A 59,260-nucleotide genomic window follows, 5' to 3' on the forward strand; every position below is an offset into this window, starting at 1 on the left:
ATTGCTGCAGTTTGTCTGTTTGAATATGTCTGCAGACTATGGCCTTCTGTCACTACACCTACCCCTTCTGCATTTGATTGAATAGTAAATAGAGTACAGTGCATCCAAACAGCAAATTTGCACATTTGCTCTCGTAATGAGGAAGGGAGCAAATATCGAACATTTTGTACAGTCAGTAAAAAGACTATAAAACACTGGATATTAAACGCTAGGTTCTCCTAACCTTGAAATCGCTACAGTGAAGATGTTTTATTTGTGCTTGATGTATAATTCTTTTTTCTTTTTTTGCTTATAGTTGTGATAACCTCTAATAGCACTATTTGTTCAATCCTTTGCTGCTGCAATGACCTACTTCCCCCCACAGGGATCATTAAACTTTCATTTTATCTAATCAAAGAATTCGTTGCAAAAGTCCTTGCTTGTAACTGCTTGTTACTGCTGAATGTCACTTTTTTTTCATAGAGTCACGTCTCATCATTTGTCAGGAAACATGCATATTTAACAAACCTATAATCACAAGTAGCCCAGACTGACAGCAGCTGGGATGACTTTGAATTTAAAAATATCCCTGAAAATGTATCCATCTCTACCGTACGATGCATATTTTTAATAAAAGCATTGAGCAGAGGGAGTCAAGGCGTCTTCTGGTGGGTGCACTAATACACAGTGCCTGTTTTTATTTGCCTTTATTAAATAGAAATAGCTGTGTAAAATGTTGATTGTGATTTTCTTTAGCAGTTTCTGTGACTAAGATCTTTATTACTGCTAGGTCACATGTGCTGGTATACAGTATATAGCTAAAGTTGGCACATTTGCAGAGTCACTAGTGCTATCTGTCATTAACACACATTAAGCACCTTGTAGACATAAAAGCACTTCTCTCACATAAACAAGACAGCTTCAGAAGTTGTCACCAGTCAAAAATAATTGCCTTCCATGCACGCACAGTGTATACAAATTTAATAAAATACACAACAAGTACAGTGGCCCACATTCACGTGTAAGCTCAGCTTATTTTCACATAAACTGCAGAGAGGACGACAATAAAATTACAAATACATTCTTAAAAAATTGTTTTTCGAGGAACCTCAAATGGTTTTATGAAAAGGGACATTCCCTGTTGCACCACCATTAACAGTTCATAAGACACTTCACTTTTTGAATGTAACGTCACTGATATGTATTTCAGTTGCTGTGATATTCAAAGAGATGTTCCTTATACACTAAATGGAGACAGAAAGCTTCACTGTACAAAAGCAGACAGGACTCAATAGCTTAACAGTAGCAATTTGTTCAACAGCCTCACAAAATTGGAGTTTGAAATGTGTAAAATACAGACACCTAAATCGACGGGTACAGTACACTATGAAAACACTTGTAGTCAGGTAAGCACTGATTGGCACCCACTCCCCCACCCCCACTCCCCCCCACCCCCACCCACCCCAAACGTTCACGGCAGTCAAAGACACATATTTCACTTGAACACAACAAGTCACAAACTCAAAAAGAAAAGACATACAAAGCAGATGGTTTTTGGTTACAATGCGTGTCTGAACACCTCTGTGGGTCAAATTAAATCAGCTCTTGGTCATTTGATCTGTGATATCATCATCACCCCTGGCAGGTGAGAGAGAACGGGATCGCCCCACCTGTCAGTTACCAGAGTCCCGGGGGTCGAGAGCACAATCTGACCCCCCACACTCCTGGCTGATGACAGAGCTGTGAATGAGACTGCTTGACAGGGACTTGGGCCTGAGCTCGCAGGTCAGGTAGGAGGGCTCCTCCAATTCTGTGTGCAGTGGGGAGCACTGGCCATCTGGAGGGCCATAGGCACTGCTGTCTGAACCCCCGTCCCTCACTTCTTTGGACTCTTGGTTGGCCAAGTCCGGGGGCACGCTACTCTTGGTGGGACTACTAGACGCAGATGGACTCTCCTGGAGCGGTGGGCTTAGTGCACGCTGCGATTTTAAGTAAGGTTTGACATTGGCCACAAGGATTGTACTGTCCCGCTGTTCCTTTCCAAACGTGCTGAGGGTTTTTCTGCTGTTGCAGCTGATGGTGCCATAAATCTCTGTCTCTACCATGGCATCCATTCCCACAGGGATGAAAAGGTTGGTGCGATTATCGGCGCTGTCTGCTTGGCTTCCTACCCGTAACTTTGGCATCCAGCATCTGTCAGAATGTCCCAGTGCACGACATTCATCGGTGCAGTGGACTGATTTGTCTTGCTCTGTAAAAACAATTAAACATTTTGTTATTGGACCATGCTGGGGTGAGTAAAAAAAAAATAGAAGATGATGTAGATGGCATTTGAAGGATGAGCAGCAATAATAAAACGCCACAAACGGATGCAAATTTTGATGCTATTAAAAACCAGCTCATAGCTAAGTATCTTTGTTGATATAGAGTATGTGTCACCAGACATTTTCAGAATAAATAGCAACAGCAGCTTATTGCGACAGCAAATGTGAGGGTTTGAATTTAGCAATGCATGTTTTTCATTCTAAAAACTGCTTACGATGCAACCTTAAAGTACTGATACACAAAAAAGTCATATAAAAAAAGTTAATTTTACTCTTTTCTTTTTCCGTTATTGTGCCAAATGAATGATTCGTCCTATATATGAAATCTTTTCGCTCTGCTATTCTCAACAACCTGTGTAGGTGTTTCCTGGAAAATATCATCTGGTGCAGAGGAAGTGATGTTTTTTTTTTCATTTACATTTCCATCAGAAGACGTTTGTGTGAAATAAACAAAAAAAAAGAAAGAAAAACAAGCCTGAATTTGCATGACTGCATTCACCATTTCTGACCAGAAAGTTTTGAAACACTCCGTAGTTGGGATGTTGTTCGACATTGTGCGGGCTCATTATTTTCATTTTTGTGTATTTTTTCTAAAACTTCAAAAGATGGAATGTTTGGGAGGGAGTTCAAAAACTGTCATATTAACACTAAAATAATATATCCAAGTCAGTGGATTTTAGTTTGATTGTGGAAGTGCCATTTGACCTTGAGTGTTTCTTTTATTTATTTTAAAGGACTCTGGTGCATAGCCAGGGGCTCATTGGCACATTTTCATCTTTTTTAGTGGATGCATATTGTGAACTGAGCTGTTCTCTGAACACTTGTGGACCTCTGCTGTAGTAAACACTCATCAACAAGCTCCCTAAACAACTGTCTTTGGACGCTGGCTAAAATTAAGGTTAAATCTTTCTCATAAGCTTCTTTTAAAATGCCAAACAATAAGCTTTAAATATAATCCACACTGAAAGTATTGAGTACTGGTGATTTAAGTGGTCCGCTGGATATTCCATGGCTGCAGTAGATTCTGCTTGATTGGCTGATGCGGCACACCACAACACAGGACTGCACAACGTGTTCATGGTACTAAATGTCAGCAACAAAGGAGAAATGGACAGCGCTCTATATTTGGGTTGTAAATCCATCGTTTACATTTCACACCACACCCAGCCCTGGAGGGGTACAATAAGCACACAGAAAGCAACACGTACCACGGAGCCAATTTCCATGGTGTAATGATGTAGAAGGTGTTGTTTTTCCTGACGCCATTACACTTTGCTATTGAAATTAATTTGACAATGATGCAATGAGATGTCTTGCATGTAGCCACATGAATAAAAATGTCAAACACGTCTTTGTAAATTGACGGTAAATCCTACTTTTCTTAAATTTGCTATACATGAAAATCAAACTGCAATTTAATCTGTAAAACTAATATTTCAAAGAATCCTCCAATTGTTCTGTTGACTGATTAAACTTATCTAAAAAAATAAGTTTTCATTTGTTGTGATTACTTTGAGGTTTTAAAGGTACCCTTTCACTAAATATACAAAGAAATTCAAACAATGAATTGATTAGTATTTGATTAAATATTTACATGTTGTAGATCCCAGAAAATTGATTTTGTTTACTTGTGGATAGTGTTTTCCGTTATCTCCAGACGAACAGAATCAACTTTCTGGCATTTCCTTACCTGGATGACTGAGCATGCATCAAGACATAGATGGCTTGTACGCTTATTGTTGAATGGGGGAGACATTAATACAGATTGGGACACAAACAAAACAGGACACAAACAGCGCTAATACAATCTTGTCACATATGATGTTAAATCTTCACATCATTCCGCTCTCATAAATAAAAAATCACTTTCCTGCAACTAAAATTCCAATCAAAACTTGTATTTCATTTATATAAATAACTGCAATATTTAATTCACATGACTTGATGCTACTCTGATTAGCTAGATAAGACTCCTCTATCTTGCTCACATGCCATTCTGTGGAGCAAATGAGTAACCCTGAATGAGGCACTTGATCTCATTTTGAAACCCGGCTTTGATGAGGATGGGAATACACAGCCTGGAATAAGAGGAAGCTCCACATGAACGCGTTCATCCTAGAAGAGGTGGAGAGTTTCTCCTTTTCAAAGGCAACAGCACCTTCCGCATAAACTGGCCTCGACCAGTTTGCTGGAGGATACTGAACCGCAAAGAGGAAGTTCAAAATTTAAAAAAAAGATACGTCATCTATGCCAAAACCCCCAAGAGCAGTAAAAAGCAGCACCATGTGCCACACAGCCAGTGGAAGCTCATTTGCAAAGTACATGCCACAATTATCACATACCGCTGCTCAAGTATACGAACACCAATACACCCACACATAGCCATAGGATATAATGGAACTGTTATTTATAAGGACTGGGCAGATTTAAATGGAGTTGTTAATTTACATAAGAACTGTTTTACAGATTCCACGTCTGCAAAAATGTTGAAGGGAAAGATTTTTACATTTTTTTCCCAACAAATGTTAAAATGGCATTCAGTGTGCTACAGATTTCTGGAAAGGGCAACAGTCATTTCTTTGTAACGTTGTGTGTCTTTTATGTGCAAAGTAAAGACTTTTAGGAATAATAGGTGTAATTTTAAATCATGTCATCTCCTAATTGTATATGAGATGTGACTTTTGTCTGTTTGTATAGGCCAATGTTCCCACACTGAGGTTTTCTATACAAAGATCTCGCATCAAAATGAGCATATCAAATCAAATCACTTTTATTGTCACATCACATGTGCAGGTAGACTGGTACAGTACATGCGAGTGAAATTCTTGTGTGCGAGCTTCACAAGCAACAAAGGTGTGCAAAAATAACATAAAACAAGCAAAATATAAGAATGGCTAAATCTGAGAGTAATAAATATATGTACAATATAAGAGTGTATGCATAAACACAGACCTTGCAGATTTCACTAAATGAAAACCCCACCTTTTACCTCTGTGTGCTGCTAGTTGTTCTGCTGCTATTCCCAGCTAAGTAAACATAACAAACATTGTATTTATATAAAGGATTGAAGATTCTTTATATAAATGTGTGATGTGAGACGTGCTCTGAGAAGAATTAAACCAGTCAGTGCACAGCTAATGCACACAGACTCACATTTTCTTAACAGATAGCTCTAATAATTAGTCCCATGATCTGGCAATTTTGATCTTTTTATGATCTTTTTTTTATATTTTGCTTTTTAAATTTTTTTTAATTTATTTTTATATAAGATATAAGCGTAACATGTGCCTTGTCAAGTTTTCTCAGGTCAATGATCATCATCAATTGTGCTTTTACAGTTTTTATTAAGTTGCATGTGGCCTGTCAGATGCAAGGTAAACAACAGAAACCTTTGTGATTATTGTTAAAGCTGTATCTAAACAGTAGAAATAAAGTCTTCTCTTGGTCGCTAACATTAGTCCTGGGTCAGTACGATGTGTAAATGTATCTTTGAAAACACAAGTAGATGTTGACAAGCCATAGCAACTCTTAGATTTACTAAACAAATTTTTATTTCTGGGTTTCAGGCAGCAATGGTTTTTTCCTCTCATGCTGGAGGTTGTAAGAACTTATGTTACGTTCTTAGCATAAACTATTATGGCGCTTTGTCAGGATTCAAAATATGCATTTGCTCAAAAAGCATCTTACAAGAGAGAACTAAATTATGGCTTTGATTTGGCATAACTGCAACACAGATCCTGCATATTGTAAGTGCTATACGCTTTGATGCATCTACACCCCAGATTACAGTTCTGTGCCCCGTGCATTTGTGTTTCTCCGTCTTCTTTTCTCCGCCACAGAGAAAAGTATTTTTTATGCACAGATACACAAGGCCAGAACAATAAGCATAAGCAAGGAGAAGCAGGGAGATGCTGAATTCATTTCCATGCTGCCTATCACCAGTGCGGAGGAGCAAGCAGATGATGCTGATGCAAAAGGATGTATGTGCTTAGAAGGTACACCAACAACAGAGTAAGGTATTTTTGCAGTTTGCACTATTGTATGGTGCTAGAAAACCCAGAGTAATTGAAAGACATGTTTATATTATAAGATTAAATTGTTACTCAGATAATACTTTACATTATAGACCTCTCTGCTTAGAATTTATTACCAGCATGTAAACATTGTATATATGGCATCTGTGTAGTTTTAAGCATATATAGGCTCATACACATGAGCTTATAGTGTCTATCAAAAGCTATAACTTATCCTATCCTGCAATTAAGATTATTAAATAGTTTATATTACTACAGTTATAATATATATGTGTTTAGGGATTTTGCAGTCTCCACTTGGGTGCCCAAAAGAGGAGTTATAGCTTAGGACAAGCATATTAATTAACAGCTGAAGTGCATTAAAAGGCATATATTAACTGTTTATATTGTCTGTATGATTCGGAAGGTTAAGCTATTACCCCCCCCCCCCTTTTTTTTTTTCCAATTTTGTAAACTGCACAAAAAGGATATGTTGTTCAGTTTTATTGTCCTACTCTACAGGTTTTTCTATAACACACAATATATACATAGGAAATTAACTAGGCACACTAGCTTGTATAGCAGTCCTGTTAGTTGTTGTGGGATTTTGATAGTTTAAAACAGGCTAAATGAAGTGGGAGTGCCTTCATCTGCTCTGCTTGCTCTCCATTTTACATTTATCACTGAGTAAAATTTTGTTAAATGCGTGCTCTGAAACGACGGAGCACCTTTATGTATTCTGCTGCTGCATTTACACCGCCACATAACAGAAACATGACAAAGTGACAAATAGCTGTGATCTTATGGGCAACTGTAGAATGCAACAATAATGTGTTCTCAAAAACAAAGAAACTGCCTGCCCATTATAAATAGAATCAGAGAAAGCCTAGCAACATACCCACTGTGCATCTGGTGTCTGTGAGAGTGAATAAATATTCAGAGTGCATGATGGTGGAAGCTGCACAGGTGCATATATTACCTGTATCAAAGCAGCCAGGAGACTAGAGGGATGGTAAAGGTAAAGACATAAAAGCAATACTACTTAACCCGCAAGCTTTTGTGTTGGTGCATTTGGAACTAAAATTCTGAGGTGTCTCCATTTTGGATAATAGCACTATCTTGTCTAAATCTGCAAAACAGTGGCTTTGTTGTTCAATAAATGTACCTGCATGTTTGTGTGGTGTGTGTTTGTGTGTGAGAGAGAGAGAGACAGTGAGAGACAGAAGGAGTATGTGGGTTGGAGGGTGTTTTGTGTGTGTGTGTGTGTGTGTGATCACGTCTAAGGCATAATGCATAATGTAGACCTTCCATCTTGTAGTCTGCGGACAGTGACACCATTTAATGTTCAACTGACCAACCCCAGGAGAGAGAACAGAGTTTAATCCAACCATTAGTTTTGCCTTTTAACTGCATTCCTCACAAGCAAGCAGGGAAGCCATTAGCAAAACATGTTGATATTAAAAGCAAAGCCCGACTTCATCGCTTTTCTCTTATCTTACAAATGCAGGTCTATAAATTAACTGACATTCCTGTCAAGCGAAGCGTCAGTGCTGCACTTGTAAGTAATCAGTTTTGCATGTACAAAACATCTCCTTCAATATCTCTTCATGTGATTGGCCTTAGAACTTGGGTTGAATCAGATTCAGAAATGTGCTGCAAAAAAAAGTGATTGAATTTACACCTCCCACAGAGTCAAGTTTGGTCTACCATAATTCCTCATAGCACGCACACACACACTCACACTCACACATATATAAAAGTGAGATAGATCGAGAGAGAGAGATTCGCACATCCTTCTGGCAGCCGCAAGAGTGTTTCCATCTCTGCCCTCCTGAGCATGCTGCAAACAAACAGTACATAGCAATGTAAATGGTGTGGAAAGTACTGCACAGGGACATGATGACCACAGCCATTCTCTTCCAAGGTGCAGACAAGGAAATGAGAAACATCACCACTTCACTCAAGTCCCCCATTATCTTTTATCTTACCACTGAGAGTTGCTCTCATATTTTCAGTTTATATCCACAATAGCTAAATATATCAGACCCTATCAGGTCAGCCAGGTTGAAACAGATTGACAGTCATCTATGATTATACTCCTGGCAGCGCCGATCGTTTCAGATTTGTGAAATAAAATTTAACATTTCTATTTTCAGTCGGAAAGCAGGCTCCTCTCAAAACAGTGCAACCACAGCAAAACCAATAACAGCTGAGTCTTTCCAAGCAAAAGGTGGAAACTCTCTGTCGTGTTGCACCATAAATATCTGTCATTTTGCACCGCAAGTGCCGATCATGTTTTCTTGTCTCTGTCATCTTATTCAGGACATGTATGTGACAAACCTGTATTAAAATAATGACATGATCAAAGAAAGGCACCTACGGAGGTACACTTTGCCATGCATATGAGGTGGTTTGATAGCTAAATCAGACAGAAGATGTTTGCAATTTCTACCTTCAGCCAAGGAACACTTTTATCCTTTTAAACTATCATCTGCCTTCCTCTCTGGCGCCTTCATGTCATCTTTGAAACACAGTTCAGGCTGCACGCAAGTCAAAGTGGAACTGCAGCTACAGCATCTAATGACAGTTCAGCTTCTTGACAGGAGAAGTGGCTGCATTGGCTGCACCCCCAAAATGGTAGACCCCCACTTAAAGATCAGTGAGGTGCATGCATGTTCCCACTGGATAAACTATAAATAATGTCTAGTGCAAGAGTCCGATAGGCATCTTTAAGATGTCCACTCACCCTGCTCAAAAGGCTGGCCATTAACTGCTGTTGCTTTCATCTTGAGGGCCTCCCTGGCAGACGTGTCGCAGTGTGAGCCTTTATTAGTATCCTGGTCACTATCAGCTTGGTCACTATCACCATGGCCACTGTCTCGGAGGCTTGCTCGTTCTGCATCCTTAAATGTTGAGCTGCAGCAGAACAGGAAGAGGACAAAAAGAAAGAAAAAAAAAGAACTTAACTTACCTCTTAACTCCTGTTTGATAGCCATAGTCAGCTGACTTGATACAAAAATGAAGAAGCTAAATGCACTGGTCAGGGCGTTTTTGGCTAGTGCTCTTACCTTTGAACAAATGGCTGCCTGCTGCCAGCATAATTGGGCTCTGAGGGAAAATTTTCAGTCTAAAAATGAAAGGGAAATAATATTTTACATTGACCATGTTAAAATTTTAATTGACAGCCCAAGTAACATGAGATTAAGACAGGAAAAGAAATTCCCTTATCCAGTTTTTAGATTCGAATTTCTTTGGCTGTGGTCACGTGGAAAATCTGCTCAAGAAAATCTGCTGAGCACCTGGCAGTGACGAAATCATGAGAGGAACAAATCTCCATTGTGACCATATGTACTCTCCCTTGGCGAGGCGAAGAGTTAAGCATTAGCCACTGTCATCAGCATCCTTTCCCCCCTATCTTGACAATAATGTGTTTGTGTTGATCACACCCACATACTCTAGTGACTGGTGACAGTGCCAGGCCTTGTCATCTGCGTTATCATCTCCGAATGAGACTGTCTGTGAGACTGTCCTAGATATTTACATCGTTTACAACACATAATTCTGCTGTGCTAAACTGCACTACAAGCCGATGCTGTCAAATTAGCATGTTAGCTGGCTCGTGTATTCAACCCTGCCGTCTCTACAAGGCATGGCTGGACCCTATTAATGGCCTTATCGTGCCAACTTTGGATACGGGCTGGTGGATCTGGCCCATATTTGCGGGGAGCGAAAAATGCGATTGTAAGGTTATGCTGTGTGCATCTCGCTGTCTGGTGCACATTGGTTCAGTAATGTGATCGGACAAGCTGCTCAAACACCTGTCCAATCCCGCATTTCAGGCAAGGTTTTGTTTTCACTCTATAGCAGCAGATCTGGCAGGGTCACAGCAGCCTTGTTCAAGACTCACACTGTTTGCATGTCTAACTGAGAGTGCTTTCTGATTATGAAGACCAACTGTACCATTTTCCAAGAGAAGACTTAAGATTGAGCAATTTAGAAATGATTCTCAAATACTGCTATGGATAAAAAAAAAAAGAAGAAAAAACTCTCCTCAGTGAAATGCCATTTGAAGCACACGAATACGATTCAACAGTAAGTTGCCGTATCACACTTTATATGCAGCGAATGATTCAGAGCATCATAACAGGGGGAGAAAAAGTGAAAATAATGATGTCTGCTCACAGTGACAGAGTTTCTCTTTTTTTCAGTCGATTACTTTTCTTTTGTCAGATCAGTATGGCTAAGCAGTGTGTACAGATAAGCAAGAATAAAGGGCAGATAAAGAACACAGTGCAGCATCCTTCTTACCTGTATCACTGACATCCTATTCGCTGGAGTGTCTGTGCTAAGCCCGGCAAAGCTGGAGTGGCAACCTGCCCTGGGGACTGTCAGGCTGTTTGGGGTGGTTTTCAGGTACATGACCTCTGACCTGGGGAGTGTGAGTGGCAGGGGGCTCTGGTAGTCAAAACAAATTGGCGAGGTGATGAGAGACGGGCTGCTCACCACGTTCATTCGACTCGCAGAATCTCTCTCCTCCATCTCACTTTGAACCAGCATGATGTCACTCTTGTTGATCCGTTTCTTTTTCCCCTTCCCCACTGGAGGATTGGAGTACTCAGCCATGCGGCAGTTATAATTCCCAGCCTCCTTATCTTGATGCTTGGACTTGACAGCGATGGCGGTCATGACTGCTAAGAGCATGACAGAGATAATGCAAAGGGTAACTATGAGGGGCAGGGACACATCCCAGTGCTGCTGTTCCCCACTCGCGCTGGATCCCCCTCCTGTTGCTGTGTCTGTGTTCGCCTTAATGATCAGCTTAGCCACGGCAGATAAGGGGGGCTTGCCATGGTCAGTTACCTTCACCACCAGCTCAACCACTGGGGTGACCTCCTCCCAAAGAGCATGGGCAGTTCTGACCTCTCCGCCCACTGGATCCATCTCAAACAGGTGGTCATCGTTTCCCTCTGTGATCTCATAGGTCAAATGTCCACTTTCTCCATGATCATGGTCTACTGCTTTCACTGTAGCCACAATGTATCCAATGCCTACATTTCTAGGCACCGGGATTTCCGCTGTATCATTCTGAAGAAGCGGTAAAATAATAACCGGGAGATTGTCGTTGACGTCGAGAACACTGACTCTAACTGTAGAAGTGCTCTCCATGTGAGGTGATCCTCCATCTTTAGCCTGAACTTTGAACTCAAATGATTTAGTTTGCTCATAATTGAAAGAGCGGGAGGCATATATGGCTCCATTGGTGGGATTAACAGACACATATGTGTAGACTGAAACATCTCCTATATGTGATGGAAGAATGGAGTACGTCACTGTCCCATTTCGACCCACGTCTGGGTCGTGGGCCAAAACGGAGCCCAAATACTCCCCCGGGATGTTGTTCTCAGGCACCTGTAGCACATACACTGCTTTTGTAAAGCGTGGTGCGTTGTCATTTTCATCCAAGATTTTTACAGTAAATGACCTAGTGTAATTCAAAGAAGGGATCCCGTTATCTCTGGCTACAATTGTTACATTGTATTCATCTTTCATTTCCCTGTCCAGAGGTCTATCAGTGAGCAGTGTATAAAAATTGTCATTGTTTTCTTGCAGTCTGAAAGGTACATTTCCTAGTACCCGGCACTGAAGTTGACCATTACGGCCGGAGTCTTTATCTGTCACTCTGACCAGCGCTATGACAGATTCTGGAGGCGCTGCCTCGCTGATGGCTCCCTGCCGGACAGAAACAAAACTAATTATTGGCGAGTTGTCATTTTTGTCAAGCACTTTGACAGTAATTTTACAGTGGCCTGGTATCGGGTTGGGCCCCAGATCCTTAGCCTGCACATCAAACTCTATGATTGGATTCTCTTCATAGTCAATCTCTCCCTGGACCTTGATGACGCCAGTATTGGGGTCGATGGAGAACAAATCTTGTATTCGCTCAGATGCATATCCAGTGAAGGAATACACCACCTGCCCGTTACTTCCTTCATCTTGATCAGTGGCGTTCAAATCTATAAGTACTTTTCCAGGGGGAGAATTCTCTGGAATCTCTAAAACATAAGAGGATTTTTCAAAAACCGGGCTATTGTCATTCGAATCAGTCACTCTGACGTTGATCTGCATGGAGCCCGATCTTGGATACTCCCCTCCATCTATTGCTGTGAGAAGGAGGGTGTGATGACTCTGATCCTCCCTATCCAGAGGTCTCTGAACCACCAGCTCCGGATATATAGTCCCATCGCCTCTCACTTTTAAATCCAGAGAAAATGTATTGTAATCATCTCTTGTGACCTGGTAGGTCTTTATCCCATTTTCCCCAGAATCTGAGTCATGTGCAATAGTGAGAGGAAAGCGTGTCCCAGCAGCTGCGTTTTCTGAAATATCAATATTGACATGATCTGAAGGGAAACTGGGCGAGTTATCATTTATGTCCTGTATATCAATCTTGATCATGCATATTTCCTTGTCATTTGCAAACACTTCCATAGACAGCTGGCACTTTGGGTTACGCCTGCATAATGTCTCCCTGTCAATCCTTTGTTTGGTGAAGATTAGTCCACTCTCCGGGTCAACATCCACCAGATGTGGTGCTGAATTCTCCAGTACTCTGAAGTTTGATTTTTTCCCTCTCTCCATGGTCCCATATCCGGCATCTTTTGCTATATTACCGATAACAGTTCCAGGTCCTTGCTCCTCCGGGACAGAATAATTGAGATTTTTCAATGTCAGGGCTTTAACCCACAGCAGTAAGAAAACGGGTACAGAGAGACGCATCCCTTCAACCTGATCCGCAGTAGTGGCAGAGAGAAAAAAAAATCCTCGTTGACTTTCAACCTGTTGATTACGGCAAACCTAGACTACTAAACCCGAACCCGGCATGTGGTTGACGCCGATCTCTGGCTAATTAGGTACTAAATCGATGCGTGAACCGCTACCTCTTTTTAAATTGGTATTTTAACCTCTTTCATATGCCGCTCGGCTATGATGAACTCTTTCTGTAAACAAAGATGACCGCCTGGCGATACCTGATGTATGAATTAAATATCAAATTCAACATCGTGTACGAGAAATGCTTTGGGTTTTTTTCGTTGTTTTTTTTTTTCTCACGGGGGGGACTTAATGAATAATCGATGACTATAAAGTATTAATATTCCCTCCTGCATCCAAGGTTAAAGCGCTTGAATCTCTCTGGTGAAGGTTAGACCGTAGCTTACAAAAGCGCATTGCCCTCATGCGACATCTACACCTAGGCTACAGCAAATTCTGACATGCCCGTTCAAAATGCAGCATTGGCCGATGTTACCATTCGCAATGCATTTACTTTTTTCCCTGTGCGGCACACTGTTGCATATGGGTTCTGCTCGTGTAGCATATACAGCCTACCCATGCCACAAAGTAGAATAAAAGCAGGATATAGAGCTACTACTCCTGTCCAACCTTTTGTGTTCCCGTCATTCAAGAGCATCTATAGCACGGCTGCGACTTTTGCCCGATGATTGTCCTATAATCAGTCCAGTAATCCCATAATCCAGTCCAATTGGACCCAGTGCTCTCGCATCCTTCATTCGGACAATGCTCATCTGCACTGCCCCCGTAAACGTTGCCAGAAAATGCAAAAAAACAAGAAGGCTGTTGGAAGATTTCAGATAATCAAAATTAATCGCTTTTCCTGCGCTCAGTTCTCTCCGCGTCAACTGTTGAAACCTGCTCCCTTCACAGTGAGCTGATCTGCCCGGAATCCTCTCGACGCCTTTATAACACACTCCGGTGTAGGTTGTTTCTTGGTGCATTTAACATAGTTTCTGATCGTCTTCCAGCAAATGAGTGAACAGTGACAGATCTTGCCTTGGGGGTTTCTCCAATAGGTCTGGCAAGATCGCATGAAGAAGGGCTGTTCTAGTGCTACGTGATTCATTTACTGATGTGCGCGCACAGAGCAGCAGCATCAGAGGGAAAACGTGCTTGTGGATGTTGCTCCTAATACATGTGGAAGTGAACTAGGGATTATGAAAAGATAGGTGAAATGTGTTTGGCTGGGAGGTAGTAGAAGCGGTGAGGACTTGACAAGTGATCATTTTTAAGGTGAAGTGGATCAGACGGCCAACATGGTGTGGAAAATGTGAAATTAAAGTTGATAAAAATGTTTCAACGTTTCTTCCCCTTGCAGTGCCATGTTCTTGGTGTCATTGAACATCTTTGGTTATTCAGAACTAAAGATTCTTATTAATTATTAAAAAATAACAGGCGACCACCTGTCTCTTGCATTGCACCTTGTTGTCATTAGTTTTGAGAAAATCTAACCATGAGATAAAATAAGAGACAGACTGTGGGTGTTTTCAGGATTATCTCTGCAAAGGACATAAGAGAACTGCTTATTCCTCTGAAAAAAAAAAAATAACAAGGCTTATTTCACAGCTCAAATATCACAGCTGTTGGTATAACCTGCCTTCTGCATCTATCACACTTGCTTTCAATAGCCTATCCACATCAATCTCATATCTCATATGGAAAAAGATGGACTGACATTTAGTTCACTCAGCATTTCAACAATATGACATTTGCATTTTTTTCCCCCTCACTTGACCAAATCTTAGTGACGCATGGGGCTCGTTGGTGATGCAGGTACCATACCAGAGTCATTCTGAGAGGAAGCTGTGTCAACTAGTGTGGCCCGGTTTCTCATTTAATTCCATGTTGCCCAGGATCTAAATCAACCTTGAGTTGTCCCTGAGTTCATTTTCATTGTCTGAAACATGGCTGCTTTCCTCCTCTGGGGAGCATCAACTTTGCCTGGCCAGGGTGCAGCCTGCATAAATTGGCCATTTCTGCAGGTAAGAGATAAGGACAACAAAGGGAAACTAATTATCATTCAGTCTATGTTAAAACCTCAGGAAAGAACTGCTATTGACAAATGTGTGTGCATTGTCACAGTCATACCATTTAATATGATCTGAACTTTGAATGAGAGGGTGGTTCATATCCATAATAAATAGGCCACATCCTAATGTGAGGCTTTGGCTGCCTTGTTCTTGTAGAAGCTGATGACTTTGTCATGGATAAGTTTCTCTAATGAGACCACTGTCCCCGCCCTGGAGTATGAACCACGATCTCTGCTGCTTTCCTTGCAGTGAAAACACAGGGATGTTTTATGACGAATTGATTTTTACCTGAAAGCACAATATTTGGCTGGTGTAAAATCATACCTGTTGTATTCCACAGGGGTTGAAGCGGCAAAACACTGCTCATTTAAGCATACTTGTAATATCTTGGCATCTCTTTGATGTCATTCACTTACCACTCCGCACAAGCGTGATTAGAGGTGAGATTAAATTGTTTATCATTCTGTTTTTGCTCCCGTTGCTGGTTGCACCACACTTCAAGCTGCACACCGGAATACTGATGGTGGTGAGTGGGAATGATGATCAAGTCAATGAATCTTGGTGCAGAGTAAACAAAGGGAAAATCAGCTTCTTCAAACAAATTCCTCCACGAGACATTTTGCAAAGATGTAAATTGCGCACACAAAATAATTTGTACAGCAACGGTCGGGACAGCATCCCTATTAGCTGTAAAGAAAAACAGTTACAATAGTGACAACAGCTATTATGTATGATGGTCAAAGTAAACACAGAACAGTGACATCCAGTAATAACTATTACTCTCATTACACTACTATATTGCAATAAAAGGAAGTCTGTATTTCTGTAAAGTTTCTTAAAGCCCACTATTATGTGTCTTTTACTGTGAAATAATGATCCATATCCCTGCATAATCGATGTGTCATGATTCTTCAGCAGAGTACCCATCTTAAAGGGACAGTTCATTCAAGCACCAAAAACTATTTCCCCTATTCTTGTAACCACTCATGCAGAAAATTTTAGTTTTATGTGTCAAGATTTTTGAGAAGCCTGCCTCTGAAACTTCTGCTGCCAACATAATGTGAAGAAAAAGTTGTACCGAAACACTGAAACTGAATTTCAATGTACCTGCCGAAGGGATTAAAGAGAAATCTATTTTGTACATTCTACACAACATGATATCCACATTTTAAGGCAGTGGTTCTTAAACTGGGGTGTATGCCATCTACTAGTGGGGCGAGGATCAGGAGAATGAAACTAAAAGTTTGGGGAAGGACACTGAGTTTTTCCTGTTTATGCAATAGGCATGCCTGAAAAAGAAATAAGAAGAGGGAATATTTCCCTCATAAAAATAAATGAATTTGGATGAAAAATGAGACTGATATAACCCTTGGAGGGGTTAATCAGTCTAAAGGACTATCATTGATGACTCCAACCCCAATCTTACCTCCAGACCTAGGCTATATGTAATTTCTGTTTTCATTAAATTGTTCTCCCATGTCTTGTTTATATGTAAACAAAGAAAACCATCATTTTAACTGACACACATCAAAAACTATTCACATTTCTTCTTTTCCAAAAGAGTCGATTTTGCCTTTCTCTAAAACACAGGATTAGTTTATGATCACCACCCATGATGACGTACACCTCAGAGGGTTAATATTTCCTCAGTGACTAACATACTGTTTTTGGAGGAAAAAAAAAGGTTTTTTTGGTGACATGCAATTTTCTTTGCTCAGGTTCTTTGACCACCCCAAAACAAATTCAGTTTGCTTCAGTTCAGTAAAGGTAGCTGCAGACATCTCGAAACTGCAGCAAATAAAATAAACATTATCTGCATGTGAGTCCAGTCATGTCCTATTTTCATCTATTCTGTTTTTGCACTCTTCTTAAAACATAAGTCTGGCCATATTCCCTATTTTTCTTCACAACAAACCCTACAAAAAGACCAAATCCAACAATGCCAATAAAATGATCTGACTGACAAGTGATGCCTGGAATGTAAGAGGTAAGGACCAGCAGAAAGATGGCACAAAGCATAGGACTTTGACTCTGGAGAGGTTTGCATCCTGAGCCCCATCTGTGGTTAGACTAAGGCAAGATTAGGAAAAGACTGTGGTCTCATCTAATGTTGATGACTGCAGTCGCTGTTCTGCATCGAGACACAACTGGAACTTACTCTAACCTTAACCATGTGCTTTCAGTGCATAATCACAACCATAACAAAGTTCAGTGACAGTGTGATTAATTTTAGGCGCTATTATATACTGTAATACAAACCCAACATGATAATAAATACACTGTCAGCAAACATTTCACTGAAATTTTATGTAAAACATTTTTGTAACTTGCCAAATACGTTAGTTAACAACATTTCCTTATTATGTTAATAGAATATGTAATTGGAGCAGGTTTACATTTCCTTCAAAATATATTAAAATATTTGCTGCTGCTACTTGTATTAATACAATCTCATAGGGAGATGGGTTGACACTGTTGCACTGGGTGGCATGTTTCTTCATTAAGATTAACATGGGAGCTGTTGTTTATTTTTAGTCCCATATACACAAGCTGTCATAATTCACTGGCATACCAAATGTGCATTAATCTGCTGCTGAAAATAGTCCCAGAGAAATGCCCTATTTGCCAACGAGTCTCCAAACCTAAACAGCCATATAGGTCAGCTGTTCCTACCCAGTGATATGACCCGTAAGAGAATACCTGAAGCAGAAGAAATGCCACAGATAAATTGTCAACAACCATGGCTGAAAAAAATAAATAAATAAATAAAAAATAAGCCATTTATGATGTGACAGTGCTGTGGTGAAGGACTGGTTATTTTTAATTACGTTTTAGATTAGCTTTAATTCAAACTATGATATTTTCAGGCATGCAGGCTCTTATTTTTAAATTAGTCTCTTGTATTTACCTCAACCATGAAAGAGCAAGGTCGGCAGAAGAAAGATAGTACTTGTCTTTAGGGTTAGAGGACTTTTTGTCATTTCATAAAAACAATATAGGTTTAATCAGCTTGAAACAGAAAGTAAACAGCAGCCATCCTTGTTACTGTCTGGTGTTGTGTTGTGCTGACCCATCCATAAACCCTGACCACCTTTGTATTTAAGGACTGGGATTTGATCTGTTTCCAAGTATATGCGCTTAACTTTTCATTAACTGGAACATGACCTCATCTAAAACCATCCATCTCTGATGATGTTTAACCTGACCCCAACCCTACAGCGAGTCTTGGAAGCAGATGTAAGAAACCTCACCTGATGTCCTCCTTTGGTCCTTCGATAATTATTCCCATAAGTGGACTTTGTTATTTGTGGCGTTTGGTGTTTTATGAAGTTGTCCAACAATTGAAAGGATTTTTTTTTTCACTAGTGCACTGACTTGTCTTATTTGCCCTAATCTACTTTTCAAGTATCTCCACTAATATGTTACAGTTCAAAGCACATTCAAATACCAGACCATTACACGTGTAATTCCCTCCACTTTCTTGGAATATTCCCTAATTTATAGGTGTCTTTCTGTATATATGGAATAAAAACTTTTCTTGTTCATTTCTGGCAATAAATATAGTCAAAGGATAAAAAATATGTTTTTGTTTTATTTCACTGGTTTTCTTTGCACAGCACATCCACATCTTGGCCTTTTACTAGTGGCCATTACTCTTCCATTTTTGTACTGCAGGTTGACAATTGTTATGTGGTTCTCTCATATCCACCTTTATAGCAGAGCTGCTTGCCTCTCTGTGGATGCAACAAAAGGAGACTCACACATCTCACAAGCCTTGTTATCATGATACGTGTCGAATAAATTATTTTTGCTACAAACCAGCTGTGGATTTGCATGTAAATGCAAATCCTCAAGGGTCAGTGTGTCAATTCTCCAACATTTCAATTCTGAATCAGAACTGCGGAGTCAAACCTCCCTCTCTAGAGTGTATGGGTTAAAGCGTTGATGTTTTTGCATTAGATTTTTAAAGAAGCTCTCTAGGGATCTGGGAGTTACAGCATCTGTCTGCCAAATTCTTAAAACATAAATTCTGAAAATCATTCTGGAGTCTTCATAGCACCCAGTGCAGTTTTGGGTGTTGGTTCCTAATAAATTCTGAAAACAAATCTACGTTTTTTTGTGTGTGTGTGTGTGTGTGTGTGTGTGTGTGTGTGTGTGTGTGTGTGTGTTGGGGGGGCGGTAAGGAGTTAAAAATATGACAGTCATTTTAAGAGTTTATGCAAATATGTACCTTAAAACCTCACAAATTGCCTGCTCATCAATCAGTCTGGTAAAGAAGCATGCAATGCTGCGCTGTGATCCAAACACAAAACACATTGGGATGGCAAAACTCGCAGGTACTTTAGTGGAGCTGAATTCCTATTCAGTTCACATTGAACATTTCAGACTGGAATCGTGAATGCAATTATAAGACACAAGGAAACACACGCCAAAGCCTGCAATTGCACATTTCCAGAGTTTCTGCAGTAAATGAAAAACAGAGTTTAAAAAGAGCTTTGTTTGGGGGTCAGTGCTACATAAAGGCATGTCTGATTTGGTGCTAATTGCCTTTGACTAAGCCAAAACATCAGTGAGCCAAATATATTAAATAATTTTAATTTGGCTTCACTTGGTCACAGTTGCTGGTTTTAAGCTTTGTTCACGACACAAAGGCTAACATTAATTTTAAGCACAAACTGCTTAACAGTCAGAATACAGTCAAATAGAGTCATTAATTCATGTCTGCCTCTTGATAAGGTGTACATAAAAAATGGTAATATATATTGAAATAGATACTAACACTCGCACATTATTAATATTTCAGTAAATCTATACAATTTACCATTCAGCTAGGCTTCATTAAGGGATCTGGAATTTGTATTACAAATGAGTCCTATAATTGTAAATAGCCTGAGCTGTAAAGTATTGCAAGCATAAGGAAGAATCACATGCTCCTGAAGATACATTGATTATTCATTTCAGTAATGACCTCATGTCCTAACTCGTTAGACCTCAGCGCTCTAAAGTCACATGGCAGATTTTAGCGACTCCAGCAACAACTTACTGTTCAAATTTCAGAACAGGCCTGCAACACAGCTGCTGCGTCGTTGATTATGTTGGGAATATCACAGATTTGGACATTTTGATTCAGGCTTTGAACAAGGCTGTCTGCTCAATTGAAGTCATTCTTTCCTATTGTAATGTAAGAGTATCTAGTCAAAGTCTTGAAGCTATAAGTATCCTGCCAACCTGCGCTTACACATTAACATCTTTCCAAGTACACTCCAAGGAGAAGATACCCCTTAAGTTAAAACTGATGTTTTTAACTCGAGGGATGGTGTATGAAAACCCTTGGGACAGCTGTAGGGGAGACTACAGGAAATGGTAAGGACCCAGAACAAGAGACTGGGGGAAAAAAAGAAAAGAAAAGAAAAAGAAGAGCACACCTCTCCAGGTGCACACACACGCACACTCAAAATACGAAAAACACTACAAAGTCCACCATCAAACTGCAATCTAACCAAGGTTTTTTTGTGTAGTTTTGTGTTTTTAACCAGAAAGTAATGGACGGGTGGATAAAGCTTAAGAAGGCCATCATCAAGCATCTTATACCAAGAAGTAAGTTCTTCGATTACATGACAACTGAAGCAGTATGAGAACTATGAAGAAAAGTGTATTGTATTTGCTAATGAAGACAGAAGTGAAAAGCACTTTGAAAAGGGCAAAAAGTTATGGAGTGCTCATAGACGGGCACATTACATAAGCGCATCCGTAATCCTACTGGTGCAAACATTTTAAGAGAAAAAAGAAAAGAAAAGATTGGTACCACTCTTATCGTATCGATGCATGTGGAGCACGAAAGAAAGAAAGAAAACAGTTCGGCTAGATCTGATATAAGCCTATCAAGACTTCTAAAGCTCACAGAATAACACAATATATCTCATTTGTTTTATCTATACACAAAGAATGATCTTAAAATTGCACATAAATTTGTTGCAGATGGAGTTGTATTGTGCGCAGTGTCCCTACTGGTTGCAGTCTAATCTTGATTGCGATGACAAGACTTCAGATAACCAAGCAAACCTTGCTTGTAATTACCAAAATGATTGATTGTCATTAGCAGATTTCATTTTGTGTAGATATTAAACAAACAAAATCTGATAATTAGTGGGCTTTAAAGAGGTGGCAGGGATACAATTTGCTTTGGTGATATCTAGGGCATCTCTTTCCCCAGTGGTAAAAGCCTTTATGCTAAGCTAATCTAACTTCCACCTGGCTTCAGATCCACTCTTAGAGCACAGACACGAGTGGTGTGTATGTTCTCCTCTAACTCCTGGAAAGAAGTCAGATTTTTTTTCCCAGGTTCATTCTATTTTTTCGAACTCCTATTTATTTAGTGAGACGTTAGAGGTGCATAGGCCCAGAATAACCTACAAAGACATATAAATGTTTAAATCTATTTGTATCTTTTTCCACAAACACAGAACTCAGTATCAAAGAGTGAATTTGAATCCTGCCACAGAAGAGCCATATATTATCAAGATAAATATAACATGTGTGCTACTTTATTTTGGGGGTCTCTGTCTAAATTTCACTGAGCTGAATCTAGTGCACAGTCTCGGGAAGGTTGTGCCAGATGTCTCATCTCACTCTTAGCTCAAGTGTCCCACATACAGTGTGAGAGAATTGCTGGTTACACTGCTCTTAGGACTGGCAGAGAAGCAGCAGGTTAGAAAAAAAACACCTCCCAGGAGAAATGATTCAAGGTATTGGAGAGCCACAGAGGTGAATAAAGTGAATGCAATTTCAAAGGGGAAATAATGGAGGTCACGGTGTTTGATGTTCCTATGCTGGTCACCAAATTAACTTGGTTGATGATGGAATCAATCACACCTACACGGGAGTGAATATTAATGAAGATGTGTTTAGTAGTTGTTGTTTTTTTTAATTTTTTAAAAAAAATATTTTTTTTGCATTTTTAATAAACAACGTTAACATCAAGCCTAGACATTGCTCCGTTGCCCCAGACAGAATGAAGCGCTGTTATCGGCAGCCATACCGGGTGATATCAGCTGACTGAAGCAATAATATTTGAAATGTGACGGGTGTTTCTTTTTGTCTTTTTTTAAATGCTGTTCTTCTCCTGTGTTTTTGTTGAGATGAGTGAACACAAGGTCAAAATGGAGTTTATCCTCTGATATCACCTGCCAGTCCAGACAAGAGAAATGCTCACTCAAGGTGACATTACTTTGGTGTCTGTACTCAGCATGCCACTACATCTTTCATTTCCTGTGAGCTAAAATTTACAACTTATCCTTTGACAGGAGGAGTAAACATCTCTAATATGACCCAGGCTGTGATCTTCCTCGGTAAACAAAAGAAAACCTGCCTCAGCCTCTGTGATCTCTGAGAATCCAAAGCAAAACAATAAACAAACCGCTTTTTTGTTTTTATATATTTTGAATATGAGCCTAAAGCCCTTGAAAAATGAATCGTGAGGATTCGAATTCAGCATGCAACACTGCAGTGCATTTATTATAAGATTAGTGGTTTTGACAGTGACTACATTCGGTATTCTGTGTGGGATTAAGGTGAGAGCCATGAAACGAACAGCGCTTACATAATTAGATTGATAATAGATAGCTACAATAGGGGAGTGATTTGGAAGAGCTCATAACATATTCTTATTCTTTCTGCTGTGGCACTTCATATTAGGCTTGGAAAGTTATTTAGTATGCAATGGATCAATCACCATCCTCAAAAAGTCATTTAAATTAACTTCTTGGGCAGATATCTATCCTGCAAAGTGGCCGACAGAGGCAAGGGACTATCAGAAAATTAAAAAAGCATAACACTTTTCAGTGTGAAATTGAAATGGAACAAAACTGTGCAAAGCACAAACATGCCAAGATGTTCACTGACAGACTGTCTTTCTTTTATATGTGGATGTTTTTTCTTTTCACAAATCTAAACAATGAGGAGCGGCGTTTTTTTTTTTTTTCTTGCATTCACGGCTCATCATCCTCTCTCACAACACACTCGGCCTTTTTTATTGACAACTGGACTAGCAGTTTGTGTCCTAGCATGCCACTAATATGGTAGTCGTCAAAAGCATGACAGCTAAATTTATTTTTCAGTCGAGACACTGTCCAACTTATTAAAACTTAATAAGAAGTGAGGGTAAAACCCCTGCACTAAGTCTCTCTCAGTCTCTCCTTTTAAATTAAGAGGAATCCAAAGTGAATGTTTGATTCTCACTAAATAAAAATAAGCCAATCTGTGTGCAGTGCATGTCTAATTGCAGATGAAGCATCAAATTAAAATGTCAGGGACTGGTTGGAGAAGCAGAGGCTGCCGAGCCTTGGTGTTTAAATTTATGTTTGAGATTATGCCATTTTCAAGGAAGGTGTAATTTGTGCAGCAGTATTACCAGCGCAACACCATGTTATTAGTTTCGACAATTCTCAGTCATGTTAATGTCGGGAAGGAAGGAAGACTGCGTGCCACCTAGTGGGATGTGAATAACCCATATATCTCGCCACCAATTAGTATTAGGCTGTACTGTAAAGTGACAGGAAACTAATTCATAAATACTGTAGCAACATGAAAGAGGAGGGAAGCCATCCGCAGAAGAAAAATAAACTGTCAGTTCCATACAGATTGGGGAACATCAACGGAGCCTTTCCAATTACTTCAAGGTTAACTGTGAACCAATAACTTCAGGGAACCGAAGAAACAAAACATTGTTAGCTAATTATAAGCAAGTCATTTGGACTGATTGATGCAACATATTATTCTGTCCTCTCCCTCTTGCGCTCTCCCCCTCTCTCTCTCTCTCCTAATTTTCTCCCCCATATAGCGGAGAATAGTATAAAAGCCGTGTTTCCTTTGGCAGCTGTCTCCATGACGGCCCACACTGACACAATGAATGAGACACTCTCCCTGCTCAGCAGTATACCACAATCAACTGGTGAACAACTGGCACAGATTTATCATCATCAGCACAGGACCAAAGCTCGATGTGTGAGCAGAATCAGTCTGCAGATACAGAACTGTAGGCAGGGCCATTACTGTTAAAGGCAGAGGTCAACTACACAGTTTCTGTGGTGGCAAAAATGCTGTCAAGCCCTTGTATGCATTTTCGTATTCAGAACAAAACTAATTGACTGTGCCTGAGGTTGGTTAGGTAAAACATTCTGTTTGCATAGATGCTACATAACAAAGATGCTTAGAAGAAGGTCCTTTATGTATACTCTGGATGAGAATGCAGCTCAACCAGAATACAAGCCGAATTGGGATTTAAATGCATATTTTATATTGCGATCACTGTGAATATTCTCTGTAATGGTCTTTAGCTTGCTCCACTTTTTTCCACTTAATGAATAATAATTACAGTTGAAGCAAAAAAAAAAGAAAATGGAATATATATTTATTTCTATATTGCGTGTAATTGTGATTTTCCTTTTTTTGGGTTCTGTTTGAGATAAAGATAAAAGAGCAGAATATGGATTGCATGGTACTGGATTACTCTTAGATGTGCTCCAGCTGAAAATGAGCACTCAGTGATCTGATTGCAGAAGCCCCTCAAAATGTACTCATGCTTTGTTTGTTCATCAGACTTGAATGCAACGCGTTCGTAGCCTCCAGATGATGCCACATTGGACCGACAGATTTAAATCAGTGGAAGCTCTTAACAGAATTATGTAAACAGCACTGAAAAGTCTCGAGCTATACAATGGAAAAAGATGAAATAGTATTGGGAAAGTAAAAGTACTGACACATTAATGCTGTGCTGCGTGATGTTACTACTGAACACAGGCTCCGTGTGAGACTAGAACTCCATTAAAAGTGGATGTTTTGTAAAAGCATAGCAAGAGCTCATGGATTACACTGCCCTGCTTTTGAAGAGAAACATTTTCTACTTTCAGTGAACCAGTCACAATACAATACATGAAAATACCTATTTTTTTATTTGATTATTAAAATATTTTTTGAGACTTCATTTTAACAAGATTGCAGTATATAAATCTGTGCCCCATAAGTGTAAATGATGTTTGGGCAGGCTGTAATTTCTTGAGGTTCCATAGCATGATGATTCCCCCTAGTGGTATAAGAACCAAAATAGAACAGACAGATACTGGCACTGTTATTTAGTGCTGCCATAGGCTACATAGAGTGCAGTTAATTATTCAGGTTGTAATATTTTTATAGATAAAAAGCGAGGGTCTGTGTAAGATGACTTTGTCTATATGGACTCAATTTCACCCCAGTTTGATTGAAACTGACAGAATCAAAAGATATAATACATCTTAACTAACCTAACTAACCTATGCATGTTCTTAGTTCTAAGACAATGAATTTCTTTAAACTGTTTACATTTATTTTCTTCAAATTTAAGGAAATAAGCTCAAACATTCCTGTTTGTTCTTTGTGGTTCATGCTATGAACATTAATACATTTCAGATTCAACTACAGTAATAATATAAAATCAATAATGACTGATGAAGGAGCTAAAATGAATTGATGACCTCTGTATTATATTATATAGCAACATTCGCCTTTAAAATGTGCTCCTTATGTCAAAACTCTGACAAATATCTGACATAATGGTACCAATTTCCTAATCTGCAACAAATACAGGCAAATATTTCTATTTGTAAACCCACAGAGTACCATTTTGTTCATTTTTACTGAATTTTAGGGAATATCATGACTTTCAGTGCACAGTTCCTCTGAACTTATGATGTCGTTTGCCAAATTAATCAGTAAACAAAAAACTGCACCAATTTCTTCTAACAAATTGGGGATTTTAGCAAAAATGATGAACACATTATACAGCAAATATTATGTGCTTATGCTTTGTCCGGTAAGTATAATTTGTTTTGTTTATGATCTGTAAGTAATTGATATCAGAGTACTGCTAAAGAGAGCTATCCAGGCTACAGCAGTAGCTTGCTGTGTGCAGCGGCGCCACCAAAGCACCAAAGGGAGGCTGGGGGGCACTGGCCACCCCCCAAAATTTGCTGCCTCCAGTGCCCCCCCCCCCCCCCCCCCCACAAAAATATTCTCAGTTGCCCTGATATGGCCACCCCTATGAAAAAATCCTGGAGGCGCTACTGGCTGTGTGACAAGTAAAGGAGAAAAAAATAACAAAAGGTGTACTAATAAGTGGTTGCACCAGCATGTGGGGCTGTAACAGTTTCACTGCAACTTGGCATTGCCTTGACTGACAGCGCTCTATGGAGTCCTGTGAAAAACTAAGTATGTTCTTACTGCTTCCATAGGAATTAAGAGAGTGAGTGACAGCTAGGGTCTGCTAATCAAATGCACTTGGCTGATTAAAGATCAGAAAATGTGTCTAACTGTAAAAGCATGGTCTAGAGCAACAAGCTTGCATTAACAAAATACCACAATCTTGCAATCAGAGAAATTGCAAACAATCCAGGAGTTACATCTTAGACTATACAGGCCATTTTAAATGTTGAAGTTCATGACAGTATAATTAGAAAAAACCTGAAAAAGTGAGGCTTGGGAAGGAAGAAATCTTCTCTCTAAAACATCATGGGAGCACAACTTAGTTTTGCAATGTTGCAGACCAAAGTGGAGGTATCTGGCTGCAATACATAGCGCCACTTTCGGTAAAAGCAAAACACAGCACATCAACATAAACACCTCATATCTATCAAGCATGGTGGCAGAGATGTGATGATGTAGGTTCGATTTGTAGCCACACCATGACTGTATATCAAAGTATTCTAGAGTTACGTGTGAGTCTGTCTGTCCTAAAGCTTGGCCCAAACTGTTTCATACAACAGGATAATGATCTCAAGCAAAGCAGAAAAATCTACAACACAATGGCTAAAAAAGCAAGGAATCAAGGTGCTGCAGTCAAAGTCCAGACCTCAACCTGATTGAAATGCTGTGGCAGAAGTTTAAGAGAGTTGCGCATAAATGAATACCCACAAACCTCAATGAACTGAAGCAACGTTGTAAAGAAAAGTGGTCCACAATTCCTCCACGGTGATGTGAGAGACTGATAAAGTCACAGAGAAAACAATTACTTCAAGTTATTGCTGCTAAAGGTGATTCACCAAGCTAGTGAATCATGGGTATACTCAGTTTCTCACAGGACTGCATAGAGTCTTGTGAAAACTTTCTTTTTCACATGACTGTATGTGCCCTTAGGCAATATATTCTTTATCAGAAAGAGGATACACAAACATGCACTGAATTGGATTTTTATGTTCTTATTTTAGCTGTTTTTAAATTCTTATAATTGCCTTTTCTTTCCATTACATTGTAAACAGACACAAGGTGATAACAAATTATGATTTCTAACTAACAATTTATAATTAAAGTTTTGAATTAATAGTTAAAGGCTGCTCATTTCAAACAAATATTTGTGGTTCTTTGTTTAAATTAAAAAAGAACAACAAAAGCAACCAAAAAGACCTTTTTTGAGCAGTATCTGGACTTATCGTTTAAAATAGTGTTTATAGGAATTAAAAAGTAACAAAACATTCTGAGTCCTAAAAATATTCAAAAGCAGTGTTTCATAAGGTAAAGACACAAATATTAAACAATACAGTCTAGAACTGAAAGAACACCTTGTATTAATTAAGGCTGAGTGCAGGAATGGCAGCAGTGCAACTGAAGGCAGCACACTGTAATCACTTGTTACAGTCTGAGTGTCTGGCATTGGGTACTGAATATTACTGGTTGTGATCCAGGCAAGAGACCTAATCCAGAGCGAGTTTTTTTACTTTACTTTTCAAGGCTCATTTTTATGCAATGTGTGATTAAACAGAGCAGGAAACGGGGAGTTGGCTAGCTGAGAATTCTAGGTTAAGGTAATTGTTCCACATTTTTGATAAATATACTGCATTTCATTTTCTTTTTGCAGGTTACATAAAAGGTCAGATATGCCACACTCGTATCTGTCCATTCAATAATAACCTGAAGCCAGTAGCCAATCAGCTTAGCCTCGCTCCAAGACGAGAAATTGGGAAACGGCAATCCTGGCTCTGTCCTATTTTAAGAACATACCTTCGGCAGCAATAACATAAACGAGAATAAAACAATCTGCAGTCATCTATGCGAAAAAGTATTTATTGTCCCTGTATCCCACAAATACAGTTATCAGAGAATCTATCAGCTATCGGCTAATGACTTGCCCCTGGGGGTTTGAGGTGTAACCAGCAGCTACGCGAAATAAGGGATAACCTGATATTCAGGTCACCACTCCCTGTTCCCAATCCCTATTTGCTGTCCAACGATGGATGCTGAATAAAAAAGCTAATAAGAAGCTAAACTGTCAGAAATTGATGGCTGATGGTTTCTAGATTTCATTTTAGCCCATGTATTTCTCTTTCTCTCTGCACAGACAATTATTCTGCATGCCAACTCAAAAAAATGACTCTTCTGTATTACTCGGACTACAAAATGACGACAGATGGAAACCAGAAAATGTCTGGTATGAAAAATCTTGTCCCTTGCATACAGAGCCTGCATATTCACATGCAGATATCTGTTTATAGAGATTACAATTACAGTGACCTTTAGCAGTCTGGCTGCCTTGCAACCAAAGAGAAAAGGCTAACTGTTTCTTCCAGTTTCAGCCTCTTGTGCTAAGCTAAGAATTGCCAGATGAAGGCCATGTGTCAGCATGCACTGGTCAAGCAATAAATCTGTTCTGTTATGTGTTGCCTTGTTAAGCTAAGCTAAGCTAATGAGCTTCTGGATCCAACTGACTGATATAAGTGATATTGATCTTCTTATCTTCTTCAGCTCTCAGCAAGAAAACAAATCAGTTTTTTTCTTCCCAAAGTGACACACCGTCCTTTAAGACTGTTCATAATCTCAGTGTGGCCTGGATAGTGAGTCATAAAACCAAGGTTTCTGCTAGTCGGTGATCAAATTGAATCCAAAATCTCAATAATCATAATAACAGGATAATGTCTGTTTTTCATTCACTGTCACAATTACAGGCATTTACTTTACACAGGAGTAAAAAGCCGTAGTTTGACATAGGCTAACATGTCAATGATGCAGATGACATCTTAATAGTAAATGAACAGAAACAAAAGTTTTGCTTCTAGAAAAAACTGTCAAGTGGAAAACAAATGGTGTTATTTTTTTCACACCAGCTTCACAATTCAAAGCATCCAAAAGTCAATACCCACACTTGGCAGTTCAGACAAAGATGAAGATGAGGTGCGAGACGTACAAAACATTGCATTCTGGGATCGGCCTGAAGCACAAAATGACAGTGATTCAAAAAAGCTCCATCTGTACATGCTGGGTACACTGGGGAATTGTGTCTCAAAGTTGAAATGCTAAGAGGCCATAACAGCATAATCACAGTCACACAGTTAGCTATTTGTCAAAAATAAACCACAGGTGCCGAGGCTAGAAATGACGTGTGCAGATCTGACTCATTTGTCCGTAGACTACTGATGAGCTGAAAACCAGGTCTAAAACACTCGCTTTCTACTACTATGAGGAGATTTCAAATGCACTGCGAGAGTTGCTGCAGGACATTAATGGGAAATCCATTTGGAAATAAATGAACATGGTGCCTGCTAACAATGGCTTTTTCTGACAGACACGCAATTTATAACAAACTGTGTTTATAAATGTACCTTGTGGCATAAATTGTCAGGTCAGTGCACAACTTATTTGACCTACAAGGAGCATACAAAGCAATGGCGAAGGGAACCATACTGTATTGATTGATAAATGCATTTTCCTTCTGTGTACAATTGGATATCTGTCAGACCAGTACACATCACTGGGGGCACAAATATGACCTTCTTTTTAATCGTTTGCCTTTTGTTTTGCACGGCCTTGAATAACTTAGCAATATTCAAACTGGAGTGACTTTGCGGAATACAAGCATTCAATAAAAAAAGGTGGCCATGACAGATTAAATATGGAATAAGGTTTGAACATTGTCCTTTATTCATGAGGCACATTGAGGTGATGTGTGAGAACTCTGTTTAGTGCTTTAGGTGTTATGTAAAAGGCATCTAATCCACTCCATTCCAGCTTTTATCACAGCTATCAAAAACTAAAAAAGCAGGTATTTATGCTTATGCAAATGAGCACTGCCCTTAGCCCCCGCTTCCTGCAGATGAACAGAAAACAGGAAAAAAAAAAGTAATGGCTCAGGCTGTCATCAGATTCCACTGAGAGCTCTTTTTTTCTGCAGCTTTTTTCACAACTATTTATTTCCTCTTAAGTAATGTCCCTTAAATGGCTGTTATGTAACTTGCCACAGCTTCAACTCTTGTCTCATTTGCCTCCATAAATCAAATGCTTATTTAAATCGACCTTTAAAATAATGAGGACAGAATATTGTGACAAATTTGGACATGAGCAGATGAAAATCAGCAGGTACTGAATACTGTTTAAAATGCTCATTTCCAGCTAACCTTTTAGTAACGCAGCTCAGAAGAAAATTTTGAAAAGTGTTTATGAAAAGCAGTATTAAAACTGGCCCGTACTTTTGAAGTTGTTGATGAAAACTCAAGCACTTCCCCATGGACACGGTCCCTTGATTGAGAGATGTATTTAATTGATCTTTTTCCTGCATAATTTAGGTATAGGCTTTCTGGATTCCTGCAGCTGTCCTGGATTTGTACTTGTACTCAGCAGTTATGGGTCTTTCTGGGGAGACAAACAGTACAAGCATTACAGCTTTGAGATTGAAAATAATGTCAAGGTTGGCTAATTGTAGGCCATGCCAACAACTAGCAAATAGGTTTCTGTATATCTGGCTTTTAAAAATCATCAGTGTTTCATCAATAAACTATTTGGGACCTGAGGCACTTCGCACTGTCACTAAATATTTCTGGTTGAAGTGAGCTGAAAAATAGCAACCAGTGTGGCAAATGTAAGAGTAGCTTGGCAAGAACATGGTTTATCAGTGTCAGAGGACAAGTTGCATGAGAAAACTGTATATTACTTGTATATTTTTGTGCTATTTTCTGAATAAATGTACATGAATTTATATTCACGGGCTAAGGATTTGTCCCTCACAGCAATGACAGGCAGGAATTTGTCAAGCACCATAATACCTGTTGTTCTGTGTTGTGTACAGTGATGTGAATTATTTCAAAGCGCAAAAGCAGGTGTGACAGCACCCAGCGTGAGTTTGTAGGAATAATGGTTCGTACTTTATTTTCCACTTGAGTACCAGCTCTACTCTCTCGTTTGCATGCAAGAAACTCCACGGAGCAACCTAGGAGTCTTCAAAGCCGAACTCTCAGGTAATGCAGCAGCATCAGGTTTTACATCTGATCATATTTGACTGGAGTTTTGATCATGTCGATTCAAACTGCGGGAACAGTTCTATGTGTTTACAAATTCAGGCAAGGGTTTCTGATGGCAAGGGGATACCACTTCATCTTGAAAAGCTAAATTTTGCTCAATTAAAATAGATTCATTGGCAATATTTTATTATGTTCGCCGTGTCACCACATTTGGAGAAAAAAATCTTGTAATGAATGAGCCGTTTCTGTATTTCAATCACACCTTTATTGGAAAAAGAATGAGCAGTGTGCAGAGTGTATTAAACTGAATTTCAAAGATGTAAAATTAAATTTTAAAAAATACAATCGTGAAAAAATGTCTTCTATCATAAATATGTACATGTTTTAATGAACCACATGGACAACAGAAAATATTTACACTTTTTATGTACACTTGGAATAACCTTTTTTTAAAAGACAGTTGCAACTTCTGAACCTGTAGCCACGGTCACAATATTTGGGCTCTGTCTGGCTGCGCCTCCACCACGAGCCTCGTGTTGTTGCTGAGGGTAGTAGGAAGGAAGGGTTCTGGTCCTGGAGAAGGTCTGCATGCTGCTCCGGGACTTGGGCTGACTTGTGCCATAACAAGAGTCCTTCCAAGACTCGGGGCAGCCATGAGGATTGTTGAAGACAGGCGCTGGGGAAAAGCCTATTGTGTATGCATTGTTTCTAGGGGCTCGGAAGCTCTGTGGCTGTATTGCACAGTAGGTGCCTTGGCAATCCTCTGATAAGCTGTTAGCTGCACCTGAAATAGAAGCGATATGAATTAAAAACAATATAATGGTGAGCATTTATAGATTAAAATTTTACATATATTTTAAAATAATTGATCATTTATATATTTCTGGTGAAGGTTTGCTTTATCTGAACTTCAAATCACATACAGGAAAACTCACTCTTTAGCCTCGGCTGGAAGGTTCTGAAGTTCTTTCTGACTCCATCGCCACTGATATCAGAGTCACTGTCGTTGAAGTCACTGTCCCCTTTACCACTGTCCTTCACGCTCAGCTGATCAGTGTTGCTCATCCCACTGCAAATGCAATCAACAAATACAGTATGAGGCACAACTGCATCACATTAGCTTGATTATTGATGGCTTTTTTTTCTCCACATACACAGCACAGAACTTTGTTGCCCATCTAACCTCATTTTGCATAAATGCCACAAGCAACTTGTATGTTGTTTGTCTGTGTCTGTGTGTGTGTGTGAAGTTTTTTTTTTAAAAGAAACTCTTTTTAGTTTGATTTCACTGTTTGTAAAGCATCGTATCTGAGAAAAGACATTCATTTAGTTGTCTTACCTCACTTGCAAGCAGTATTTGTCACCTTGCCACACAGATGTTGGTTGGAAATGCTTGGAGGGCAGGAACATCTAAGAGAACAAAGTGACAAGAGAGAGCTTAGTTTCCATTTCTGGCACACAGATCAAAGCAGTACCAGGAAACATCCTATAAAAATATAAGGGAAAATAAAACAGAAAAAAATGACTAAATGTAGTTGACTCACCTTCGTCTCAGAGTCCCTGCTCCTCTCCTCGTATAGGCAGGAATCGTCGAGAGACAAAGAGGTCCTCTTGTGGAAGAAGCCTCCTTGACCTGTGTAAATGTTTGGTTCTGTTGAACTGAGCATGGGCAGGGGCCTGCCGTCAAACAGGCTCTGACACACTTCTCTCTTGGCGCCACGGCTTCTCCCCCCACGTCTGAGTTTACATGTCACAGCTACAACCACTATTGCAATCAGCAACGATGCACAACCCCCACCGAGCATAATGATGATAATTAGTGAGCCATCAACGCCGGCGCTTTCTTCATCACTTGACCGCAGCACAATGACAACTTGGTCTTCGGAGGGCTCTGTGTCTGAGACGACAAACCTAATAGTGGCACTGCTAGAGAGCGGGGACCTGGCATTGTCACTCACTGCGATTTTCATTTCCAGCACGTCCCCAATTTCAGCTGTCAGCCATTGTTTTAAACCAATCTCTCCAGTGTCTTTGTTCATTGTAAAAAGCTTCGGATCACCTTGTACAATTTGGTACGAGAGTTCTCCATTCACTCCATCATCCTCGTCTTCAGCTGTTACACGAAGGGCAAGATAGCCAGGAGGTGCATTAAAGGGCAAAGGAATCTCAGCAGAGTCATTCACAAGGACAGGGAAGGTGAAATATGGATAGTTGTCATTTTGATCCACAACTCTGACCCTGATTGTTGATGTGCTTGACAGAGCAGGGGAACCTTTGTCTTCTGCTTGGATGACCAGCTCAATCTCCTGAAGCGTCTCATAATCAAAGGACCTTAAAGTATACAAAGACCCTGAGAGTGAATCCACAGAAACATAAGTGGACACTAAAGAGCCGCCTGGTACCTGTGAATCGAGGAGTTTGTATGAGACTTTGGCATTTTTTCCCATATCAGGATCTCGAGCAACAACAGTGGTCACATATGAGCCTGGGATGTTATTTTCCAGGACTGAAACTTCATAAAGTGGCTTACTGAACAGAGGGGGGTTGTCATTCTCATCTGTTACACGGATAGTGTACTGTCTGATAGTTTTGAAAGGTGGGCTTCCCAGGTCTTCTGCAACCACAGTCAGGTTATACTCCGGTATCTTCTCTCTGTCTAAAGTGGTGGTGGTAACGATCATGAACGTGTCTCCATATGCCTGCTGGAGGGTGAAATGCTCGTGCTCGAGCAGACTAACGCGCACGTACCCATTGGAGCCAGAGTCTCTATCCGAGGTGCTGATCAAAGCCACGAAGCTCTCTGCAGCTGCAGTTTCCGTGATGTAGGCGACTCCATCACTGCTGGAGGTCATGGGTTTGATGCTGATTTCTGGTGCGTTGTCGTTCACGTCCACGATATCTATCACAACTCTGCAGGTGGAGGGGACAGAGTTCGCGCCTAAATCAGACGCTTTGATGCTCAGCTCATATGACCTCCTCTTCTCAAAATCAACAAGCGCCTTCAGGGTCACGTCACCGGAGTGGGGGTCGAGGTGGAAAAGGCGCGCAGCTTCTAACGACAGCCCGTCGGAGAATGCGTACATCACTTCGCCATTTATGCCGTCATCGGGGTCAAAGGCGTGCACCCTGAGAACACGGTGGCCCACCGGATAGTCTTCATTCAGCTCAACTTTCAGAGAGCTGTGCTCAAAAGTCGGGCTGTTATCGTTAAAGTCCAGCACTTTAATATTCACTGTCATTGACCCGGACTTTGCAGGCACTCCCCCATCATATGCGGTGACTTCAATAGTGTAGGAGTCCTCCACCTCCCTGTCGAGCTGCCTCACCAGCACCAGTTCAGCAAACTTCACCCCATCCTCCCGATCGCGCACTTCAACAGAGAAATGGCTGGAGGAGGAAGAGTTGTAGCTTTGGATGTAGTTGTCGCCCACGTCCTGGTCGAGGGCGATTTGCAGAGGGAATCTAGAGTCCAGTGGCACATTTTCTACTATCTCCAGAGTTGTCTCGTTGCGAGGAAAATTGGGTGAGTGGTCGTTGATGTCTTTCACCTCGATCTCCACGTGAATGAGTTGAAACTTCTCCCTGAAGAAGGCCACGATGTCGAAGGTGATGAAGCAACGGGGAGTCCTTGGGCAGAGCTGCTCTCGATCAATTATTTCTGCGACACTCAGAAGTCCGTCGTTCTCTCTCATGTGAATCACAGAAGAGTTATTCTCTTGCATAAAGCGGAATGAAGTGTCAGGGTCATCAGCTGGATCAATCTTTAAATCTTGAGACAAATTACCTATTTCTGTCCCGGGTGCGTCTTCTTCATAGGTGAAATACCTTGTAGTTGTACACTGAGCAGTATTTAAAAATAAAACAAGCACCACGTACAGCCCAGCTGCTGCAATCTTGCACACTGTCATATTGAGGGGCTACTGAATGCTGCCCAAAAAAAAAGGTCATAAATCATGCAAGCAATCCGCCACTTGTGCTATGTCAGGTCGAATCACAACTGTGTTCAACTCTGACTTTGCTGCGGGACTATAAGCCCCGGTATATGCAAATAGGCTGCCCAGTCGACCAATGGCCTTCCAGTCCTGCACCAAACGGAACACGTTTGCCACTTCTGTTCACTGTTTGGGGTGCAAATGGTTCATTAAATAAACCGATTGTGGGGCTTTGTGCAGGCTGATAAGGTTGTTTTCTAAATAAATCTACATAGGGCCATTAATTAACTAACTAAATTACTTGGAGGACTGCATATAATAGGACTTCATGCCACCAGAGGAAGTTTAAAATTAACAACTTAGAATAAATGACTGGGCGAGTTTGTTGCCTCTCTAAAGGACATTATGCAGAAGCTAGGGTGTAATGACATTAAAAGTGCAATGGACATATGTCAGTGAAATTATACATTGCTGGTAATTACTGAGAAGCAGAAAAAAGTTAACAGGGGCGTATGACATAAGAAAATATCCTGAGCATGATTGGCAGTCTAAGTGCAGTTTTTGCTTTGCGGGGAGTGGTGCTTTTAAAATGTGAGGAATAAAGGTAGTGATGAAAGAAATATAAGATGTCTGAAGTAGAAATGCCACAATGCAAAAAAATACTCATTACACAAGGAGGAGAACATGCATAAAGTAAAAAATAAAAATGGTGCAGAATGATTGCCTGCAAGTGTTTTCTTATAAACATTTTATTACAGCAATATTACTGTGGATGTTTTAACAGCGAGGAGCATCTTAATGTTGTGGAGGTGGTACTATTTTGAACAAGTTTATACCTACTGGCTCTTTAATAATGCATTAGTACATACATATGCCTAAGATTATCATATGAGTATAGCTGTCAATTAAATGTGATGCAGGAAAAAAGTTCTACATTTCCCTCTGAACTAAGTAGAAATATAATATAGGGTGAAAATGAAATATATATACAAGCAGCGGAACACAATAGTGAGTTAATGTATTTAGTTATTTCCAGCCTGTCTTTAAAGGCAGGAGAAAATGCAAAATAGGAACTGGGAAAGATCTAATAATGGAGGGTCCCATATCTAATGACATTCATTTATATTCATTTTCACACATATTAAAATCACATAGTGCTCGTATTTTGACATTTAAACTTAATAACACTCCATACATATTTATTTTTGCAGTTTTTTTTCCTCTTTCCACTTTTATTCGTGTAAATGTTGCAAATAAACACGATGCATAAGGAAACGCACGTATGTTTTTTTCTATACTTTTTATTTTGGGGTTGAGCATCTGCAAATACTGTCTCATCTGTTCAAATAGTGGAGGAGGAATTTCAGCGTAATGCGGTTGAGAAAACCCACAAAGCCAGACAAGTGTCATTTGATTAGTGCTGTGTTTTGGACACCCACAATGTTAATTACACATAGAATATCACTGTAACTCTGTGTTAGAGGAAAAACCTGCCAGTATAATCAAGACCATCTGTATTGTAATAAACACCCAGTCGTACTTAATTTACCCTTTTCAACAATGGTTCTATAACAGGAACTGTGGAAGTCTGAAAAATAAAGAAGTCAGAAAGGACTGCATTGATTCCCAATCATACCACACACACAGGGTGAGAGACTTGCAGAGACACACACACACACGCACACACAACAGCAACAGCCCTCACAGTGATAACAAAAGAGCATGAGTCAACCAGGCCTTTGTCAACCATATGGGTGATTAGCTTCTGCTGATTAAAAGGCGTCTATTACCCTTCAAAGGGCTCTTGACGCCTCACAAAAGTTTGGGTTAAATCTGTCTGAGCCCCCCCAAGAGGGCACACACTGAAAGGTGCAAAAAAGCACACAATAAAGACCCACAGAGACCGGAGATACTTGTCAGTGAGAGGTGATAAGGAGCTCTGGGCTGCCATAGTTAGAGTGTTATACAAGCCCAATTTTGCTTGCTAAATGTGAAAATTGATTTTTTTTTCTTTCAAATAACGGTGCCTGCTGTTCTTGGCAAGAACACCAGGCAGCATTAACAAAAAACAATAACAAAATGTTCCAACACTTTGTAGCAGACTAGGCTAATTTATAATGTATGGCACTGAAAGCTGCAGTATATCCATATTGAACTTGGAACGTGCCTCAGTCTGATCACATTACAACAGAAATGGATGTTTAGAACTTGCCCTCCAATCCACAAGGCATCGAGTCAACAAGTGGGTTTTCCTATATGCTGAGGTCTGTTTACTGCCACAAATGATTACATCAAGTGGTATTTTGGGCTAAACGCCAAGGCAAGCCAATGCAAATCTAACCTAAATGGTTAATCTTGCAAGTGTAACAGCATTGTGTCACCGTTTGTGCTACTCAGCACTAAGTGAGATATGTTATGATGTGGAGTTGAGCGTAAAAATTAAATGTAGCCTCTATATCTAGTCATTTTTGGCTATTTGTTAGTCCGCATCTCTATTTTCAACCTTTATTAAAAACAAGATCATGCTGAACATATGAACACTGAGCCAGCGGGGGCTCGAACATAAGATACTTTTCTGCCATTACCAGACACACAAAGCCTTCAGCACAATGGCCCCATGCTGGCTGGGTGTTAAAATCCAGGATTTTATGGCTATGAGGAGTCAGAAGGTAATACAGAATTATCAGGCAAATTAGTTGTTTGCCTCTAAGAGGATTATGCTTTAATCTTATCAAATGTCTCACACACTTACCACTCTGTGCTGCAATGGATTCAAGGTAACAACTGAGCAGCTGTTGATAAAATATTTTAGTCGGTACAGACATAGTGATTAAAAGAGCAGCTCCACAGGTTGTGATGATCTGTTCATTTACGATTTTCTTCACGCATCCTACAGTGTGAATGAGCTAACTGGCTCGATGAGAAACTTCAGCCACTCGTGTCCCGAGTGTTTTTTTCTGATCGATACATCATTACAAGGTCACCAGAGGTCTGGCCACAAACAAAGCCAGGCTAACACAGGAGTGATACTTGTTTGCCATTTAAGTCAGGTGATTAATGCAGATCACGGCTTGATTAAGATGTGTGTGGTGACAGTAAGAACATTACAGCAGATTAATGGGTTTTGCCATCTGTTCTCTCACTGAGGTGATTTTAATTAATGGTAAGAATATTGTTAATCTTGCCATAGCGGTGAGCATCACATTAATCACAATGATGGTCAGAAATCAATCTGATTGCCAGACAGTCTTCAACATCACATGGAAGCCATTTGAAGATTGCATCTTGCCCACTTCACACACCTCCAGGTATGGAGGCAGGAAAGGCATTTGGTGACGCTGGGAGCAGTAATCCTGGCATATGCCACTGGGAACAAATGTCTCAAAAGCCCACCTTTTGGAAAACAGCCACAGCGTCACCCAGAGTTAGAAAATTCAGCCAATATTTTGCTAAAGCTTTCAATAAAAAATTGAGAGGTATGTAAACTGCTGTTAAAAAAAAAAGTTTCTGTGTAGGGATTTTTCTTCTTAACAATGTTTTTGGTTTGACTGCGAAGACGCCTGCACAAATACAGAAGACAAACAAAGAGGCACGAAAATACAGGTATGTGTATGGACAAACTACAAAATTGACACTTAGTAGGAAACACAAATGAGCTATTATGCGTAAAACTAAAGCATGACACAGAATAAAAAACACTAATCAGCTTGGTTTCCTTTGTTGATCTGGCTCGAATTCATGACAACACTTTGTGTTGTATTTTACATAATTGAATAAAATGACAGTCGTGTCATGCAAATTTTGCAACCACCAGGCATTGCATATTGTCACAGACACTGCATGTACTCGAGCTTAGATAATTTACATTAATTAAAAGTTTTTATACTGACTTTTAAATTCTTGTATGGAATCTCAAAACAATCATAACACATCTTCCTTCTCCTAAAACTGATTCACATCTAAAAGAACCAGCTGTGTGAATCCAGAGTATAGACAAACGCTGTTCTCTGGTATGTTTAACCACCTGTAAATGTCCTGGCATCGGGTTGTTTAAACATTTACCCTGCTGCTAAGCGCCTCAGTGGAGTCTTCATTGATTTGTATTCATGACACAGCTTTTTTTAAATTTAGATAGGTGCAGACTTTTTTTTTGCTATGGCTAGAAACTCATCCAGGCATTTTCAGGCCAGTCCCTTATCAGTTTCCTCATCTCACTTTAACCTTAGGTGCTCTAATAAACTGGGGGTATACATGTCAGTACCCTGGTCGTGAGGGTCATGTAGAAGGTTTAATCTCAGCCATTTGGGCTGTCTGAAAGGCAGATAAAATAAGATTATCCTGTGCTTGCTTGTGGCCCTTGGTGAGACGAGAGGGTGGAAGTATGTGAGCAGCAGCTGCAGAGGTGCCAAATACTCAGACTGGTTTGTGGTCTCTGTGGCTTTTGGCACCTCCTGTAGCGTTACAGGCACAGATAACCACCACCACCCCACCCCTCCCAACCAAAGCCCATCCTCGCAGCTCTCCAACCGATTACAACAGGCCAAATGTTTAACATACTGTCCCTAATCACACTTAACATTCTGTCACGATATGCTTCTAAACAGCTTTTAGGGCCATATAAATCACATAGGTACTTGTGGCCATGATTAGGTCTTTGGTAATTGTTTTCTTTTCCTGTTGGTTTCATTTTTTTTTCCTGTTGAAGCAGAGTGACTAATGCATTCAGATCATTTCAGGGGGGATGAAATCTCTTTAGTACAGCTGCTGAATTTAGAACATGTGAGAGGCAACTTAAAAGATATATTTGTAAAACAAAGATCAATTATGGAAATAAATGCATAACATAAGAAAATCAGAAAATGCCTTACTATTTTATGATAAATTAATTAGTCTGTTAGGGCAAAGCATGAATAATAAAGGCTTCCCCATAATTAGATCTCGGTGGACTCTACATGTTTTAAACAAATCCAGAAAATTAATATCGATGCCGTGTAAACATGTTTCCAGGATTTCTTCATGTTGGCCACAAAGGCTGAGTCTATTAAGAAATTTGGAAAGACAGATTTTGTTGTTTAAATCTCCTAAAAGCCGAGGCAGATCAAAAGAGGCATTAGTATTCAAAGACAAATCATGTTTGGCTGAGGTTCCTCTACCCCCACTCAACTCTAGCCATTCCCCACTGTGTAACTAATGCTCGCTGCCTGAAAACGATTGGAACAACAGTTGCTAGCTGCACTTTATTATGCATAAGCATTTCTGAATAAGCTTTGACCATATGCATGAAACAGGTATGCTACCGGTGCACAAAGATGTTTGACATTTCAAATTTAAGCACAGAGAGGAAAAAAACTGAATACAGTATATCACCGCATTTAAGAAAATACCTGCAAGAGAATCACATGAGCAAACAAAGGAAAACAGGTTTAGGAATTGAGGCCAGTCATTTCAAAATGGGGAGTCACCCTAAAGGTTTAGATTAAAACAGTGGCTGAGAGTGCCATCTACAGGTTGAAATGCTGCCATGTTAACAGAGACGACTTGCAAGCAGCAACAAATATTGAAAACGCTTCAAATTTCCACACTTGTTCACAGAAAATGATAACAAGCAAATTAAAATAAAACATTATCACACAGAAACAGATTGTTTGCTCTCACTAATGAATAATAAATCTGCATCTTTTCGTTCGAGGGAACACGCAGGCACAGCAGAGGATCTAAGATGCAAATATAGAGCAAAGATCAGGAACCTCAAAATAGAGAAGCAAACAACTGGATTCTACACAAAAAATCAGCTTTCCCTCTTTTAGTGTGACGTGTGGCCCTGTGCGGGCTTTATATCACAGTAAAGACTCTACTATGAGTTTCAATCCAATTATGATGACTACTTCACATTTCATGCCTCATAGTGAATTTTACCACCCTAAGCGACACAGATGAGCCCCCCACCAAAAAAAAAAAAGATCAGCAGGCCTACATGTTAACCTCCAGTGATATTCAGTGACTGCTGATTGCAGGCACATATTTGATGTGACAATATCCCTATCAAACTTTCACTCTGATTTTCATTTTCCACGTCACCATTTAAACCGGTCATTGTAGATGCTAAAATACTCCCCGTTTCAGGGTGTCTGCAGCCACGGTGTAAACACTTGCCATTCATATTTCCATGGCTTGTTGGCTTTTATTATCAGGTGAGGTAAATAAGAATTTGCTCGGTAGTCCCGGCTGTGATTTTTTTCTCTCCCTCTCTCCCTCTTGCATGGTTATATTATTCAAAGCAGGAAAGATAAAGTACAGCCTCTTTGCTTGTGTGTTTCTACATGGGAGTATTTATATGGGTCTGCATGTGTGCGTATGTGTGTCAATGCTAATTTGTGCCTTTTTCAAGGGCCAGGTCCCTCTCCTCCTTCTTGAATACATTTCACATCTCCATATTGCCATCCTAGAATGTCAGCTCCTTGAAGCAATTTCCTCTCAGCCATTATCTGATGGGTGAGAACTGTTTCCCATTGGCAGGTGCGGATGACACTTGGGCTGTGCAGGAGCTGGCTGTTAAACGTAGCACTGGCTCCTTACCAAGCTCCAGTCTGCCTGGTCCTGACAGCCCCCACAGGGCTGGCCACTGGGGGCAGACTGTTGGGCCAACTGGCCACTGAGGGGTGTAATCACTCCCTCTGACATATTTGGCACAAGCCATCCATTTGCTGCACAACAGAAAGCTTTGAATGACTGCCTTGCTTAATCCTGTTAGGCCAGGAGAGGGCAACATTGAGGTGGGAGATAAACATTTGAAAAACTCTGTATACTCCAACCCTGCAATGGTTCATATCATATAAGATAAGAGGGAAAGGAAGTAGGGATGGAAAAGTCACGGTCAATTTAGGCAAAGAGCATTGTGAAATCCAATTTGAGAAAATATTAATATCAATTCCACCCTGTGAGTTTAATAAGGCTTATTTTATCATTTTTATTTGTCATCATTGTAGTAAAGGTAATTTTGCTGTCAAGATGATTTCTCAATTTTCCACCAGATAACAAATTAACAATATATAAAACATAATTACAATTCAGCACAGTAAAACTGCAAAAGACACTAATCGCCAGGCAAGAGGGTATAGAACATACCCTCTTGCATGGCGATCATAATCTTAAAGGTGCATATTCATAGACCAACAAGTCCTCCAACCAGTTAAAGGTTCCATAAGGAGACAATAGCCCCTTATTTTTCAGCCTCTGCTCATAAGAGTCCGCAATTAGGAATGCAAAATTGTAACAAAGGCACTAAAGAGAATGCCTACGGTGCATAGCTTGTGCATGTGCGCAAGTGCATGAGTGGAGCAGAGAGATAGATTAATGTTGAGGGGCATCAGCTTAGAGGATGTTTTGTTTCCCCACTGAGTGCCGAGTGCAGAGGGGAGTTAAGAGAATCCAATCTGGTCGCCGAGTCCTGCGGTGCGAAGAATGTTTGGAGTATGCTCGGTGATAGCGGACTCCATTACAGCACCGAGTCTCCGGGTAGCCTGCCATTGTGCTGGCAAGCGAGGAGGTTAATCAGATCCCAGCTCCATTATGAATGCTTGCTATTTCTAAAGGGCTCTATGAATAGAAAACTGTAAGCTCTCATAAAAATGAATCTAGGCTCTGTGCTTTTACAGAAAAAAAGGCCTGATAAAGAATAATGTTGGTGTATATTTGAAGTGATTCCACATCCTCCAGAGCAAAACCAAATGAGTGCTTTATAGAGCCCTAGTTATTAATTATCTGAGATTAAGAAATTCTCTTATAGCTCTGCCACTATGTTCCCCCATGTCTGCGTTGTTTGCTGTAAAGGGCAGATTAGCTTAATTGATTTTTGAGTATTAAATTAATTTTACATTGTGAGTCAATGACATCTGCTTTCACAAATTAGCTGGTACGTTATCACCCTCCTGTCATTAAAGCAGGACACATTGCTAAACAAACTTTTCAGGCACTCTTTTGTTTTAGCTAATGAATGGATTTTCAGCTTGCCTTGTAGTAACTCATTAAATGGCTGTGTTAGTCTGTTGACAGACTTGATAGCACCATCTAAGGATGAAACCTTCATCTGCAGCACAACGGAGGTTTGGCACTGGAAGTGAACAAGCTCCAGGATGTTTTAAAAGCCAAGTTTGGTTTTCTCGTGAGTTCAACTCAAGAAGATATCTGATAAGGCAGGCACTACTTGATAACACCACCAGCATACCCCCACTCACACATTCAGCTGAAAACCTTACAGATTAGGAGGCTGCTGAATGGTGCTTCTTGTCTGATGAATCTGCAGATTTGTGACAGGGCAGCTGATGTCTCCTGTGCCTCAAATTTCAGGGTAGGATCCGCTGCTGATTATAGTAACACAAGGGAATTGTATGTTACGCTTGCTAATGTTTCATTACTTTTCCTACTTTATTATTATTATTATTATTTATTTTTTAGGTCCATTTAACTTACACAATCTCGTCTTTTATATTTATCCGCTAAAGCGCTTTAAAATGCAATCTGAAAAAGTGCACTATAAATAAGCGAGTGTTATGGAGTATACAATTACATAATGTGCTTTTACGATTGAAAATATTTAGCATGAATCACAATCAAAGTCACAATGCAGCACGTCTGTGAGGAAAACTGAATGAACAAGACAACAGGACATGGCTTCTGTGAATAATGCAAACAGGATATTCAACAGTCTGCCCTCAAGCCAACATACACTAACTGTGATTTAGAGAGCAATCAGCGCATGCCTAATAGGACAGTTCACATTTCGCACAATTTGTAGAAAATCTATTTCTTTGTGAAGGCTCAGGAGCTGAAATTCAACTAAGCTTTACAGAACAACAGAGCACTATTATGGGAGGAAATGTGTTAACAGGCTAGACAGCCCTATTCTGAGCAAAGAGGTATTTAAGTACTGAAGATGAAGTGAGATGGAAAATCTCATTTCCATAACAGAACAGGAAAAACAGTCTGGCAGAAGGTGGTTTTTTTCCCCCCTTTTTTTTTTCTGTTGAATTGTCAGAGCAATCACGGCCGAGCCACAGCCAGGGCAGCAGACTAAAAGGAGTGGGGGTTGAGCCCTCTTTCCCAAAACACATACAAATGAACTTGAACAATCTCGTGCCTGCACACACACGCGCGCACTCTCTCCCTCCCTCTGTTTCTCTCTCTCTAACACACAACCGTAGATACACATAGATGCAGGCATGCACAAACATGGCTAGTCTCAAAGGAGCAGACAGCGAACACATTATGCAAACAGAGGCTTTTGTGTGTATGCTCTTGAACGTGCCTGTGTGTTGGAGAGAGAAATTAGACTGATTAAAAATCAGGAAAAATCACAAACTGTTAGATGAATCTCCTAGGGGCTAATTAGTATGTTGAATCCTCAGCCAAAAACACACTGTTTGACAAATCCGGAAATGTAGGTATATTCATGATTTGTTTTTCTGAAATCTGATTTAAACGTCGGACATGTTTACATTTCAAATACCGCACAAGAGCAATATCTGCATCGCATTGTTTTCCTCCAAGCAATCAATGTGCCTGCCATACAGAAGCTGAATGTGGAGGCTTTGAGGCTGTGAGTTATAGACGTTACTACCATACAGAGTAAAGTACGAGCCATGGACAAACAGCAGAGCCGGTTTACAATTTTCATGTGTAAACCCAGAAACAGTGCAGTAGATAAACATTGGAGTACATTTTTGGTGCTTCAGGAGCAGGAAATGAACTATTGTTAGCTTTTCCATTGTGAGTTACGCAACGGAAAATAAACTAGAGGAGCTTGCGAGAGCAAAACTGAAACGAGCATCTCTGCAAAGCACAATAAATATTTAATTCAACCCTAAGATTAGGTTAACACTGAATGTTTTGTCCTTGGCCATAAACTGAGCCCTGAAGATATTTGTTCAAAAGAAAGAACCATAAGCTGTGCGTGAGCTAATTCTGTTCACCTTATCAAGGAGAACTCTGAACCGTGCCCCTCTCTTCAATCATAAACTTTAGATTTTTATGCACCTGCTATCAGCACAGTCAGCCAGCCCACATGAATATATTCAACATCGCACAGAGACAGTGAACAGAGGGAGATCTGTTTTATGTTTTGAGTACAGGCAGAAATGTACTTTAATATTTAAACCACCTTCCACAGTCGGTAGCTCTCAGTATACTACTCACCCTGCCTTGTCGACTCCTCCTTGGGTTCAATGACACCCAGTAAGTTGAATGGTCATGACATGACAATCAATTGGACAGACACATGAGAAAGGCTATTGACTTCCATACATAATGCATATAAATCCTACTTCAATTATCCAGTGTTTTATACTTGAAACGGAATGCATGCATTGTAGAATTTATAATCCTCATTTATTCTGGTTTTGCTGCACATACCGTGTAAATCTTAATCCAATAACCACAGCTAGAGATACAGAGATAGGTTAACAGCAACATGCATGAAAGAACAAAAGCATGAAATGTTTTAGAGTACTATTAAGTCACCGGTGCAGTGGAGAACAGCATGGTTCATATTTCTGGAGAAAATCTGACATTTGGAGGCTGCCTCAATCTTTGCTGGGAGATGGTGGTCTTGGGTTAAAGCTGTATGGCCAGCAGGGCACAGACTGTGCTAAGGAAAGAGCCACCAGCAATCCAGCAGGTCAGCAAAGCCCACCTGTGCCTAATTATGTTTTGTGCATGTGTGTCTGTATGTGTAGAAACACACACAGAGACCTATATATCACCACTAACACAAAATATTAAACCCTAAGATCGGCAAGAGTAATTTTTTAAAGTAATTCAGTAATTTAAGATACAATGGTATAATTAGTACTAGTTAGGAACCATTAGTGGCCAGAGGACAATTACCCTTATTGCAATTAAAAAGACCAACTGGAGGGTTGCTAGAAGCAAATTTACTGATTAGTTGAAAGTAAAAAATGTACTTCAAGGAAACTGTTTTAAAAAGAGTGACTCTGACAGGAGGTGTACCACTACAAATCAAAACACTCATCTGTATGTGACCCACATTTACTACCAAACACTTCTCAGTAAATGCATGTGCAAGACATAAAATGGAAGCTGTCTCTAGAGCAACCACAATCTGCCACCAGGAAACCTAACAGAAGAACTGGCCTTAAAATATTAAAAACCACAGTGCCAAAAAACAATCTAGCAGATAATGATCTGCGCCTGACTGGAAATAAAAGACACTGACAGTTAGACAGGAGTACAGCATGAAAGTAAATTATTTCGCATGCCCTCTGGCTTGTACATACTGTCTGTTTCACAGATATTCACCCAGCAGAGGCAGCCACAGGTCTGCATGTCCTCAAGGCACAGCTCCGGTCTGCACAAATCACTATAGAAGAAGCAAAATAATAAACCAACCAACACTTTATATTTGCAACTTACTTCCACGTATAGGCTAGATTGATTTTAGATTGTTATTATAGGTCAACACAGCCTGTTAAACAGCTATTATTATCTTTAAGAAGCTGTTGCAGGGATAATTAACTTTTAATTCAGTTCAGTTTTAATTTTATTTTATGGCATCAGTTCACAGTAACAATTGTCTCGAGGCACTATATTGTAAAGTAAAGCTCCAACAGTAGTAAAGCGAAAACAAATACAAGTACAGAAAATCCCCTAAGAGCAACAGTGGGGAGGAAGAACTCTAGTTTAACAGGAAGAAACTTCCATCAGATCAGGTTCAGGAAAGGACATCCACCTCCTGCAACCTTTTGGGGGCTGAGAGGATAAAGAAGGCATAACAAGACCACAAAAAAACAAACAAGAAAACACAAACTATGGGAAAAAGTAAACAAAAGTTCATGACATGCAGTAATGGCATTTACAGTAAGTGAAAATACAGAAGTAGAAGAAGCAGCCCGAGTCTATGACAGAAGGGGAGTTTGATAAGCTGAAGGCTCTGCCCTCCATTCTGCTTTCGGAAAGTGCTGGAAAGCCTCTTTCTGAGAGCAAAGTGCTCTACTAGGATAACAGGTTGCTATGAGATCTTTAAGGTTTTATGAGGCCTCATCACTCTGAATTCTTTATGTTAGGAGAAAGATTTGAAACCAAATTCTGCAAAGTCAATGCAGAGTACTTAATATGGAATAAATAGGATGTCTCTTTCTTGAGGCACCATCAATAATTACTTGGGACTCACTATGTGAAATCGGCAGCTTTCCTGTTGGGAATATGATGCAAAGGATTTCTAATCATGCAGCATCATTTTTCTTGACTTGCAAGAAAACAGGTCTTCTTGACCTAAGCTTTGCTTTTACAGCTATACTGTATCACTACCTCACTTCATCTTGTAGCTCTTGGATTGGCATTGATAGCTTTTTAATCTTTGGATAGTTATGGGTTGGCCTGAATAACATGCGAAGAGCACCAAAAATGCTCTAAAGGTGCTATTGATATGAAATTCTCACCAGATGTTTGGTAACAACACATCCAATCCACACAAAGAAATCAAAACTGTAGATGTACATAAATTAAGTTATGTGTAATAATGAGACAGGGAGAAAGTATTGAACACTCTTATTGAAATTGATTTAAAACTTCGTACAAAGACCTTTGTTGGTGATGATAACTTCAAGACACCTCCTCCATGGAGAAAATAGTCACATGTGTTTTGGCCCATTCTTCCACATAAACAGTCTTCAAATCCTGAAGGCTTTGTGGGCCCCTTTGATGAACTCTGACCTTTAGTTCTTTCGATGAATTTTCAATTGGATTCAGATCAGGTATTGAGCGTTTCCTTGGCTGTGTGTTTTGGGATCATCGTCTTGCTGAAACATCCACCTTTGTCTCATCAACACGGTAAATGCAGCCATTTCCCCATTAATCCTTATTTCAATCATACGAAGCATGCCAATGCAATATGCTTAAAAAACAGCACCAGCCCATGATGTTCCTACTTACACACTTCACTTTTTGTCTGGTGTTTTGGGGGTGATATGCAGTGCCTTTTGACCTCCAAACACAGTGTGTATTATGGCATCCAAAAATGTCTCATCTGTCCAGACTATGTTCGCCCAGTATTTCATGGGCTTGTCTAAATGTTGTTCAGCAAACTTTAGATTTTCTTCAGCAATGGAGTCTTGAGCGTGCATCCAGGTCACGGCGGTTAAATGCATTACTCATTGTTTTCTTTGACACAATTGTGCCTGCTGATTCCAAGTCTTTCTGTAGCTCTCCACAAGTGGTCCTTGGCTTTTGGACAAGTCTTCAGATAATTCTTTTCAGCTCTGTCTGAAGACTTGTGGGGAGCACCTGGTCGAGGCCTTTTTATAGTGAAGTGATGTTCTTTCCACCTCTGGATTATGGTCCTTAAAGTGTTCACTGGCACCTTCGATTGTTTATAAATTCTTGTGCAACCAATGGCATCAGTATGTTTTACAACAATAAGGTTGGACAGGTCTTGAGAGAGCTCATTGGTTTTACCCATCATGAGATTGTTGTGTTGTTGTGTGACACCTTGGTAATAACATCTTTTAATGGGCTATCAGTTCAGTCTGAACCAGCAGATATTAATTTGCACTAAGTGCCAGGATTGCTTTCTAATTAATTAAACAAACGAATGGCATGGCTGACAACTCCAAACACAGTTTTTAGTTTTGCTCTTTCCACGTGGTTGACTGAAAAAAATAAAAAACAGCAACATAATCAGCCTCAAAGTAAGAAAATGTATTTATGTGGCGAACTAACCCTTTAAAGTGCCACATAGTCTGCTCTGTTTATATTTGGCAAGGAGAACGCTTTGTACAAATAGTCAAAGCAAATTTCTCCACAATTGTTTCCTGTACACTGTGAGCACTGTCACAGCCTGTCACCAAAAAATCAAGCAGAAAACTCTCTTGTCAACCTAAATCACTTTCTCCGATGCTCCCTCATGTTCAGCATCTCTCTCGGTCGCATGTTTCCATACAAACTGCTGTGCACAGCTAGACACGATAGAATCTGTGTAGTTTGCTTAGGCTATGTGGACAAACTGTCAGCGGTGATGCGCTGCATCAAAGTGACAGTTCAGACATTAAAAAAATACCCCAAGATTATATGGATGAAGGGCCGATCATCTTCGGTTCTAGTCGGCATAAACGTTGATAAAGAGCTCAATTCAGGCTGGAGGACTAGTTGTATAAACTCATATCTATGTGCTGCTCTCCAGTGTTTCAGATTTTTGAAGAGCATGCAAATCTTCTCAACACCACAAGACATTTCAAATAAATTCTTCATTGGCCTGTCAAAATCCTTTTTCCTCTCACTTCAACACCAGCAAGAGACTACCGCGAACTACTATGAAATGGCCTCATTGTGCAGGGCATCAAGGATTCTAAGGCTCCATCTCCGGGTGTGCTCTGAACTGTGAATTTCAGATTCAGACATCTCAAGGCCCAAGGCCATGAGCCGCCAGCGCTGGTGAAGCACTCTGTTGCTTCACACATTGGAAATTGGCTGACATGTTTAAATTTGCCATACCTTTGCTCAAAGTTAGTGTGATTACTCTGTGGAAAAGCCAAGTGACTCAAGACCTACATGTGTCAGAGCAATGAAGTTCTCCCTTCTCTTATTTTAGTCTGCATTTCCTGAACTGCCATACATGCACATTTTGATGAGATTTAAGGTATATGCAGAGGGGCTGTTAGTTACATCCGCATGTGACACGGTAATCTGAGAGAGGATATTTGACAGAATGTTTTCCATTTGGTCACAGGATCCCACAGTGCTGTAATCCTTTAATATCTCACCAATAACTATTAAGGATTTAATGTCACTTGCTCTCTGCCGGAGTGTTACTTGATTCACTCTCAGTTTTCCTGAACTCGGGACGCAGCTGAGATTGACTGAGCCCATGAAATCTTTAAAGTCTCCTCTCACGGGTCACAGACTCAGTCTCTGCAGGAACACGATGTTCAGAGCCCGAGTGAAAGGAAGTCAAGGTGACCATTTCGGCTCGAGTCAGTAGTACATCCATGTCAAGTTAACCTTTTTCGACATGCTTTAATGGAACATGCGGCGATATTACAAAGCAAATAAAAAAAAAATGTCACAAAGCACATCAAAAGGATGACCTTAATATCTTGTGTGGAATAAGTGTCTTTTTTAATTCACTTTGCTGCAGATGCGCTGATTAAAGCAATGTCAGCCAAATTGTTTGTATTCAAGCTCAGACTAGAGCCAGTCACAGTAGGGAAAAAAAAACTGTAGATCACAGCAGCCAAGATAGATGAAAAAATACTCCATATTTTAAGTCTTCTCAAAAATCCTCCACTTAATTTTTCATGGCCGTACCTTTTAAGAGACATGTCAGTTTGATTTAATGTTCGGCTGACAGTTATTGGTTTTTGGTGTTTACCTCTTATCACTTCAGCAAACTGGAGAGACCAATTTATGCTCTGGATGCACATAAAGCAGCATCAAAAATTAAGATCTTGACGCCCAGGAAACATTATAAAAGCTTTCTATAATGCTGCTCTGTGTGTAATTGGCTCTTTTTGTGAGAGTGCATTAAGAGGATAGCAGGCTTTTTTAAAATTTATCACTATTTTCTCTATTCTGTGTTTAGACTGACATACTGTCACATACTGTAGAGCCATTTCTAAAGCCACTCTTTTCCTTTTCTTCCAACAGCCTCATCTGCAGCTTCACTGTCTTCACTCACTTGACTCTGGACAGCGTGCATCTGAATGATGGAAATGGAGCTATTTACAGATCCCCGGAGTTTACCTCTGTAGAGTTGGAGTTTTTTCACCGATAAAGAAAGCGGCCTGCGATAAGTGATCATTGACACATATGCTGCCCCATTTGATGAAGAAAATCTTTAAAAGGGGGGGCTTACATTTAAGAAATTGTCTCAAAAGGTTCAAGGGATTTGAAGCGGAAGAAGAGAGGATTGATGTTTACGCTGCAAGCTCCTGAGTAGAACTGGCCCAGGGTCTAATCAGAGACCAACAACATACCCCTCCCCGGGCCCCCGCCTTCCACAGTGCCATAGGATTTTCTCTCACTATTCAGGGGCTGATAGATGAGCCTCTCTTTGTATTTCAGCCATGCACTTTCTTAAATCTGAAAAGCCAATTCATCTTGGGCAAACACATAAGAAGGAGGGAGAAAAAGAAAAACTTCAAAACTCCTTTTTCTTTTTTTTCACTCCTTGCCAGCACTCGATTGTCATTCACAAGCTTTCAGTGCACTCCTCCATTAATTGTCTCAGGGCTTCACATATGTCACGTGCCTTAACGACAACCATAGCTGAGGCGCAATGGTACCTTGGTTGTACCCCACTGCACTATTCTCCGTGTTGATAAGTTCACAAAGATAAGTAATAGGTGGGTGAGATATCGCACAAAAAGGGGAGAAAATGTGTTTCTATTTCCTTATAGACTGGATTAATCTTTCCCTTTCAGGTACACTGCTTTTCAGACATTCAGGCAAAGTAGTTTATCTACACATGCTGTCAAATAGAATTCAGGCATTTAGTGGGCCAGACAAATAACCAGTGTAATAAATCATCCATTTTTGTGTAGCAGGGCATCAGAGAGACTGCCTCACGGACAGGCTTTTTGAAGTTTAGGCACTTTCATTACACACATGTCAACAGCATGTACAAAGTTTAATGGTCCTGCCGTGAACTGGAGGGCAAATTTTTTACACTTCAAGTAGCAAAATGAAAGCCTATTTTAGGGAGAAGATCATTTTTCAGACAGCAATACAATATACACCCCGGTATTTTTTTAATCCCACCGCGTCTCTCCGTGCCCATGTGTTGAAAGAGAAACGGTGTCAAGTTTAATTAGCAAATTCTCACAGCGAATGTGGACACCTTGTTGACACATCCATTCCACATGAGCTATTGCTGATTCCTTTGAATGCAATTTACATAATTATACCTCATCCAGGCCTGTGAAGCACATGCCTTAAACACTATGTTGCTCGCAGAAAAATTGCAGGAGGAAATAAAGACATATTAACGCTTTTGGCAAGAAAACACTGAACGCCGAAGCGCCTTCCTCCATCTGCATTGTATGAGGCATGATGGTTTTGTTACATTAAAGATGTGACCCCCCCACCATCATCGCTCTCCTCCCCATATGCGCGCACACATGTATAACACCCCATCCTCTTAAAACATACACACACAAGGAGAGAGAAAAAAATTCACAATGCCCGGGAAAGATGACCTACATTTCTACAAAGCTTTGCAGTTAGTGTACATATTTAAGTTGATCCATCTTCAATATGCAAAACCCAAAGAGCACCACCTCATTCCAAAACATAAATTCTCATTTAGATGCACAATATTGCAAAAAGAGACACGCCACCGGTGAGTCCATAAGCTCTCTGGTAATATTCAAAGTCAAACAACACCCATCTTCCCCAAAGAACAATGAAGCATGACAGTCTGAATTGCCAAAAGGTACTGTCAGAGGGCTCCTCCAAAGCTCCCAGCATTGAATCTCCCCAGAATCATGTCTTGCTCATCTAATAACTTTGTTTATGTCTGCTATGGGACATGTCTAGAGAGACACCTTGAACACTGGGATACAGCTCTCAGTCCAAACATAAAGAGAGAAATGAAATATTCACTTGCCTTATTGTCTCCAAACTCTAGGAGAGGAATCAATAAAACATAACACCGTCTCCACTCTGAGTTTAAGACTTCCAGTGGGGTTTGAAACCCCCATGTGACTTTGGAGGCTTTATTCTCGCATATGAAAACACCAGAGTTTTATTTTGATGTTTGAATTAATCAGCAGAGAGCATCTTCAGAACAAAAAGATCTGATGTTGCCTGTGGGATCTGCGGCCATCAGAGATTTCAAAGCCTGTATTTAAAAGCGTGTTTTGAAGAAACGCATTTCAACAGCCCATAATAACCTAAGATGATCCATAGTGCCTCTCGCATGTGGTGAGCCAAACTCAGCCTGTCTTTTTTTTTCCCTTTTACATGCCACATATTTTGAATGTGCTGATCTATCCCCTTGGTGGACAGAACTGACTGACCTCAGAGACTTAAAAAATTAGTGTTGACTGAAATAACCTCACTGCATAGCATGTTAAAACATCACTTTCATGTGAAGGTTAAACTGTGAAGTGTGTCACTTCTGGTAATAGAATGAGGCCGATCAGGTCAACATATGTAGCTACTACTAGAAGACAAAGGAAAGAGCTCAGTGGGAGGGAAGTGTGACCCCATTGCCAGTGTTATCTCAGGTGTATATAAAAAAATATATAAATTCGAGGAATAAAAGCAGTAAAGGAAAGAAACAACTCAGGCTGCAGTCAGCAATGTGTCAATTAAAATATTGTAAAATGATAAACTGTCATGTTGGTAGATTTGGGTTTTTTTTTAAAGCTGTCTTAAAGAGAATTAGTCTGGATGATTGATACCAGTCTCATTTTCAAACTGTGAAGCTACAGAAAAAAATACAGGGAAAATAGCCTTGCTCTAAAAAAAGATTCTTAAACCAGCACATCTTAAGATCATGAATTTCTAATCTGCAGAAAAAGAATAATAAAAAAACCACAGTTTCTCCAGAGCTCATCCATCCATACATTCATTCCCAAACCTTTATCCAATTGTGGATGCACTAGGGTGACAGGGTGGGGTACTCCCTGGACAGGTCACCACCTGATCACAGAGCCAACAAACGAACAAGGTCAGACAGTATCTGTTTTTGCTCTTACGTGTGGAATCGTTCATAAGTGGATTTGGTATGGACAGAGCCTGGTTAGCTGTCTCCCCCAGCTTTTTTTTTTTCTGCCAAGATAAGCTAACCGGCTGCTGGCAATAGTGGTATCATCTTATGAGTTCCTTGGCAGGGAAATGAATTAGTGTGTTTCCCAAAATGTCAAATGATTCTTTAAGCAAAAGGAGTTGGAGAAAGAGACATATTCAGAGGCAGAATAGAGTCTGGTTCTCAAAGACTTTGAATATTGAGTTCTTTAAGGCAAGCGATCTCCCACCAGAGCAATATTCAGTTGAAGCTGAGCTCCACCACAGTGTAATTTGCCTCTGATTTCTAATCTTTGTGAAAGAATGCGAAGCTAAATGCCTTCACAAAAATGCACGCTATCATGGCATTTCTTCGGGCACATTATGGACCAGAGTGATTAGAGAACTTAAAATGCACAGGCATCCCTTGAAACTGAATGCATTTACAATCCCATTAAATATGGAATTGTGTCTGTGGGCCAACAGTAATTTTGAAATATCTTTGCCTGCAACAGTTTTTTTTTTTTCATGCATTTTCAGTCTGCTGCTTACTTCCTTCACTCTCTTGGTGAATCTGTTTGAGGCTGTGAATAATCCGTCAGTAACTTTAATGGAAATAGCTACGCCCGACATAATTATATAACATCAATCACAAAATTGCTATCACGATTTTCCAATCAGCATCGTGCAGACATTTGTTATTACTGATGATTCTTGACACTTGAATTGCTTTTACTATGGATAAAAACAGAGCCATTTGCACAAAGAAGTAACGTCAAATATTAATATAAAATGCAACAAGAATTCAGAGCCTTTCAATTCAATCTTTCTGCAGCACTGACCTTTTACTCATGTATTAGGATATACTGTAAAATCTCATTCTGCTGCCTGGGTTATTATTATATAACCCTAGAGCAGAAACTCACATATCAAGCTTGAACTAGTGACAGGTCATAATTAGCAGAAAAGCCAGCACTGAAAAGAATTTAACAAACTATATGTTGTCTTTTATGTTCCCTAGAAAATACAATTAAATATAATATGCAAATGAAACAACAACAAACTGCAGAATGTTCAAATCACAATGAATAACAACCATCTGCTAAATAACCTTTCACAGACATAAACAACCAATTACTTATAAATTCACATAAACTCCTCCGCACGCCAGTTCAAATAATGCTGTATTGTCGTGAAATAATCCATCTATCACAACAACAATTTGAACTGGTTTAATGAAATCCAAAGAGAATCGCCCACACTGAATCCACGGTCACCTCTGTTCTCATTAGAGTAAAAATCAGCCTGTCCAACATGTGCCTCTGAATTGAGCTGAGAGAGACTTTATCAGCCTGTTCAATGAACAGTTTGTAGTTTTTCACTCTTTCCTTTCCTGTATTAAAAATGCGTTACAATGTTATTTTTTGACAGTTAGCAATACAACTGTGGCATTCAAAGTAAGAGACTAAGATTTGATAGATAATAAAATATTATAAAGGCTCTAGAGAGGATAATGTGAGTCCAGTGCTCTGTCAGTCAGTTTACTATATTGGTCCAAACTTATAGGTCAGGTAATTATGGATTACAATTCATAACAATTACAAGATTTATGCAAGTGTGTGTGGTGGAAGCGTGGCGGTAGAGGATTGCAAACTTGTTTTTTTAAAGAAAAAAAATAGAAACACAGACCTAGAGACTGGTCAGTGACTCCTTGGAAACCTCGAGTAGCTATGGAGGACAATTACTGGAGGTAGCTGACTGCTGTAAGTGTAATCTATTGCAAAGAGGCTGCTGCACCAAAAACCTCATTGTGATTGCTTTGGTTGTTTGTAGATTGCTGTGGTTGCCCATAGTTTGCATAGAAGTTGCCAACTTGTCTACACACTTGTTAACTAACCACCAAGCAGTAGTAAAACTTGAAAAAGAAAAAAAATAGCCTCAGTACTGCATCCCAACACATTTAAAATTTTGAAGGTGAACATTCTCCAGTTTGCATTGCACTTTTCTAAGTTTTACTAGCACTCTGTTATTAGTTAGTGAGTTTTCAATTGTGCACTGAATTATTTTTTGTGAACAATTACTTCTATCACCAACCAACAACCTCGTACAACTACAGGAGTGGAGCAGGTCGTCTCTTAATTTGGTGTTGGTGGTTCGATTCCTTGTTGCTCCAGTCTGTCTGCCAAAGCATCCTTTGACAGACAGGATGCTGACTCCTAAGTTGCTTTCTGATGTGAATGTTAGATATAAAGCACTTAGGTAGGAGAAGGGTAGAAAAAAGTGCTTGTATGATTAGATGTGAACGGGTTAATGAGGTATGTGATATAAAGTACTTTGAGTGCTCAAGTAGAGTAGAATCAGTCCATTTACCATTGACCGTTTAATTGCCAGTTGGTCGGGGAAAACACATACACAGGGGTTATCAGTGGGTCACTGACTGGTCTATTTGTCTGCATGACTGGGGCTTTAATCTAGTAATCATTAAGGAATAAGCGATTGTGAGCAACCTCCAGCAAGCACTTGCAACTGGTTGGGAAATTTTTCTAAAGCAACCAACGGTTGCCAACCACCAATTCATATAAATTCAAGTAAATTCAAGCAAATTTAACCCTTTAAGCAAACATACACAGATTAGCCATTTTTCAACCTTCTTATGCAACTTAATGCATGCAAAAAAAAAAGAAGGTTTTTTTTGTTTTGTTTTGTTTTTGCTTTTGTTCAATGAATTAAAAGCATACATTGCAAAGGTGTGGGCACCCTCCCATTAGTGAAGTCTCAGACACACTTTCTGCTTTAACAGACTTGACTAAAAAGTGGTGTCATCCTGGACGTGTTGCGGCAAAGCGGAGCCTGAATATTGTACTGCCAGCTGTTGGAATGTTTCCATATTACTCACGGAAGGAATTCGTCATTGTTGTTACTGTCTGAAACCAGTGTAAATCAACACAGTGTTTGGTGTCCTCCATTACCAAATGAAGGGATGTGGACCCGTACACCATACCATATACTGGACATGCAGCTGAACCCTTTCTCTGACATGGTCTCTAACATAGTTTATTTTTTTTATAAGAGTTTTTATAATAAATAGTTTTATAATATATAAATGAATCACTTTTTTCACTTTATTGGTTGCTGTAACACAGTAATTTCTTCTGCTTTAACTGACTTGTTACTGCTTATAAAGTAAATCGAGAATTGAGGTTAGGAGCATTTATGGAGTTGACTGAGGGTCTAAAAATACAGCTAACTGATGTCTCCAAACCAGAGAAAGTCACTACAAAAGCTTTCAAAGTTCTTCCAGGCAGCAATTTCCACTGTGCAAAATGTCATAAACAAATACCAGTTAAGGGCAAGTGTTGAAGTAAAGAAAGGACCTGGAAAGACCTTTCCTCTAAAGCTGCATGCATGTCTGTTGGGCAAGCAAACCTCCATAAAACCATGAAGGACCTGAGGGAAGGTTTAGCCAGTACAGAAGTAATGGTGCATCATGTAAGATTGGCCAGAAGAAAGCCTTACCTGTGACCTCATCAAAAATATTAATGTATGAAGTCTGCAAAGCAACATCTGGATCAGCCAGTGTTGTTTAGAAGTAACAAGGCAACAAGGTGCTGTTGAAAAAACAAGGTAAAATGAATCTTGGACCATATTAATGGCACAGGCAGGTTTATGGAAAAGAAGAAGAAGAAACAGCATATCGAAATGAGGACCTTCCAATTCTTCAGCATTGTGGTTTAAAAAATCTATTTTGAGTTATTTTAATTGCTAATAATACAAAAAAACCATTATGTATCTAGGAAGAAGAATAACTTCTATAAAATCTCACAGATTCTGGATTCAAATTGAATGGAGTGAGTCAATAAAAAGGACAGGACTGTCCTACAACAGGACAGTTAACAAATGCACACCTCATAGTCGTAGCCTTGCATTAATATCACTTCAGCAACCTTTTGCATTACCACCATACAAAACTAATATGGCTAACTTGTCACATCCTGTCAAGAAAATACTTGTGACCTTTCTTGTTTTCTGTTATCTTGTTTTCCACCATGACAAATATAAGGCCACATGCACTTCCCTTTTAAATCTAATTTTGTCTCTTCCTGAAGGAAGTGTCTGCCTTGTTGGGTGCGGCGCTCAACTCCCTCTTTAAGATCGTCTCTAACTTTGCCTGTCCATAGTGTGTGTGTGCATGTGTATGTCTGTGTGTATATGTGTGTGTATGTGTGTTGTTTTTTGTTAGTAAAAACTATTACCTGATGTGTGTAGAAATGACATTATGATGTCAGCTTAAAAAGTATACTGGCAGCTGTGGAGTGAATCTGATTAGAGGATGGAGAAGTAAATTAGCATCTGCATTTACTGCGGTCTTAATAGAACGACTACACCAAAGCATGATATAAGCATGGTTTATTTCCCAGTGTGATGCCATCTGCTTTAAGAGCGAAAAACATTCTGTCACACTTGTTCTCCCTGTGTTGCAAAGCGTATAGTATGAAATTGCCCATCTATCATTATTATTTACTATAGCCACTGCTATTTAACTGTGTCTGTGTGGGCTCTTTGCAATGTCTCAGATCATTATTCACACTTTTAGCATTGTTATATAAGATTATATTATAAGGAGTTCAACCATAGCCACTTGTGGACTCCGTAGCCGACTGATGATTTGTTATAAGCATGAAGTGCTATAAATTGTCAGAGACTAATTGTGGTTGGATGTCTATCCAGATGCTGGATAATAGAACAGTTGCACTGTGTTTCCAAGGAATCCTCCAATCAATGTATCCTCTAAAGAAATGCAAGAACATAATTATACTGCAAAAATGCACTCTATCATTCTAATAATTAATAAGGTCCCATGGGAGCATGGCAGAACACTGAAAAACAGTTAATATGGTTGCACACATACTTAATGGAAACTAAATCAAAGCCTTAATGACAAATTTTGAGATTTGCTCTCCAGATTGTAGTTTACAGACTCAATCCAAAAAGCTGACTTTCGGGGTTAAACATTAGAGTGTTGTTGTACTGTGCAAAACGTTAGCACTTAAAATACTTACATAGTTCACTTCATGTTTAAAAATATCTGGATACCTAAAGAAAGCATGTGCACATCATATCAACAAGTTACTCGCGAAT

The 59,260-nt window shown here is 39.8% G+C and overlaps 2 protein-coding genes across 3 annotated transcripts; both read right to left on the reverse strand.

The window, feature by feature from the left end:
• Positions 1-1,446: 1,446 nt before the first annotated feature.
• On the reverse strand, positions 1,447-14,269 carry LOC100690496 (protocadherin-17). The gene is made up of 4 exons (XM_003455452.4): positions 10,625-14,269; positions 9,385-9,443; positions 9,063-9,232; positions 1,447-2,230 (listed from the first exon to the last, which is right to left on the reverse strand). The coding sequence occupies exons 1-4, from the start codon at positions 13,091-13,093 to the stop codon at positions 1,653-1,655; spliced, it is 3,276 nt and encodes a 1,091-aa protein (XP_003455500.1). The 5' UTR covers positions 13,094-14,269; the 3' UTR covers positions 1,447-1,652.
• A 17,439-nt stretch (positions 14,270-31,708) lies between these two features.
• Positions 31,709-35,459, reverse strand: LOC100690228 (protocadherin 8). 2 transcript variants are annotated; one of them, XM_025903536.1, is made up of 5 exons: positions 33,511-35,459; positions 32,996-33,084; positions 32,791-32,861; positions 32,387-32,520; positions 31,709-32,235 (listed from the first exon to the last, which is right to left on the reverse strand). In XM_025903536.1, the coding sequence occupies exons 1-5, from the start codon at positions 35,357-35,359 to the stop codon at positions 31,901-31,903; spliced, it is 2,478 nt and encodes an 825-aa protein (XP_025759321.1). In that variant the 5' UTR covers positions 35,360-35,459; the 3' UTR covers positions 31,709-31,900. The 2 variants fall into 2 exon arrangements, with proteins under 2 accessions (XP_025759321.1, XP_005460105.1); XM_005460048.3 differs by having other exon boundaries at positions 32,996-35,457.
• Between the last annotated feature and the right edge of the window lie 23,801 nt (positions 35,460-59,260).

This window comes from Oreochromis niloticus, linkage group LG16, assembly GCF_001858045.2.
Source record: "Oreochromis niloticus isolate F11D_XX linkage group LG16, O_niloticus_UMD_NMBU, whole genome shotgun sequence".
In the NCBI taxonomy this organism is placed as follows: Eukaryota; Metazoa; Chordata; class Actinopteri; order Cichliformes; family Cichlidae; genus Oreochromis; species Oreochromis niloticus.

Bases quoted from the DNA above. Each gene is read 5' to 3' on its own strand.
- LOC100690228 (XM_005460048.3), bottom strand. From the start codon at position 35,359: ATGACAGTGTGCAAGATTGCAGCAGCTGGGCTGTACGTGGTGCTTGTT. The intron at 32,521-32,790 runs GTAAGACAACTA...TTGCATTTGCAG, and splicing joins AAATACTGCTTGCAAGTGAG to TGGGATGAGCAACACTGATC. The intron at 32,236-32,386 runs GTGAGTTTTCCT...CTTCTATTTCAG, and splicing joins CTTCCAGCCGAGGCTAAAGA to GTGCAGCTAACAGCTTATCA.
- LOC100690496 (XM_003455452.4), bottom strand. From the start codon at position 13,093: ATGCGTCTCTCTGTACCCGTTTTCTTACTGCTGTGGGTTAAAGCCCTG. The intron at 9,444-10,624 runs GTAAGAAGGATG...TTTCATTTTTAG, and splicing joins ATAGGATGTCAGTGATACAG to ACTGAAAATTTTCCCTCAGA. The intron at 2,231-9,062 runs GTGAGTGGACAT...TTGTTTTTACAG, and splicing joins TGGCCAGCCTTTTGAGCAGG to AGCAAGACAAATCAGTCCAC.